This window comes from Nipponia nippon, unplaced genomic scaffold, assembly GCF_047370975.1.
Source record: "Nipponia nippon isolate SJK-2023a ecotype South Korea unplaced genomic scaffold, ASM4737097v1 scaffold_1, whole genome shotgun sequence".
Lineage (NCBI taxonomy): Eukaryota > Metazoa > Chordata > Aves > Pelecaniformes > Threskiornithidae > Nipponia > Nipponia nippon.
Genome location: NW_028262290.1, coordinates 9,167,716 through 9,226,583, shown reverse-complemented (window position 1 = coordinate 9,226,583; position 58,868 = coordinate 9,167,716). Strand labels below are relative to the sequence as shown.

General features: G+C 38.2%; 1 protein-coding gene across 19 annotated transcripts; it reads left to right on the top strand.

Annotated features, from left to right (window-relative positions):
* The first annotated feature begins 1,777 nt into the window (after window positions 1–1,777).
* PHF20L1 (PHD finger protein 20 like 1) lies at window positions 1,778–57,706 on the top strand. 19 transcript variants are annotated; one of them, XM_087745636.1, is made up of 24 exons: window positions 1,778–2,539; window positions 2,820–2,847; window positions 3,198–3,303; window positions 11,834–12,005; window positions 12,158–12,242; window positions 13,021–13,109; window positions 15,517–15,579; window positions 19,275–19,482; window positions 20,162–20,287; window positions 24,433–24,515; window positions 28,337–28,589; window positions 30,603–30,800; window positions 31,007–31,213; window positions 38,744–38,962; window positions 39,159–39,215; window positions 40,519–40,623; window positions 45,014–45,178; window positions 45,552–45,733; window positions 47,653–47,752; window positions 48,961–49,047; window positions 49,973–50,168; window positions 50,584–50,953; window positions 54,701–54,866; window positions 56,023–57,706. In XM_087745636.1, the coding sequence occupies exons 1-24, from the start codon at window positions 2,054–2,056 to the stop codon at window positions 56,163–56,165; spliced, it is 3,894 nt and encodes a 1,297-aa protein (XP_087601762.1). In that variant the 5' UTR covers window positions 1,778–2,053; the 3' UTR covers window positions 56,166–57,706. The 19 variants fall into 19 exon arrangements, with proteins under 19 accessions (XP_087601762.1, XP_087601773.1, XP_087601879.1 ...); XM_087745647.1 differs by having other exon boundaries at window positions 20,159–20,287; window positions 54,704–54,866; XM_087745753.1 differs by having other exon boundaries at window positions 1,779–2,004; window positions 2,787–2,847; window positions 20,159–20,287.
* The last annotated feature ends 1,162 nt before the right edge of the window (window positions 57,707–58,868 follow it).

Here is a 58,868-nt window from a genome sequence, read left to right as displayed (position 1 = left end):
TTGTCTCTGCCACTCCTTCCTCTTCCCTCTCTTCCCATACGCCAGCGTGGGGTCCCTCCCATGGCAGACAGTCCTCCACGAACTTCTCCAATGTGAGTCCTTCCCACAGGCTGCAGTCCTTCACAAACTGCTCCAGCGTGGGTCCCTTCCACGGAGTGCAGTCCTTCAGGAACAGACTGCTCCAGTGTGGGTCCCCCATGGGGTCACAGGTCCTGCCAGCAAACCTGCTCCAGTTTGGGCTCCTCTCTCCATGGGTCCACAGGTCCTGCCAGGAGCCTGCTCCAGCACAGGCTCTCCATGGGGTCACAGCCTCTCTCAGGCTGACCTGCTCTGGCGTGGGGTGCTCCATGGGCTGCAGGTGGATCTCTGCTCCACCGTTAACCTCCATGGGCTACAGGGAGACAACCTGCCTCATCATTGTCTTCACCATGGGCTGCAGGGGAATCTCTGTTCTGGTGCCTGGAGCACCTCCTCCCCCTCCTTCTGCACTGACCTTGGTGTCTGCAGGGTTGTTCCTCTCACATATTCTCACTCCTCTCTTCTGGAGGCTGTTGTGCAGCAGTTTTTTCCCCTTCTTAAATATGTTGTGACAGAGGTGCTACCACCATCGCTGATTGGGTCAGTCTTGGCCAGCGGCAGGTCCGTCTTGGAGCCAGCTGGCATTGGCTCTGTCAGACATGGGGGAAGTTTCTAGCAGCTTCTCACAGAAGCCACCCCTGTAGCCCTGTAGCCCCCCCCGCTACCAAAACCTTGCCACGCAAACGCAATACACTTGAAAAAGTTCTTTCAGGTCACTCGATAGAGAGGACTCACAAGCTGACTCTGACCCAGAATGTGCAGTGTCCAGAAACCCACTATGCCTAGGAAAGCTTGTGTTTCTTTTTTGTTAGCTGGTGGAAACTCGACTGTTATCTTATGGGTGACATCTGTGGGGATGCGATGATGCTGATCTTGCCATTACAACAAGGTTGGAAACATCTGTCCTGGAGAAGAGGAGGAAGGTCTCCATGAGACGGTTCCTGGAGTACTGGGACAGCAGCAATGCAGGGGCCAAATGCCAGACTTGGCTCAAGGCCAGTGCTTTTATCATAGGTCTCTCAGGCGAAGCATAACGCAGTGATAAGCGGCACAGCAAAAGCTGACAGCAGCCATTAAGAAGCCCTGGAGTTTAATGTGCAGCAAGAAGGGGAGCAAACAACTCAGCACTGGGACCAGCAACAGCAAGTAACAGCTAAACAGCTGTAACAGCTGTAAATCCAGGCTGGCACACCCTGCCCCCCCCACCCCCCCACGCTGTGTGCCAAAAGGAAGGGCCGTGGGTTGGCCCCACCAGCAGCCAAGCGCCCACCCAGCCGCTCGGTCCCCCCTTGCTCCCACTGGGACGGGGGAGAGACTGGGAAGAAGAAAAGTGAGAAAACCCGCGGGTGGCGATAAAGCCGCTTTCATGGGTAAAGGAGGGAGGCAAGCGCAGGCTGCGATACGGCTGGCTGCTGCCCTGCTGGCGGTGGCCACCTCGGTGGCCACCCCCGTCCCTTTCTCCCTCTCCCCTGTTTTTATGGCTGAGGTTGGCAGCGTATGACGGCAGCCGGGCAAGCCGTGGGGATGTGCCACCACCACTCCGCGACAGCGTCACCCCCGCACCCGGGCCGCTGCGGGGCGCGAGCGCTGTCAATCACCGCGGGCGCTGTCAATCACCGCGCCCCCGCGCACGCGCGCCGCCGCCGCTCTTTGTCTCCCTCGCCGCCCCCCCCCCGCCCCGCCCGCGTCACGCGGCGGAGGCTCCGCAGTCACGTGCCGGGGGCGGTGGCATGGCGGCGCCGGGCCGCGCCTCGCCGTCTCGTCGCGGGGTGGTGACGCGGCGGCGGGGCGCGGGGAGGATGGGGCTGTGAGGGGCGGCCGCCGCGCCGGACACCCCGCGCCGCGCCGAGCGGGAGCAGCGGGCGCCGCGCCGGGGCTGCGGGCCGCCACCGGGCCCCGCCGCTGCCTTGCGAGTCGGAGGAGGCGGTAAGGAGCGCGGGGCGGGCGCGGGCGGCGGGGCGGGCGGCCCCGGGCGATGGCCCCCCTCCGGGCGGGCCCGCCGCGGCGCGGGGCTCCGGCGCCCCCCTCACGGCGCCCGGGCCTGGCGGGGCGGCGCCCGCGGCCCTCCCCGCGCCGGGTCCTGCCCGCGGCCGGGGGCTCCGGCGGGCCGCGGCCACTCGCGTCCCTCCCCCGGGTCCGCGGGAGCGCTCGGCCCCCGCCGGCCGGCGGCCCCGCCGCGCTCCGAGCCTGGCCGGGGAGGACCCCTTTGTGTCCTCCGCGCTCGGGGGGCGGCACGGGCTTCCTCCGGTCGGCCGCCGCCTCGCAGGCAGCTGCCCCCGATCGCGCTCCCGGCGTCGGCAGGGGAGCCCCGCTTGGAAGCTGGGGTGCGGACGCCGCTCCTCCGGCGGTCCGGATCGCGGAGGCTCTGGCCCTGCGGCCTGGCACCCCTGCTTTTCGGCGGGCGTGCAGCCGGAGCCTGCGGCCCCAACGGCAAGCCCCTCTGTGCCTCGGGACGAGAAAGGTAGTACAGCAGAAAGTCACGATTGTCGCGAAAGTAGTCGGTCAGAGAAGTGATTTTTTAATGCTGACTGGATTACCAGACAACCGTTAAAAGGCACCTGTGAATGAAACTTAGTGCTATGGGTGAGACTCGAGCGTGCATAGAAAGGCTGAAGATGGCTTTTTTGTTTGTTTATTTTTGTTTTTGCTAATTTCATCTTACTTGTCCTTTAAGCCATGTTTATCTTTAAATTTCTGTTCTTGGTAAGGTGCGTTTTTCTTGGTTTTGACCTTTTCCACAGCAGAGGACAGAACACGCATTGACTCTAGGTAACTCTTAAAATTATGCTCCAAAGGGATGTCAAGGAATTACAGTGTAGGACAGTTGCAGAGATGAGCACCAGATTTTTTTTTTTTTATTTTTTGACTTAAGGTTGATGACTGGAGGGGTTTTTTGGGGGGGGCGGGGGAGGGAAAGAAATCAGAATAAAAGTACGTGCATTTTTTTTAATGCCTTCTTTGGGCCTTGACTATACTTCTGAAAACTAAGCAGTTAATGGAAAGTCAGGATAGAAATTTCACATCTTTCTCCACCCTCTGGAATATATTTGCTGTCAGTGACACCTTTTAGACAATGTTATGTGTTTTAATATGACTTTTTTTTTTTTTTTTCTCCAAAGGTAGTGAAAAAGAAAATATCAAGATGAGTAAAAAGCCTCCAAATCGTCCTGGAATCACATTTGAGATTGGTGCTCGTTTGGAGGCACTGGACTATTTACAAAAATGGTATGGAAGACATTGTGCAGTATTTGCTAAGAGCAAAATTATTTTCTGTATATTCTATATTTTGATGTCTTAATTATAAAACTTAGTGCATCTATTAATTGACTGTTTCACCTGTGAAGTTTATGAATTTCCACATAATAAGTGTTAAAACTGCTAGCTTTTAGGAAAATAATCTCTTTTCAAAAATCAAACTAAGCTTTTCTACGGGTTTTTGTTTGTTTGCTTTTAGTTGCTTGTGCAGCCACAGTAAGCAAAGAGCATTTCCAGAGTAGCGTGGAATGCAGCGTCATGTGCGAGGCGATCGGTGTGTTAACGTCGCAAACTTCTGTGACTAAAGTCTTCCTTTGTTTTAGTTTGAAGGCATGCACGTGAATTTGTTTTGCGTTCAGTTATCATACTTCATAGGTTCACGAAACTGATTTTAAAAAAAGAAAACATACTTAATCGGAGTTCATGGAATAGGTAAGTACGATTGTGGTTGCATCAAACAGTTGGAGGAACGAAGTGCTTAAAACTGTGACTCTGCACCACCCAGTCATATCTTGAGTAAGAGTCAAGACTATAAAATGGAAATCTGTGGGCCCAAGGACCACGCTACACAGCATGTGTGTTGTGAAAGTTGTTGTTCTTTTGAAATAAATTGTTAGTCAAAATTTTATTAATGCAAGTGGGCTAATTTCATGATGTATGGTGGCCATGCAATTTCAGTTTGAAAAATCCCTGGTTTTGTTAAAGTAGATGACACAGGAAGTTGATGCTTCTACCCAGAAGTTTTTTCTTAGCTGCTTTCTGATTAATTAGGGTTAGGAAATGTAGAGGCCTGTACCTGCTTTTCTGTTGCATTCCTGGAGAGCTAAGCTTGTTCATGTAAATATTTGATCCTGCTAACGCCAAGTTGTGTGATAGAGAAGTCTGTATATTATTTACATGTTTACTCCAGTAGTTATATGCTCTCTGTAAAAAGTTGGGTTAAACTTTTTTATCTGTAGAGCTTTGATTTTAATTATAGCAAAAGTGTTTGTTTTAATAAACAGCCTGTAAAGGAAAATACAGTTTACAGAACAGTCCTTGTTCTTATCTGTTGCTGTCGAGTGGGTTTTTAATATACTGGTTCTGTAACTGAACACCAAGAACATGAAACTGCCTGAAGAGTGCTATAAAAATAAAATAATTTTAATAGAACTTTTTATAGCATCTTCTCTGACTAGAGATAATTGGTTAATTTAACTAGATAACAAAAGTTAATATGTAAACATAGCTTCAGCTTAATTGTACCAAAAAAAAAAAAGGTCACTGAATATCCAGTGTACGGTTTGTATCAGATCTGCCTAGCCTTTTCACAGGGAAGGGTTGCGTGTCGGTTCTGGAGTACTTGTCTAGGTTTGACCTTGTCAGGCGTGGGCCCTGTCACAAGCTCTGCAGTTGAGTTGCTTGGTATTTTCAGGAAGAACAGAGTTTATCCTGAACTTTCTAGGAATTGATTCATCCTGTGGACCACCAGGTACAACAGGTCAAGTTTATATGCATGTAAACTTTTGTGGTGCCATATACAGGAGCAGAAAGCTACTATTAAAATTTTGCGGTTACAGCAACACTGAAAACAGGACTCTTAAATGAAATAATATTCATGTACATAAGAGCTTGTTAGAGAAAGCCTACTGCCGTGTTATTATTAGGGTGACATGGGCTGGAATAATAGTCCATGTGATTTTTTTTTTATTTAGCTTTCTGTTGCATAAGGGGGTGGTGGATGTTTTTTAAATTCTTTCTATGTATAAACTGTATGCAATCCCCTCATCTGCATGCAGAAATACTTACTTCAGAGAAAATAAAGTTGCTGAACTTACATGAAAGCTCTTTATATTTTTTAAGAAAACAAAAATTGAAGAGCAGTAGTATTGCTTATCTCAGTCTTTCTACAAGTGACAAATTGAGAACACTTACTGAAAAATAGCCTTTGAAAGGGTCTTAATTTTTTTTTTTTTTGAAAGAATGCTGTCATTTAAAGATCCAGTATTCATGACCAGTTAAAATGTTAATCAAGAAAGGCTTCTTGAGGGTGGGAAAAAATACTGTAAAGTGTGATTTTTTTGCTTTCTGAGGCACTTCTGCAGGTCTTAAATTTTCATCTGTGTAGTAGTTGCTGAAATTCATCTCATGGAATCTGGCATTCTGTTTGAATTCTGTAAACTTTAAAGAGGGTGTTGTGTACCTTGACTATTTGTTGCTTAAAACCCCTGTACTTTTAAATGAGGAAGTTTTTGCAGACGGTGTTTGGGTCACTGGTATCATTTGGCATGTATGATTACTGAGTAGAAGAAAGCCTGGTCAAATTGATCAGCAAAGACAGGCTGTCAATGAGCGTGTTTATTTTTGCTTTATTGTGGAGGTAACTGCAATTGCTTCTTTATCAAGGGCAACCGTATACTGTTGCAGGGGAGGTCATCTTAGATAATGAATTTGTACCACTTGTTAAATTTAAATTCACTAAAGCAAACTATGAAATGCAGCTCTAATCAAAATCAATGTGATCACCTGTCAGCAGATAGTAAACAAGATGGGATTGACAATAGAAAATTATTAAATATATACGAGATGATCTGAGGCCTGGAGTGTAACCTGTGAGGAGAGCGTGAGGAAACTGGACATGTTTAGCTTGGAGAAGGCCTCAGGAAACCCACGAGCAGCCTTCCAATACCTACAGGGATGTCATCAACAAAACTCAGCCGAGCTCTCCACAGTAAGTGCATGGTTGGAGAACAAGAGACAACAGGCACAAGTTGAAATGAGAGATTCAGGCTAGGTAAAAGGAGAATGTTTTTCCCCATGGGACAGTCAAGTAGTGAATCAAGTTGCCCAAAGAGTTTGTGGAGTCTCCAACATTGGAGGTTTTCAAGACTGGGCTGGGTAAAACTCTGGAAAACCTGGTCTGATCTCGTTGCTGACCCTGGTTTGAGTGGGCGGTTGGACCAGAGGCTTTCTGAGGTCCCTTCCAAGTTGAATTATCCTATGATCTCATACCAAAACTAATACACCTGCACCCCCCCCCCCCATGCCTCTCACTGACAAAACAAATGTAACAGCCGTAAAACTGCACGTATCTGCAAGTACGTGCCCATGTGTAAGACTGGTTCTTAAGCTGTTAGCTCCCACAAGTATGACACAGTCTCTGCAAAGCTGATGTGTTTCAAGATGCATCTCTTCTTTTGTGGCTCTAACTCTCTACTAGTTGTCCTGTAAGTGCCAGATTTTTTTTAAAAAACCAACCCTGTTATTTCTGAGACCATAGTCTTTATTAATCTGCTTGATCTAAGCTCTAAGTTAAGTAATGAAGGAAGTACAGATACATGGCCCTCGTTGCAGTTCTGGAATGGCAACAGCTCACTAAAATAGGTTAGTTATCAGAACAGCAGCACTTTGACTTGGTGTATTTGATTATCTGGATGGATTTTTTTTTAATTTTTTTTCAGTATGGAGGAAGTTTTTTCCCTGTAAGACTTTGGGAAATCTTATTTTGTATAGTCCTTGCTTTGGATTTCAGTTGACTGGGTTACTTGACAGCCAGGTATTTGAAAGGACTGTGAAGACTGTGCTTTATATTAATATAATACAGCATTGGTAATAAAAGGTGAGGACTTAGAAATAGAATCATAGAATCGTCAAGGTTGGAAAAAACCCTTAAGATCATCGAGTCCAACCGTTAACCTATCACTGCCAAGTCCATCTATACCATGTCCTCGAGCACCACATCTATCCGTTCTTTAAATACCTCTAGGGATGGAGACTCAAATAGGTATTTGCAGATTTTGCAGATGCCAGAAGGCTATTTGTGGAGAAATCAGAATGGAGGGTATTTGGTTTTATATCCTCTACGAGGTAGAAGGAAAGAGTTTTTATACAATAATTGTAAAGGCAGGAAGTATGTGTTTGTTTCTAGGCTTTGTAGGTGCAAACTTGGGGAAATCTTCTAAAGTTTTTGCATCCATTTTTACAGTGTGAAATAACTGTTGTCCCATCTCCCAGGGCAATTCACCATTTGTTGGTCACTTTTGAAGGCTCAAAAGCAAGATCATGATGTCAAAATGAAAAATACTGTCTCTATGGCCATTAATGTGTGTTAAGTGCATTGGAGAAAATGGGTATTTTTTTAACTCTGTCAAGAAATGGTAACTGGAAGTTTCCCATTATTTTTTCCTGTGTGAACGTTGGGGCATTATTGTTGTCTGACCAGTGCTTCATAGTGTAAATTTTGTAACCCATATTAAATTTTACAGCTTTACAAAAATGTTGCGTAATTCTTACAGGCTGGAATCACTGGAACCTGAGAATGGAGAGCGTGCAATGTGTAAACTGGGCAGATACCATCAGCTAACAATGTTTTTCCTGTTCTCACTTTAAAAAACAAGAACAAAACCCCCTGAAATTTGGATGAGGCTTTATTTGAGATTATGAAATGCTATTTCCACCATGCTATTAAAAAAACACACTCAAAACTTGCAGGTTATTGTTTCTTCCCATAAAAAGAACACTTTCATTATTGAACTGGAGTGTGGTGGTCTAGTTTTTTGTGGTGGGTTTTTTTGGGAGGTTTTTTAAATTTATTTTCTGTGAAAAGTAAAAACTTTTTACTCAGTTTTTTAGAGTGTATTTTTCTCGTTTGTGCTGATCAAATGTTGGCAAATGTGTTTGTATACCAAATTCATTCTGATGCCTTAGTGTGGAGTACTTGCTGGGGGCGAACGGGGAGGATTAACCTGATTGGAAGGTTGTTGGGCCTTAGACATCATTACACTTTGGTACTGTAAAGAGTGATGTTAGTATTCCCCTTTGTAGTACTTCTTCATAGTGCCTACTGTAGCTCTGCGATGGAAGGAACTTCTACGTAAAATTTCTGATGTATATGAAATGTAACCATCTTCGTATTAATCTTTTTTCTACAGAATAAATACAAACATTGCTCTTAGCCATAGTAAAAGCTTTCCTGTATGCATTATTACTAGAATTCTTTAAAAAGGCAGATTAAAAAATTTATGTTGCCATTTTATCTTTTATTAGCAGGAAACGCATACTTGCCTTTGAAATATTCATATAATTTTGCAGTTTATGAAACTGATCATTTTCAGTAAAAGTACAAGAACTGTAGCACCAGAAAAATGTTTTTGTGCAGTGTAAAATTTGCAATAGTCAATTCTGCAATACATGTGCTCTGCTCTTTTCCACTGTGGGATCGGTATTGTGAAATATTACTGTTTATACATATTTGTGGCACATTGTGTGGCTAAATTTAATGGATATTGAGGGTAATATCTTGTTGCTAAATCCATACAAAGTTATTTTTGGGTTGCCTAATAACCAGTCATATGTAGCTTGGGTTGTTCAGAGATCTGCTAAATCTTCCATCTCTGAGGATTGGGGTTGAATGCAGGTTTTGGCTTTATTCATCTTGCAACCACTGTCTTAACATACACTGAAAAAACATAAATTATTGGAATAAAGCCATTATGTGATGATATGGTTATTACTCTAAATTATAAGATTTAACTGTGCAAAACCAGTATTGTGGACTTCGATTCAGAACTGATAATGACATTTTAAAAAGACTTTGGTAGCAGAAAGTGTATTTATTAAGAGAAATTAACCAATACAGACCTGGTGCTGCATTTCCTCTGTTGAGTGATCCCTAATGAGACTTCATATTTTGCATATCTTTGTTCATGAACTGATGCTAGCTTTGCTCTTTTGGGGTTTTTTTCCATATATATTAACACCTTGATTCTCGGCTTGCTGAATTTTCCTTAAAATTTTCTTCATTTTAATACATTTGTCTCTAAACTATACCCTGTATTTTACTTCCCCCTCTTACTCAGTTTTCTCTTTCCAGGACAGTATACTGTATTTTACCAGTTTATGCCTTCTGTTGTCTTCTACACACCGTGATTGGAATGGTGACTTTGCTGATGATGATGCCCAGGGGAAAGCTACCAGCCATAACAACAAGAAAAACGTAGCAAGGGAACTGCTATAGGGTAGCGCCATAATGGAACCAGGGTATTTGCATTGTAGATGCGTAGGAAAAGGAGAATTCTGTCTTTTGTCTGATGGTCCCTGAATTTTGTAAAATAACTGTAGTTTTGCATCACTACCTGGCTGGTGTGTGATAAACCCGAAGTTTCCAATTGTAGTGAGAAAGAGCACCATCGTTCTTGCCTTCCATTTCACTTACTGCAGCTTCACTGCTTGTGCCCCAGCTCTCATTTTTGATTGCTACAAAGTGCACTTCCTGTCCTCTTGCTTTTCTGATGTTCCTTCCCTCTGTTAAATGCTTTCTGCCTCATCCTTTACTTCTGTTCGAACTCTTTTAGGTAACATCGTTACTCACAAGTTTGATGTAGTAATAGTAACTTTAATTTTTCCTCTGCTTTGCTACTCTTCCTGCTTATTCTGACACTTGGTGTCTAGTTGTAGGAAGTCTGAAATTGGAACACTAGGGAAGATGAAAAAAATAGCAAGAAATTTCATAATAAAATCGCTAAACGTAGCAGCATGTAGACTTAAGAAGAAGGCATCATCAAAGGCAGGGCTTAGGAAAACTATCTGTTGGCTGTTTTTGTTTTCTTGAAGCTTTGTTCAAAGTTAAACGAGAATGCTGATAATGGGATTCAGGTTTTGACCTATGAGTTTTACTTTCTGTTTTGATATATTATATCATCAGTTTCACTCTTCTTGTTAGGTTGTTGTTGTCAGTCTACTTGAGAGGGGCAAGGAGGTTGATTTTGTTGCTCCTCTGAAAGAAGCCCCAAGGAGTTCTTCTATCTTGAAAAAGATTTTGTTAGTAGAGTGGCAAATGAGAGTCCGCAGATTGAGACTAAGATGTTGTTTGTTTGGTTTTTTAAAGTTCAGTGAGAAGAAGTTGGGAACATAAAGAATGGCTATGAAAACATTTTGCATTTCTGAAACGTATGGATGAGACAAATGCAACAAGAAGTTGGACTGTCTGTGTATTCTGAGATGGGGGTGAAAAGTGGCTGAAGTAGTTGCAGTAGAAAAACTCTGATTTTCTAGGTTACTCATTCAGCAACTGCTGAGGTATTTAGGTGTTGGGAAGCTGTATGCATCACTGCAGCTGAAGAAGTAGGACTGGAGAAATGAAGGAGCAAATTGAGATTGACACCTTTTGTTTTAAAGCCCTGTTCTAGTCACCAGGAAAGAAGGAAAGCCTGTACTTCCTGAGAACTTATATTTTAATCAGAACATAATGTTAAAGACTCCTTTATCAGCACTGTCAGTATTTTGGAGAGAAAGTATTCAAAATTGAAAAAGTTGACAGGGTTCCTGTATATGTCTGTTGCATTTCTAGCTGATGGAATTTGCAGTAGGACTGGAAATTGGCTGCTCAAGCTCTTCTCTCTTACTATTGCTCCACAGTAGCACTTTGTTAGAAAAACAGATAGCTTTTAATGCAAGTGAAAGACAGCTGGTCTTTTGCTGTGGTCTTTCCTTTCAGTACATGATTTGTTAACATTAGACCATCCCTAATGGAAACTCTGGAGAAAATTTGATGATCTAATTAACTTAGGAGATTCTTTGTGCTTTTGAATCTGTCTCAATACTTTTATGAAGGGCAGAAGGAGCTGAGTTCTGTCTCATTCCAATTTTCTCTGCATTTCATACAGTGGAAATAAAGAGTTCTAATAATTTTGGTGGAGGAAGTAGTGTGACAAAACCAGTTTGTGCCTTGCTCCCCTACTACGGTTTTGTGAAATGTGTCACTTTGGTGAAACAGAAATAGTAAGACTGAATAATAATTGCTGAAGTTAGAGAAATTTGCCATTTTTCCCTGAAAATGTAATCTCAAACTTTATGGTTCCTAAACTAAATCTATGCCACACCCAAAATTAGGTGCCTAAGATTGGTCTGGTTGCAGCTCAGTCCTGATTAGTTGTACTGAGCACATACAGCGTTTGAGAGTAAAATCCACATGTTAAGACTGACATTTTAGTGCGTGTGAAGTTAGAGAGATGACTGCTAAAAAATAGTTACTATGAATCAAATTTAATGGCAGTTCTGTTGACTTCTGGGTTTGATTAGTTGCTTGGATTTGCCTGGAATCAATGGTATAGTTTGATGAAACATTTCATATGATAAAAGTAATGAATGTACTCTTAAAACTATTTTATATCCTTCCCATCCCCAAGCAAACAAAAACTTTGCTTTAAACAAACACAGGTTTTAAAACTGATAAGAACAAGCTTCTAATGCCAGTTTCAGGCAGTCTTGATCTGGGGGTTTGAGGTTTAAATTTGCGTATAATCATCTGACTAGGATGAAGTTGATGACATGTCACTTATGTGTATAGATGACTCTTAAACTAAATGTTATCCTACTATCAATTTAGTAACTTCATCTTTTTCAGACTTGGAGATTTCTCAGTACGAGGTGTTAGTATAACTTTCTGAATGGTCATGTAAGCACTGTTGTATCCAAAAAACCCCAAAAACCCTTGAAAAAACTTGGGGATTTCTCATTCAAGGTATCCATCTCGTATTGAGAAGATAGATTATGAAGAGGGGAAGATGTTGGTCCATTTTGAACGTTGGAGTCATCGCTACGATGAGTGGATTTACTGGGACAGCAATAGGTTGCGACCTTTGGAGCGACCAGCATTAAGGAAAGAAGGGCTGAAAGATGATGAAGAATTTGTTGTAAGTGGCACATTTATTTTGTCTTTGACTCTTTCTTGTAAACTGTCCAACTTGCTTTCCTACATTAGGTCTGTCTAGCACATAGTGTTTAATTCTTTTTAGGAAAAAAATTAAGTGATTAAAATGTTAATGACTAAATTTCTACAAAATAGGATTTTAAACCTGGAGAAGAAGTCCTAGCTCGTTGGACAGACTGTCGCTATTACCCTGCAAAGATTGAAGCAATTAATAAAGAGGGTATGTATTCGTGTATGGCCCATTGGTAAGGACTGTTTGCCTATGCTATGCTGTAGCTGTAGTCTGCTTAAAAAATTGACATGCATATAAGGTTTTCCTCACTACCTCACTATTAAGTGAAAATGTTTCTATTCTGTCAAATTTAGTAAGAGGTTCATCTTTTATCTGTGTGAAATTAGACAATTGGAATTTCTCCTGGAAGACAAAATGGCTTAATGTTTTCTCACTGAGAAGAATATACTGTGCACAGTGTTATGAATATTTTGTACTATTGATCTGGGCTAATGATACATTTAAATTTTTGGAATTGTTTTAGGAATGGTAGGTCTCTTTAAAACTCTATTGAAAAGAAACAATGGAAATGGGGAAATAAAGGAACAACTTAGATGCAGTCTTTCACAATGGGGTGATATTTCTAATCAACATAGTAGAAACTGAAGTTTTTACTGTAGTTTAAAGCAAATGAGGATTTGATTTGGAATTGTTTCCCTATTGTGGCAACTTAAATATTACTTAATTCTTTCAATTAATTATGAGCAAAAGTGACACAGTAGCTTAAAGATGCTTGAAATTGCTCAAGTGGACAAACAGCAACAATATAAAAGGAGGGCTTCATTGAGGCTGTCATTTATTTTTCTTAAAATTCTCTATCCTGACTGTAGATAACACCTGGTTACTTTGTTCATGTAGCCTACAAAATGTTTTACTAAAGCTTTCATAGTAACAAGGTGTGTTTGTTTCTTAACTACTCATAGTGATTACATTAATCCTCTTCTAGGAACATTCACAGTACAGTTCTATGATGGTGTTATTCGATGTCTTAAGAGGATGCATATCAAATCTATGCCAGAGGATGCAAAAGGGCAGGTAAGAATACTTTAGGTATCTCTTCGTTAGGTTTTATATAGATTTTTTTAGTATCTTGAGATAGTAAAAATGTCATCTAGCGCAACTAGTTTTAGATTACAGGCTTTGTACTAGGTCCTGCACTGCCTTGCTTCACCAGTTTTATGGACGATGCCCCAGAGTGTGCTGCTCAAGTAGTCTTGCCTCTATCTGAAATGTCTAGCTGCCGTACACTCCATTGCCAACTAATCTGTTCCCAGAGTTTTGTCTTGCATAGTTTACAAAACCAGGGGCATCCAGAGTCTTTTTCCTCTGGTCTCCTTTCAGGAAAAAGCTTTAGCTTGTCAGTAGTCTGTGCTGCTGATTTTTTTTTTTTTTTTTTTTTCCCTTCCCCACCCCATCTCTTTTGTTTGTTACCGTGGTAGCTTTTTGCCCACATGTTCTTATTAATGTGACTGTTCTGTGGGGGTTTTCTCCCCTGTATCAGAACTTTTGGGGATTCAGACAGATAAATATTTGTTTATCTCTGATAATGTCCAGTTGCTGTTAAAGAAGACATGCTTAGTAGAAGTTGAGGGAGGCTGTGAAGTAGAGGACATGATTTAGTTAATAGGCATATCTTTACTTGCAAAAGAAAAGCAACATTGAGAACTTACGTGCTTTCAGTGGAAATGCCATTGCATTTATCTTCCATGGTAACTGTATTCTCATACTTAATGAGAAATTACTGCACTGAAACTATTTGAGACGCTGGGACAAGAAATGTGAAAAAACTGTTCATATTTGCTCCCAGTTTTCTTCAGAATGCTCCTAACCTGGCAAACAAAATTCAGTTATTTCATAATTACGGTTGTAACCATCCCTATTGTGACAAGGGCACATGGCTAAGTGAATTGGCTTGAAAACATTTCTATATCCTGGCCTCCAGGTTACAGGTAGCTGTATACTAGGATTGATCATCTATGCAAAGAACACCGGAACTTTGTGCAGGCAACACTGCAGTATTTAAGCTATATTTCCTTAAAGAGATTAAACTGATATCCATAGTATGACAGTAAGTTAGGAAGCTAGACTATTTCATTTTACTTCATAAAAAGACAAACTTGGGTAATGTGGTTGTGACTGAACTGAAATAGCCCTTCTGTGACAATGTGAAGAAGTCCCTTACTCTGTCCTGTGCTTTTTCTAGGGAGCTATGTTGTGTCTAATCTTGAGTTACTACTCTTGGGCCACAGGCATTTTCAGCTTAAAAAAAAAAATCCATTTCTTAGCAACCATTTTGATGTCCAGACATGCTTGGTGGCAGTCCAGCTCATCTATTATTTCTAATTTTTCTCAATAGTTGAGAGTTATGGTGTCAGTCTCATGCATGTCAGGGGCTGAATGTAGGTGGCTTCTATGAAGTCTTGAGAAAGCATAAGGGGGCCAAATTTACACTTTCTGAGATGGATTTAGAATTTTTAAGTTGTGTTGCAGCAAGAACAGCACCAATTATGCTTTCTGTAATGCTAATTGATACTAGTCTTAGCATTTCATTTTGCAAAATTAGAGATAGGCACGAAATTCTGTAGCTTTCAAAGATAAAGATAATTTTTTTCTGCAACATCTCCTACATCATTATGCTATGGTAAAATGTTTGTTTTTCAAAATATTTTTGTGGTATTTAAGAATAAAAACGTGATCTAAGACTCTGTTTGAAAATCAGTTATCTGAAACTGACCTTTGTCCAAGCCTAGAACTCAAATGGATGTTTTTGCTTTTTTACATTATTTGTTTTATAGGAAGACATTTACTAAAATTATGTAAAGCTTAAAAAAATGCCAAGAGTATAACTTGATTTGAAAAATAGTGGAGTTGGCAGATCCAACACTTCATGCTTAATTTAAACCTATGTCTTGGTTTTTTGTCTGTTTCCGTAGAAAAAATACATTTCAAGAGATGAGTGTAAGCTTAAGATACTTCAAGTTCTAGTGCATTAGCAAATTTAACAAATGCAAGATCTGTTTGGAAGGTGTGTGCTAAGCATGCAGAATTTGAATTACATGGAGAAAGAGGGATATAGACTAGTTAATTCTTTGATTTGAGCTTAGCGTGTCTTAAAGGAAGAGATTGTAAACACTGTAACAAACTATTTTTGAGTTGCAGCAGAAGTGTGTTTTAATAAGACTCAGCTGTGAGGGTGGAAAGGCAAAATTTTTAAAGAGAGGAAAATATTTGTGTGGTTCAATGCAATGAGACTATAGGTTAGGCTGCACTACAGATAAGTGCAAATTAATTGAAAACAAACAGACATGTGGCTAATGTAGTACAGAGAGAAAATAAAAAAAGATGGGGATATTGAGACTGCCCTTGTGAGAGCACATATGAAGTATTTGGATAACTTACTTTTTCTGTTTCATGTTTTTTGTTTTATCTTCGATATAATTAGGCGCGCGAGAGGGAGCAGATAGCGCCGGAGCTGAGATTAGTGACGGAAATCGAACCAAAAGAAGTGAGTTTTGAGGAGGGTTTTGAAGGAGAGGGAGGGGACTTGGCACACAGGACGAGGAAGCTGAGGAAAAAGCATGGATTTGCGATTGGGACAGAGGACAAAAGAAGATGTGACAGGAGACAATGTGAGCCAAGATGTAGGTGGGGCAGACTGTTTAGAATTGAAAGGTGAGGGTAAGGAATCCAGGCTTGATGTGGAATCAGCCAGTCAATAGATCGATGATATTTTATGTATGTATATGTATGAATGTGTGGGAGTTGGGAGTTGTGATGTGTCAGGAGAGGAAAAACAGCTGAATCTTTAGTACTGTAGAGAAGCAAAAAGGTGGTGGTTGTAGGCAGGTGAAGGGAGAACGATGTGTGTGTGAATTCTGCTGTTGGCGCGAGGGTTGGATTTTAGAAATGATTCTGGTTTTGCCTTCCCACTGTTGCAGGTTTAAGGTTATGCAAAGGAATATTTTAAAGTACAAGTGTTTTAGCCAATTGATGTGTACGGCTGTTGGGTAATGTCTACTAATGTATTTCTTGATCTTGCAATTTCCTGTGCTTTGATTTAGTGAATCTAATTAGTATAATGACAGTTTTCCTCAGTAGTGATAAAGTAATGTTTTGTCTTCTAACTACAGTGTCACATTATTTCTCTCCTGTCAATTTTCTCAGCTTGCTTGAAAGATGAATTTTAGTAAGAATAAAAAAGAAAATACACTTTTTTAAAGTTGTATATGTAAACGAGAAACTCGCTGGGGTGAGATACTGTGGGAGGCAGGAAATCAGGCTGGATGGTGCAGAATTACAAAACCACAGCCAATAGAGGGACAATGTCAGGACACGAGGGAAAAGTAGGGAAAGCTTCTTTTAGGAGGATTTTGCTTTTACTTTATTAATTTCTAATGTGTTCATATTTGGGCCCTTGGCTTTGCATATACTGAATGCTCTTGGGGAAAAGTCCTGCTATTAAAGATTTACAACTAGTTTCTGTGATATCTATGATATTTAGTGTCCTGCTGTTACGGTTGACAGAGTAGATATCTTACAGTGATCCTGAGACAGATTTCAGAATTCACTGTGCTTTAGGCTCCCACTGTTATTCTCCCATTTTTTGTTAAATTTTTCTGAAAATTCTGAAAAAGGCACAAACGTATCCTTTTTGAAGGAGGAGTTCCTGTGCTCTTCAAAAGAAATACAGTCACCTTCACATCTTAGATGCTAAGTAGTTCTCACAAGTCAGGAGCTGTGCAGCTGAGCAGTCGCTCAGCAGGAGTTCAAGGCTAAGAAGCAGGAATTACCTGTGTCACTTTAGTGCCTATATGTTTACTCTGGAGTCAAAATAAAAACGGACCCACAGAGTTTCTGGCCAGTTCAGAATCATACAATTGTTGAGGTTGGAAGGGACCTCTTGACATAATCTTGTCCAACCCCGTGCTCAAGGTTTTCTTCACTGAGTTTAAATTTACATGTTAATCTACAAAAAAAGTATAACTATCACCATAATTAATGTGTCTCTGTTCTGGCTTCTGAATGTTTAACCTTTGTTTGCTTCATTGTTATATGTGTCCTGCTACCCTTCGTAAGCTCCATGTCTTCAGGAAAGTATCCAAACAATGAAATAAAATAAAACAGAAAACCCCTTCATGTTGCACCAGAACAGCTACCATTAGAACAGGGTACTTGGTTCAGTGTGGTCGTTGAAGCTCGATATCTTCTGAAAGCTTCTGATTTCAGGGTGCTTAGCTTGACTGAAAATTAAAATGCTGTTTAGAAGCTGTTTTGATGCAGGCTGTGCTTCCTTTGCTTCCCACTTTTATCATAAGATCCAAGCTCCAGCCATGTTACTGATCCTCTTCATCCCTTGGCCAGGGCACAGTGTAAGACTTCTACTCTCAGGTCTCCTAACTCCTCACCAGCACAAATAGCTCAGTCCTTTTTTTGTCCTGCTGGATGGGCAAGGCTCTGGATGGACTGGGGCTAATGTGTGTGCTCGTTTTGGCTGGCCAAAAAAGAGGTATGTGTGTTTTTGATTGACTATGCAGCTGGCAGTTAGACACGCTCTTTGTGGCTGGCATGTCACCAAGTGCCCTTGGTAGCTGCCTGTTGTGTAAGCATTGCCAAAGCTCTTCGAAACTTTGCTGCTGCTAGCTAGACCGAGTGTATGCATCTTGCATTGACAGTTTGGACATGGAACACTTTATCTTAGAGGAATCAAAACACTGGTGGTGTTTCTAAGTACATAGCCTGATGCAAAGTAGAAGCATAACCTATGTACAGCAGTGACGTAAAAGTATTGAGCTATGGAAAAGGAAAAGCATAATACAAGGAAAAGTAATGCTTGTATTTTGTGTCATGCTTTTCTCATACATCAAAGAAGGCAAAGAAACCCTCAGCTGAACAGAAATTTGAAAGACTTATGTAATGAGTGGGAAAAAAGTTGCATTGAAACATGATTTATAAAATCAAGGTATTTTAAGTACCTCTTATGATAACATAACATGGAAGCAGTCCAGAATAAAATATAGTCTGTCTACAGTTGGGGGAAAAAAAATTATTATTTGTAAAGCAGTCACACAACACTAGACAAAAATTAGTCTTTATTATAACTTTTTTATATGTGGTAGTACGAATCTGCAAATACTCTTGTAGCCAAATTGCCATGTAATAAATCAATTGTTGTTCAAAACACTCAGATGCTTCATTCTTACTGGTGGAGGATGAATGTTGCTATTGGTTTTTTATATCGCATATAGCTTCTCCATGGAAAAATTCTGTACCTGGATGTTATAGAAGATTTGAAAAAATATGTTAATAAAAAGGATCAAGTTAAAATTTTTGCAGTCAGATTGGTCCCTGACACTCAAGAGACATAAAGCAGGAGTCCGATCACTCCAAACTAGTGGAAAGAGCTTGGCTTAGCCTTGGAACTATTTAGTTCTCTCCGTTGACTTACAGGGTGGCTAGACTTCATCTACATGCCAAAAAGCTGATGAATTTGGGCTGTGTGTTCTGTTGTTCACTCCTTGGATCTTTCTGGATGGTCAAATAAGCCATTATCCAAAATGGCACTATTAAATCCACCTTAAATGTGAATTGTGAAATTCAGTCATATTATAGAGGACTTTATTGAAATTATTGAATGAAACTTGTAATATGTAATACAAAGAGAGTGCTATCTGTAGTTACTCTAGAAACACAGGTATAATTAGAACAGAGTTGTCCCTGCTTTATTGATTTAATTCAGGAAGAACTCTGACCAATCGTGCAGCTGGCAGGACTATGCTTTGGGTTGATTGTAGTTTTGAGTAACAGTTAAATTTGAGCGACAATGGAGTTGGTGTATTTCACAGCCAGAAGGGTAAGAAAAAAGGCAGTGTTCAGGGTTTGGGAGCTCCTGGGTATCTAAAGCTACGAGACATAAAATAGGTAGCAGGGAACCTGTGCAGCCAGAATTCTATACACAGTGTTTGGGGTTTTTTTGAAGTTTTTTTTCTTTTTGCTTTTTATCGATGTGGCATACTGATAATACTTAAAGGTTTTTTAGGCAATTTGGGAAACTCATTTTACCACTCTTTGAGTAGTAGCCATAAAAATAAATTCAATTGCTCTTGAACGTTTCTAGATAAAGTTTCACTGGGTTTATAAGTATTTTCTATTTGAGTCTCAGGCACTTGTTAATACTTACTTACCATTTTTTCCTTTTTGGAGGATTGGATAGCTTTGGTCAAAGCTGCTGCTGCAGCAGCAGCCAAGAACAAAGCAGGAAGTAAACCTAGAACCAGCGCAAACAGCAATAAAGATAAAGAGGAAAGAAAATGGCTAAAAGTTCCTTCAAAAAAGGAAGAAACCTCAACCTCTACAATCATGCAGGAAGTCCAAAAAAAGGAAGAGGAGCCTACATCTAGTGACACATTTGGTAAAAACAAATTCTATAAAAGATAAACTAGGTTTTTCTGTAATGTTGAAGTAGAACTCCTGTTGTTAATTTTGCAATTAAGTAATAACTGGTAGTTCTAGAGGAAGATGTCTCATTTGCTGTTCTGATAACTGTTCTGATACATAACATTAATGAGTTCAGAAACGATTTTTATCAGATAAGTCTAGTTGGGTCAGCATTTAATCCTTGTGCAAAACTTCTTATGTTCTGCTCTTGTTAGAGCTAGGTAGGTTTTGGGTTTTTTTTCATGACTTTGTTGTATGCTTTGGTTCATATTCCTGCACCTTCTGTTACCTGAGAGATAATTGTTGATACTGTTCAAAAAAAAAAAAAAAAAAAATCCAGTATGGGTGATATATCCATATTCAGGGATGTTTGAAACTATTTCTGGGTTGATATGAATCTGTTCATTTTAAGTCTTTAATACCGCATTTCTCATAATATTGAGTAAAAATTACAAATTTTGAGGTAATCTGCATCCAATGCTTCAACGTGTAATGCCAAATCTTCAGAATGTGTCGTTTTCATTTTTAATAGAATTTTAAAGTTTCCTTACTGCAGTATTCTAATAGCGGTTCTGAAATACTTAAGTATTTTGGGTGTTGTTATGTATTTATGAAATGTGAGTTTATTAGATTTTTCTTCTGTTTAAAAGTAGGATTTCCTGTAGTGGATGTTCCAAAGATGGCCTTTGTGCAGGCAGAGAGCACGTTATCACACAAGAGGAAAAGTAATCTAGGCAACTCATTTCAGGCAAAGAGAGCTCGTCTTAACAAGATCACTGGTAAAATACTTCTTTTTTTGTTGATGACTTTTTTTCCTTTTTAATGTAGTGAAATATACATGCTCACATGTAAGGTACTAAAGTAGATGGATAAAAGCACATTCATGAGGCAGATATTTGCTACAATCTTTTACTTGCTTGGAATTTTAAAGGGATCTATAAATAGTAATAAAATCTATCATGTTCATAAATTCAGAGAATGGTCTCAGACTTGACTTGGTCTTTTTAGTTTTCTAGGAAGGTAACCATCCTGAACTGCTGAATTTCTTGAGTATGTTTTAACTCCAGCTGCACAATTTTATCCATTATCGGGTGAATTTGGGGTTTGTACAAGTTCTTAACATGGTCATGTGTTACATACCACCAATATAAATTAAAGCTTTTGTTAGCTGTGGAAAAACTAAATGTTTTGTCATGGCTTGTCATAAAGTAAAACTGCTTCTGAAAAAAGTTTACAGTATGTCATTTAAAAGTATACAAGCCTAGCCACAAATTGAAGCAGTGAAGATCTGAGATGGTTTTTTCAGTGTCTAAGGCATTCATTTCCTATGTTTATTACTCAAAGGTATTAATGGAAAAAAGTATATGGCTATAGAATGCATTTTATACAACAGGAAATGGAATAATAGATAATTGATCTTATCTTTAAAAGTTGAAAAATGCATTTTATTCCAAAATTTAATAGAAATTTACTCAACTGTGGAAAAATTATTTCAGCCTGTATCCCTCCTCCCCCATGCCTCACAATAAGCAAATTATGTTGCCATCATTGATCCTGTCAGTATTTAGGATGAGGTAATATGTTTGTACCTGTCATGGGAAAGTATCAGGTGCATTTCAGAAGCTGGGTGGAAAAAAGTTGTGAAGTCCCCCCCCTTAACAGAGGGGACCTTGGACAGACGGTGAGATAGAAATGCATTCTACTCATTATTCTAGTAAATAATATTTTGTGTGAAGTCTGACAAACTCTTCTATGCTACAGACATGGCCAGTTTTCTTGTGAGTGTTGGTTCCATTTCAGTCTCTCAATCAGTACTGCAATCTAAAGGAGAAAATAAATGAAATGGGCCAGTATGGAACATGATATGAAGGAAGCAGTCTTCAGAAAAACCCATCTTCTGCCTCCAGGATTTTCTTTCCTGGAAGGCTTCATATTTGGTACCAAGTTTAGTTAGCAGATGTCTGATTTATCAGCATCATTTCTACTCTCCTTTGCCCATACTGCATACACCCTCAGTTAAGTCCCAAATTAATTGCTGCCATGAGCAGTAGAAGTACAAAATATGTATACTAGTGATATATATTTACAGAGCCCTGTTAATTTCTTTCCAATAGCAGTTAGCAGCAGAAGATACGAAAACCAGCTGAAAAACCTGTAGCTCTAGAAATTATATTTTTTTTTTTTTGTGCTTGTGGATAGATTCTCCTTTCTGAAGGAGCTTTATGAGAATAATAGCAGTTGGATGGGATTGTGTAGACTGAACTGAATAATCAGAAAACATCATGTTGCAGCCGTTGACTTTGTTATCATTCTAAAAACAGTGTCTCCTGTCTCTATGAAAGCATACTCTGCTAGCAGAGACTATGTTACCATTCAATGAAAGTGAATTAATCCTTTAATTACAAGATGAAATTTGTCATGCTTGGTAGTCGCTTTGTGTAACTGTTCTCAAATTAACACACTTCTGCAACTCATACTGTAGTAGGTTTTTGATTGTTGCATATAATGGAGCATTTTGAAAACGTAACTGCTGATGATCAAACTTCCTCTTGCTACGTGCTTATTTCTTACGCTTGAAATACTTGTAAATTGTTTGTGTTTCCAGCATGAGCTTTTAGATTTGAAGGAAGGTTGGGAATCATGCTGGTGTGCCCATCAGAATGGCTACAGAAGAATCATAAAGCATTGTAGCTGTTAGGAAAACATTCATTTACCAAGTGTCTTATGGCTGTATTGGGGAAGTAGAGCAAATAATGTGGTTGTAGGAGGCTGGCTGAAGGGAACTGTTGTCTGGATTTCAATTCAGCGTTCAGTATTTGTTGCAGAAGGTTCTCCTTGTCTGCCATGAGGGCAACAGCTACATCTGGTGGTCTTTGCTCACCATTCAACAAAATAAAGTTGCTTCCTTTGTTCATCTTTCTTCTGTGACTGCCACTGGGGTAAATTACATTTCCCGAAGGTGAAGGATGTCTCCTGCTAAGCACATATTAATGTCTTCTTCCCATTAGTTTTTGCCTCTGTTGGAATGCTTGCTTCTACGTCTCCTGCTGCTGTGTTGATACATAAAAGACCAGAGAAGATCTGCAGCATGCTTACAGAGCAAAACACTTCTGGTTCACTGTGCCACCCCATGCTTTTTATTTGTTACGTGCTGTTACTGAGAGGGGATGGTGAACCTGTAGTCCTGCTGCTGTTGTAGCTTGTGGAGTTGTTTTGCCTTTCTACAGGCATGGTAATTGGTTAGAACTACTTAATGGAGTAGAGAAGAAGGAAATAAGAGTTATTCACAGGTCTGACAGAGTCTGGGTTCGTTTTATGTCTTTACTTTCTGACCACTGAGCATCTAGCTAGAAATAAAAATCATAGAATGGTTTGGGTTGGAAGGGACCTTTAAAGATCATCTAGTCCAACCTCCCTAGATAAGGTTGCTCAAAGCCCCGCTGAACCTGACCTTGAACATTGCCCATGATGAGGCATCCACAGCTTCTCTGGGCAACCTGTGGTTTGTAGAACCACAAAAGCTGCCTTATAGACTGTAGCTTGTTGTTTAGTATTTAAAACTCTACTTCACTTAATTGTGAAAATTCTTTTATTCTTTTCATTATATATGCATGGTTGTCAACATAATGAACATTGCTAATTTTGCAACTTGATTTAAACAGGATAATTTGAGTCACAAAGGTTTATTGAGGACCATGAAACCTAAATCTTTTATGAAGCCTAATGCAGAATTAAAATCTTACCTGATAATTTTATTTGTATTAATATAATAGGGCTAAGTAAGTTTCTGCTTTTCAGTTAACCTATTAAGGTGTAAAATCAATTAGTTTGCACCTCTTGTTATGGACGTGGTGTTCTGAAGAAGTTCGTTTAAAACATAACTACTTTCCATTAAACTAAAGCATAACTTATCTAACATAAAGAGTAAATCAAAAAAGCGTGTAGTATTTATTGTGGAATGCTGAAGTGTGTTAGCTGTCTAGCAAAATGCCACACTTTTGTGTGCGTGGTTTTTTTTTTGTTTTTTCTTAATGTCCTAAGTGCTTCCTGAGAGCCTAGGCTTCTCTAATTTCTAATTCCTTTGGCATTGTGCACTGTAAATTAATTTTGAGCATACCTAATTTTTCATGGAACGCAATAGGAATTTCCTGTGGATCTGTCAGCTCAAGTTGTTTTTGAGGACTTAAACTCTCCACCCCTGATATTGACATTCCCAGGCATTATAATAGTAACTTTTATTCAGATTTGTGTTTTTCAGGTTTTATCAGTTCTGCTTTGTCTTATGGCATAGAACTTTTTTCTTTCTGTGCATACCTAGGTAATTGAGGTTATTGTGTGAAGCAGAACTGAAGCTATTGCTGTATGCTTAGCCAACAAAAAGCTCCCTCATGTTTATGTTGCCTTGTCTTTTAATTTCGGAGCTCCACTGCTGAGAATATTCATTTGGAAATTAAATCCCTTGTTCTATTCTGTGTAAGAAAGGTTTGTACGTGTTAGAGTTAAGAAATAGTAATAGAAGTTCTGATGGGAATTTCTTAAAGACTGGAAAAGGGAGAAAAGGTTTGTAAATAATTTTGATCTCTCAAAATTTACTTAAGTGTCATAGGCTTGGTTTTAAAGCCCAAGCGCTTGGGCTTTAAAAGGATGGTGAGGCATTATTTTACAACTGATAATTTGATTTTTATCTTGTTAGTGGAAATGCCAGAGAAGTACCTCTTGTGAAAGGGCACCGTCATGGGAACGTCCTTTAACTTTTCGTTTCTTCTGCTTTAATGTGTTCAGCTTTGTGTGGAGCTGTTTTGGAGAGAATTATGTTGTAGATATAAGCAGTTCATATTTCTTGTCTCATTGTTTTGCTTTGTTTTCCCCAAAGTCTTGTTGCAAGCTGCTTCTAACTAAAAATCTCTGCAATTTTTCTCCTAAGGTTTATTGGCATCCAAAGCTGTTGTTGCGGATGGTGCTGAAAAAAAGGAAGGCAACAAAGAAACAGCTCCAGTCCTGGAGCAGGTATGAAATGGTAGAGTTTGATTCTTTTGCAAGGTTCCCACTGGAGTGTGCCATGGAGATGTAGTACCTACAACATTAAAATTTGCCCCTTCAGATATAATAGGGAACTGAAAATTGATCTTATGTTTACATTTCTGGCAGAGCCAGAAGTATGGAATTTAATTGTCTTTAAACACAGTGTTGACTTGAATTTCAGTAATGAGGTTTTGCGTTAGAAAAGTAACAGAAAACAAAGAAAAATGAAGTCTCCATGCAACAAATGTGGGGAGATGGGTGTCCCAAGGTCCAGTTTTATAGCTGGAGCCATGACCGGCTTAGGAAAAGGCCCTTACACAGATTTAATTTGTGTTTGAAACAGGGTTTTTGACATCAAGTAGAACTTCTTTTAAAAGAAGTTTCTTTTATATTGTAAGAATTTGGTGTTGTAGGCTTGTATGTGTTTTATGAACCGCTCAATGAGCCATACGTTTTGCAAGGGTGTGTATTTTAATAAATACAAAAAAGAAACTTTTAAATAATGTTAAGGGTCTGATTTTTAAACCTGCGTATTTGCAGGACCTGAAGGCTGCCATTTTATCTTTGGCTTATTCCATTGTGTTCAGGCATTGCTTGACTCTGAGTTGTGCATTATCTTGCATATTAAAAGGGCTGAATGCCTAAGCATGGTAAAGCAAGCTAAGGATGAGCAGTAGTCTTGATTCAGGACATCTTTGTTTTCCAATGATTTAAATCAGAGCCTTAATGTAGTTTTAATACAGCTTTTTTGTATTCATTTTCATTCTTCTTTAACAGCAGCATTTGAATAAAATAGCCTTGCTGCCCGCAATTCTTAAAAGAGCACTTCGGTTCTTAAGCCCCGGCACACTCTATGAACAGTCCCTACCCCAAACTTTATTTGATATTTTGGTTGTACTGGTTCTTTAGAGCTGACATATAATTGCGTTGCTGTGGTTTTTCCATTGACACCGCGTTGGATGCGAGTCTTGTCAATGGAACATGATTTTCTGTTTTTAATGCTGTCACTGTAACGGCTAACTGAGCCACTACGGTGTCAATGCATTGACCGATATTTTGCATAAAGGTTTACAATGTATTGACATGACATTCCATTTCTCAAATTTTTGCATATTAAAGATGCTATGATTTTATTGCTACTGTGTGTGATATTTTCAATGTGCAAAAAACTGTGAAATGGCTTACAGCATGTTGTTTTTGGAAGAATCATTACAATGTAAATCTTCTCATGCAGAATCCCATTGCGGTGAATGGGACTTTGTGGTTTACATAGACTGTGTATGCAACAGTATAAACTACAGTGCATATTTACTAACAACTTTTTGTTACTTCTTAGACTTAGTAACTCGGCTGTTTCTGTTTTATTGATTAGATAAAAAAAAAAGATGTCTCTGTCATTGTTTACATGCTAATGGTCTGAAAAACCTCATTTTTGGAAATACTAGTTAAGCTCCTTTAAAGAGGCATCTAAAATCCCAAATTGTCCTATTCCTTCGCTTCTAACTAAAAGCAGAAACCTCACAAACGTTTAAATGATTAACTGTGGGGAGGAAAATTTTTTGAGCTTAAAGCTTTTTTCACTAAGTTCCTGCCCAAATTCACATTAAAATGGCCGAGTTATAAACCTCCCCAAAAGGTTTTCCAATAGCAAAGCTGACATTCCTTAGAGGTTTTGTCTGCTACTGCTATAAAATTGAATGGATAAAATATCTTGTAGGTTTTTTTAATAATGTAATACAGAACATGGTAGAAGTATTCAGGCCAATAGCCGAAAACTGACTTTGTTGATGGAAGTTTATTTTATTTATATTTATATATTTTTAGTTTACAGTTGTCTTAAACCCAAAAACCTCAGATGATTAGTTGCAGATACAGTAGTTTATTTAACTGTATTAGGGTATGTCATGTTATATTTCCTTTTGACCGAGACCTGATTAGATGAATAACATTAATTCATTAAGGTTTTTAATGTTAATTTGTCCTGTTAAGAGGTTAAGCACCTTATCAAAATATTAATTTAATTTTTTTAATCTTGTTTAAACAACTTTGTAATTTGAAAGTAATGGATGCTGTAGTAATGTCTTTCACATCTGTGAAGATGAACAATAAAATTGTTTATTTACAAGTTACGACTCTAATTAATTTCTGGTAATACCTCTCATAACCAGCATAGGTATACTTACAGTTCATGGAATATTTTATTTAAATGAATAAACTGCACTTAGTACATGTGTAACTGAGTTATTCAAGGTAGAACTGATGTCTGCTGAATGGGATGTTTTGTACCGGATCTTTACACGATACTTCCAGCAAGCTATTCATGTAGCATTCAGGGGTGCCCTTTTACAAACATAGAATGTGCACTTGTGGTTTTTTGGTTTGCCACTTTTGGGTTGTTTTTTTTTTTTTCCATTGGAACATGGAAAGTTCCAGTGGAAAATAAAATTGCAATTTATAACAAAACCCAATAATACCCTCAAATCATCAGAGATGTGACGTTTTTAGTTTGGATAAAGCGGTGCACACATTCTAGAAATATCTTTCTACTTTGTTAGTTACGGTTTTATTAGATGGTACTATGCTGTGTGATGTAACTGGGACAAGAAAGGGGACAGGTTTAAGAAATTATGTTCAGATATTGTAGTTTGCCATTACTGGGCAAGTTGTAACACATGCACAGTTTATTCAGTAAAGTAGGAAGAACTTCCTTCCAGTTAAAAATCTAAAATGCTAATGTCTGTCAATGCATGCTAATTGTCTAAAAAGAGTACTTCAGTATGTGTGTTAAGAAGGATGAAAATTGATGAAATTGGAAAGCTGAATTATATGTTGATTTTTTCTTTTTTTTCCTTCAAAAACTGTTTTAACTCTTATCTGCTCATTTTTCCCCAACAGTTAGCAATCTATTTAACCCTGTGGTGCTAGAAGTTGTGATTTCTTCATGTGTTTGCACAAACATATAATGTGGTGAAATCCAGACTCCCAGCACTGAAAGGGGTTGTGTGAGAGTGTGTTCAGTATTTGGAAACTTTTTATTGTTTTCAGACATTCCTTAAAGGAGCATTATCAGCTTTTTCAGGTTCTTCTCTAAAAATGAAATTAATGCTAAACAAAGTTTTCCTGAAGACCTTTTTTTTTTTTTTTTTTTTTTTTGCTATGGTCAGGGAAATGACGTGAAGGGAAAATCTTGGTAACTTTTTTTTTTGAACTGCAGCCCTCTGAACAAGCATTGCTTGCTCCTAGCAGTGCAAAAGCCTGTCAGAGTTCAAGGAGGATCTGGACAATGCTCTGAGTCTTATGGTTTAGTTTTAGGTAGTCCTGCGAGGAGCAGGGAGTTGGACTCGATGATCCTTATGGTGGGTCCCTTCCAACTTGAGATGTTCTATGGTTCTATGATTGTAGATCAGTGTGTGTATTCTAGCTTGTAAAAAGTGTTCTCTGAGTTGTACTTTGAGACAACACTGATAGTCCTGGTCTACTGAAGGTGAAAAGAGACAGAAACTAAAAAGACTTTTGGGAATTTTTAAAATGGGAATAGAGCAAAATGTTTTGTTTTCGGGCTTTTTGCAGGTGTTTCAAATAGTAAGAAATGAGGGTGTTCTGAATACTGAAAATAATTGATAGTGCTCCTTTAAAAAAAAAGTTTAATGTGATGCTTTTTAAGTAGTCGTCATTTGTACTGAAAATAATGTTGCTTTAAAATGTGTTTTGAATTCTAAAGTTGCTTTTAAAAAGATCAAAATAGAATACAAGAACTACAGCGAAGAAACTGAAATAAAAGTATCAATTTTTTATTATTTATTCAGGAGATTTCACCTAAACCACAAAGTCAGAAAAAAAATGAAGCTGATATTAGCAGTTCTGCCAACATTCAGAAACCTGCACTGTTATCCTCAACTTTGTCTTCAGGAAAGGCTCGCAGCAAGAAATGCAAACAAGAATCTGGAGATTCTTCTGGGTGTATAAAGCCCCCTAAATCACCACTTTCCCCAGAATTAATACAAGTCGAGGATTTGACGCTGGTCTCTCAGCTTCCTTCTTCTGTGATAAATAAAACTAGTGAGCACAGACATTTTAAAAAAAATACCGTAATTACTTATAAGAGATATACAGAAATTTTTTTTGGTTGTAAATGGCTATTGCTTTTAAAAATGAATCTGCTTTAAAAAAAAGGTCCAAGCGGGAGAATTAGGGGTAGCTCAGTATTTTAAAAGTCAAGTCACATAATAAGGCCTATGAACTACTCTACCGGAAATAATACATTTAAATAATACATTTATATTTATAGAGTCGTGGCTTTTAATGGGTGACTTTCCCTCCAGCTTAAATCTCCACGTTAGTGTTAACAGTGATACAGGAAAAATCAAACCTCTCTTCCGAAGGGGCCTGATTCATTAAAAAGAAAAGACGTACACCTTGGTTGTGGACCTTTCTTTCTCTGAGAAATTCCGCCTTCAGCAGGCTGATGTGCTGTACCTGTTGGCTGTGGCATTCTTCACCTTATGTGATATTTCCTCCAAATATGATGTGAAAGAGAAGATGGGTTCAAGATCTGTGGTGGGGAAAAATAAAAAACCGGGTTTCTTTGTCTCAGAATAATACTGTAGGTGTTCAGCTGCTTAACATGTGTAACTGATTTGGAAAGTACCAAAAATATTGGTTATCAGAAGAACAGGGAAAGGTTTATGCTGCATCCTTGAATATGCTATTTTTTGTGAATATGAAAATATTTCTATAATTTTTGAGATTACATTAGGTTTTTAGTGTTGCTTAGGATCAGGCTCTTTGTTGCCTGAAGAACATTAAATGATGAGGCCAACAGTTAAAATAAATGTGGGTTCCAGTAAGTCAAAAGCTAAATTTTTTTGTTTCACTTTTAGAATAGTGATTGAGGATGGAAGGCTACCTGCATCGTGAGTTCCCCTTAACTTTGATTTGATATTTTCCCTCAGGAGATAAGTTTCTTTTAATCTTGTCACACAGATAACTTTAAATGAATGGGAGAGGGAGGGGTTCAAATTCAGCTATGTTTATTTATTCAGGACACATTGGTAGAAATTGTATTTTGTCCCCACAAAATATTAACGGTCATTTATATTGTAATATGCCTTCCCTCCCCACCCCTAAAGTAATGGTAAGTAGTTTTCCTTGAGCATGTTTGTATTTTGGATTAAGTTAGACTTCTTTGTAGCAGTATTTTAAAAATTAGCTAATTTAAGAATAGGTTACTTAATAGCTTAGATCTTGTTAGTGCTCTCTTTTAATCTTTGGCTTCTGAGTCTTTACCCCCTCTAATGGAAATTTAATTTTGCTGTGTCTTTATTTTTAAATCTGTACATCTTTGACTCTAAAAACCGCTTAAGAAAAGGAGAGAACAGTGATTTACAGTGTAATAATGACTTAAATGTTTTTCTAAGGCAAAAGTTTGTGAAACTGGGTAAAATTGGAGAGGTGTAAGGGAGTGTGGGTTTTTTGTTTTTAATGAATCAGGCCTATATTAACCTATATCAATTCCCCCCCCTTTTTTTTTTAACTGTGATGTTCTTGAGCCTCATTACTGTGCCATGCATTGGCAGTGTGCATTTGAAATATAGTTGGGGTATTGATATCAGGTTAGCAGAGGATGGGAGGTGGGATATAAAATTAACCACTGGTTTTGATTATTTTTTTTTAAGTTGTATGTTACCACTGTCCATGACTTTTCAGATCTTTAACTGTGATCATTTGTTCTGTTTACTGTTAAATCCTCCTGCCCCCTTCCATTATAAGTAGCCTACTCTCATGGGTTATACGGGGGGGGTTGCTTATTGTAAATACACTGTTTGCCTAAAACAACAGCCTTTATCAGTGGGGAAGTACATGCCCTAATAATGTATACTAAGCAAAAAGCAGAATCATATCTTGAGCATAACTTTTTTTGCTCCTGGTAGTCATAGTTTTTAATTACTTTCACCAGTTCTGCTGTGATTACCAGCTTTGCAAATAAGAGCTATTTAAAGCACTCCCCATCTTTAGATCTCAAATACTGCGGTAAGATTATGGTATATCTCTCTGCTTCATGAACATTGAAAGATCTCTTTTTAGGTCCATCACAGCCAGTGAATTCCCCTAGATCCTACAAACATAGCCAACGGAGAAGAAGATCACAGCGTTTAGCCACTTGCTCCTTGCCTGATGATTCTGTAGAAAAAGTTTCTTCTCCCTCTTCAGTTACTGATGGAAAAGTGTTCTCCATCAGTGGTCAAAACCAACAGTCATCAAAATTGGAGGGTAATGTATCTTAATCTAATAAAGAACTGCCCAAGAGAAATTGAATCATAAAAATTAGACCTTTCACGGTTTTCATCTAATGGGATGTTTTGACTTATCGTAGCTAAAGCTGTATGCTCTTCCTATGTTATGTAACGCAGCAATCCAAACTGTTGTTTGTTGGACCTATGTATCTTTTTTAACATTACATTTTTTCTTTTATGTAGTACCTGACGTTGCTCATATGTCACTTGAGAAGCGTGGACCATGTCTCCCCCTTGATTTAAGCCGTAGTTCGGAAGTTACAGCACCATTATCCACAGAATCCACTTTCCGTAATGAATATCCCAGTAAAGACAAGGAAGATATTCAGATGATTACATATCTTTCTTCCAAAGCAGTAACTGATGGAAGAGTAGCTACAACAGCGTCAGGTAAAGAGATTCAGTATACAACCAGTTAGGTTTATAGTTGTAGGGTTATAAACGCGTATGTATTCTGTCACACAGAAAGAAGGGATACTTTTTATTTCCTGCGCCCTTGCAAACCTGCCGCTCTTCCTGGGGTCCGTCCATCTGCATATTCTTCATCTTCCACTGGCTTTGAGCTGCGTTAGCACTTTTTCTAACACACTTTAAGGAGGATCTGAGAGCGTGGAATATAAAAAGCAGTATTTCTTTCAAAAATATTTTATATTGTTCAAAGTTGTAAAAGTAATTTATGAAGCTGTTTGCTAACATACTAATATATACTAAATCTAGATGTACTCTTTGATCTTGTGGCTTCAGCTTTAAAACTTAACAGCATTTTGCGAGGCAGTCAGCATTCCTCTACCTTTGCTTCTGTTTGCAGTGGAAATTTTGTCCTTTGCTTGCTACAAAATGTTACTTGAAAATATTTCTGAAAAATCCTCTGAAACTTACATAGACTTGGTTCACCCTCGCAGAGTTAGCACAGAGCCCAAGAGCGGAGCTCTGTGCTGCCTCTCACTTTGTAACAGTTTACTGCCTAACATGGTTGAAGTGAATCACTTGGATAGAGGCAATTAAGAGATCTGGGGAAGGGTTTGCATAGTGGTTTGCAGACCTTAAAAAGTGGGTTGTTTTCATCCAGTGTATGTTAGGTGTCCATATGCTTCTTTCATAAATAAGTCTTTTATGTGGGTGAGTATCATACCATTTTTAATTGGCTTCCAAGAAGGAATTCTCTCACAAGCCTTTTTTTTTTTTCTTTTTTTTTTTAAATGAGAAAATTGTTCAATAAAGTAAGAGGAGGAAAAAACCAAATTATTATACTCTGCCGAGGAAGTTTTTGGTAAATGTGATTGATAGTAAGGGAGGACCTTAAAATATATAATTATGGCACTCAAACTGTAACTTAGTTGTGTTTAGGGGGAGGGGAAAAAAAAACCCAAACAACTTTGCATTAAGCTAATAGTATAGCTGCAGTATTCAATAGGTTAGTGAAGCATTTTGTTTAGTATGTATGGCCCCTTTTTGTATGTCTGCCCACACATGCTCCCGCTGAAAGTGTAAGGTGATCGCTTCATCAAGTTGTAGCATAGCTATTTAACCTGATGTAGCAAAGGCTGGGTAGGATTCTTGGATCAATATTGCGTAGATTAAAATAGATGATTGTAATTATCCTTTCTCAAAAAAAAAAAAACCAACTATTACTCTCTTAAACTAATTTGTCAAAATAAGGGCTATGAGAATTTCTAATGAGCTGTCACTTAGGCTTTTAAAAATACTACTTAATTTCTGGAGTGAAACCATGTGGCAGTCTTCGTTTGCCTTTGATACATTGCAGCACAGTCGAGTAGCAGATTCCTGGGAAAATTACTTCTGCCACTAAGAAGTGTTTTTGGGAGATGTGTATTTGCCCACTCATAGAATAAGATCGTAAAAGAAACAAACAGCTTCCAATTACCATCTGTTTCTTGTTTATTAAAACCCGAATTTAACTTCTGACTTTTCTGATCTGTTTTCTGGATCACTTACTGTGTAGCTGGTAATGCTGACGGGTGTTTGTTTTGTTGCCCGCTTCCGTCAGGGGACTGGCTGGGACTCCGAGTGAGCTGGTTCTAAACCCAGCATCCCCGGGTACACTTGTACCTGTGTATTTGTTGAGCTTGGTCTTGGCCACAGCTGAATCTAATTACAGCAATAATGTGTTTCATTTATAGCCACCTTTATGACTCAAAAATATGTCCACACACGTTGTGTCGGGGAAAACCATTCCCTGACAAAATTATCTGGTATTACTATGTGGCTCCAGAGTGGGAAGATGGAAGCACTTGCAACCTATGCTACAGGATACAGTTTATACTATATTTAAAGCTTAGTGGAGCTTTTTTGAACCTACATAATTTTAAGAGTTATAAAGCTCTCAAGGAACTGATTTGCCAGCTACCTTCTGGGTTTTTTGCCTTCCGTACAGACCTGGGTTTTACTCCTAATTTTCATGTATTACAGTTTTCCTCCATGCAGTAGAGCTCTGTCTTGAGCTTTCATACTGACTTTTTGTCCAAATGTTAGAAGTTTTCAGACGTATGCAGCCCAGCATCCACTTGAGCAGTATAAGCTTCGTGGGCTGCAAGACTAATCTATGTTTGGTATCTTTAATTCAGAGGTTTCGTAGAAAGTTTTGGAGCTAGCTGCCTCTGTCAGTACTATCTCTAGGACTCTGTAACTGAAGTTCTTATGTCTTTTGAGTTCTTCTCAGGCTTCTAACTCTGGTGAAACTTGTTTGTCTTGTATCCTTCTCATAGAAGAAAAAGAAAAACGTAGCTTTTAAGTTCAAGTTTGAAACTTTTGGAGTTACTTTACATTGTTAAATAGTTTTTGTTGTGTTCTCTGCTTTAGAAGGCGTCTTTTTGCTTTTGAAATAGCATAGACTCTCAAGTCATGTTACTTAAGCACACATAATTGCACCAAATTCTTGCATGCTTCAGGAGAATGAATAGAACCCACTCTGTTTATCACTACTTTTCTTTTTCTGATGAACCTGTTTAAACAATGGCAAGCTAATATATAAAGGAGAGGTGCCCAGAGCTTTCCTTTCTCATTCCTGTCGATGCTTGAAATTATTGAGAAGTTAATTTGCATTATACAGGAATATCTGTCTGCCTCAGCGTAATTTAATATATTGCATTGTTTAGCATATGCATTGTGACTCTGTACATTACAATTTAAGAACTCTGGTGTAAAATCCAGATATTCTGTAATTTTCTGCTTTATTTAATCTGAAAGACCTATTTTAAATCTATGTCCTTTTATGATATTTCTGCTGTTTAGATTTTATTGACACAGCCTGGAGAGATCTGGTGTTCTAGATATTGACAATACTATGGAATTTGCTAAGTGCAGTTAAGTTGGACCTGCTTTCTTCATAATCATTGAAGCAGATAACTGTAGATAGCTTCAGAAATTACGGAGGTAATTAGCCTAAAACAGCCTATTATGGTCACCGATTCTTCTGTAAAAGAGCTGTACTGTTTTAGATCCAGAGATGCAATTTTTGGCTTTGGAAATTTAGACTTCTGATGGGGGCTATCAGTTGCTCCAATTGAAGACATAATTATACATTTTTGAAAATTATGCATTTTAATGACTTCTTTATTCAAAAGATACTAACTTGGTGTTTTTCAGAGGGGAGGGATGAGGTGCGCTGAAGTGCAGAAGCATAAATGGCAACTCATAGTATTAACACGTCCTTCTCAAAGCCATTGCTCAAAACGAGCAACTTGCAATTTCGTAAAGGCGACACAAAGGCACTGTGGTCAGTCACAGGCTACATGGAAGCACTGTGCGCTTTGGTAGACACTGGTACACTACCAGTTAATTATTGAACAGAGGTACTGCTTTGCCTAAACTGGTGTATGGACCTACTTGTGATCACCTGATAGCGTACACACATAACTAAGAATCCTTGCTTTCATTTGTCAAACTGCTTAAAATGTAGATAACTGGCCTTTTTGTCACTGAGCCTTTCATAGACTTTAAATTCACAGTCAGTCTGAATACAGGCAAAGCACTGTAGTTTTCCAGTTCTGACTACATGAAGTTCAGATCTTTCTGTAGTTGTAATTTTCTTCAAATCCGTCATCATTTTTCTTGCTTTCTGTAACTCTACACCATTTGTGTTAGTTTAACTGTTATGTATTGAGCAAACATAATTTCAGAAAGCAATCTGGGTTTTAAAATTTAAGTAAAAGGAAAATATTGTTACATTTACTAATATAACAATGTAATATTTATAATAGTAATATAACAATATTATCATTAGCTGTTATTTCCTGTTCTAGCTCAGTCTAGATGACTTTGCTAGGCAGGGTAACATTAGATTAACTGTATGGGAGAAATTTGCACTTATGCTAAAAGAAAAAATATTGTATGCTTTTACATAATTTTATTGATAACAATTTACTGCAGCAGGAACAAGAAAAGGCTGATGTACAAAATTTTCAGAAAACGAGATCAGTTGCTTTTTAATAAACACTTGCCAGTGTTACTGGTTACCCTGTTTTTAAGGGGTATCTAGACTCCAGTGACCTAAAGCTCTTGTTACTTTGCAGCTGTTTGTTTTACTCCGAACATCTACTGACAGTCAGGTTTACTCCCTAATTTGAATGTCTGCCCTTCTAATCTCTGTCCTAGATTTCCCAGCTGATTCTTGGGGTAGTTAGCTGAAGGCAGGCAAGAACCTTTCATGTCCTTCTTCCTAAAAAGACCATTTTGTGCAGGATCTGGTATTAATCTGCAATATGTATTTAAAGTGCATTTAGATATAAAATTCATCCTATGCACAGGGAATTCAAACCACAATATTAATTATGATAGAACCATGAATTATGCTGGTCATGTTATGATTTAAGTTGTATATTAATGCAGATGATGATATTTCTGTTATTAGGAAATGTGAAACATCAAAAGCCATGGAATAGAATATCATGCAACAAAATAAGTCGCTTCACATTGGTACAATTTATTTTAATTTGGTGAACTGAAATAAGCAGTACCACTAAAAGCCCGTCTGTGCTGCTGCGCTTGTGCATCGTGTTCTGCGCCTGTGCTCGCACGCAGGGGCTTGTGCCACGTCACCGTGCCAGACCAGGAGAGGTAGCATTGGAAATGTGTCGTAAAGCAGACTGAAGATTGCTGTGGTTTGCATTTGTTTTTGATCTGACATCAGTCTTCTGGTGATAAAATTTATCTTAGAACAATGACATAATCAGTAGTTTATCAAGTCTAATTTCTAAGCATCTTTCTCTCTGCTGAGTGTTAATTGCAGACCTCCCACGCTTTGCTGTGTGGGAGGTGGCTGACTAGACTCCTCAACAGGAATAAAATTGCAATTAAAAGTAAGTTAAAAAATATACGGTAATATTGCCATAAAGGAAATGTTCTATAAACTAATATTTTCCTTGCTGTATTTGTTCCTTGCCCTTCAGATTGTGGTTGTATGCTTTGTCTAATTTTGTGGTTACTTGTAAGGCATAATGATTGCACAGTTGAAAATTAGGCTTTGCAAACCTTAACACTTTATTTAGGATTTAAGAATTTGGGATTCTCAATCTGGAATATTTTCTGATTAACAAAAGTAAAAGCCAAGAATAACATTGCAGTGTATGCAAGCATAATAGTAATTTCTCTCTTCAGGTTACTATAGAAAGGCAGTTTGGAGAGCTCTGTCATTGAGATGGATATTTGTGCAACTGTAGCAGGTTTCTGCCTGTGATAAATGTTCCCTCAAACAGTTATTTAGTTACTAGCTGATTACTTTGTCAGATACGCTTGTGTTGAAAATTATTGAGACACTGAAGTTTCTTGTGTTGTGGCTATCAATAGCAGAGCACGTTTGAATGTCTGAGGTCAGGATTTCGTCTGAATAATGAAGTTTAAATATTAATTCATCTAATATTGAGACTAAATTTCTCTTGAGCTTATTTGGATGGAGTATTCTCACATCTTTTCATCAAAATGGCAGTGACCTAGCCAAATTATGTGCATTTGGGTGATCCTTTTGTGCTCTTTTTAGAAACAAGACAAGATGTTGATAGCATGATGATGTGGAGAAGTGTCACTTTTTTCTTTTACTGAGGTGCTAAAATATACTCATTGCTCCACAGATGGCAAAGCAGTTCAGTCCTGTAACAGAGACAAACATTAATTAGGAAACCCAAGAAAGGAATAATTTGGATTGCGTTTTGTGTCGATGATAAGTATCCCAGCGAGCTAAGTCCACTTGAAATACAGACAAAGGCAAGAGCCTGAATAGTAGACCAGTCATGAAGGGATTCTGGTCTTACGTGAGACGGTTGATTTGACGTAGTGGAAAGGCTCAGGTAGCCTCTGCCGTGGTCATGCAGCTTGTGTTAGAAGCCAGCACGCAGAACTGAACAGTTGGTTCTGGCTCCTGGCTAGGTTGCGTGGTATGGTGATGTCTTGCATCTTGCAGCTGGGGACATCTGGCATTTAGAAGTGCTGTGTGGTGTGGTAGGTGGTACGCTACTTGCTATTGCTCTTTCTGCACCTGCGGCTTTCTCACTCTGGCATTTTGACTGTTTTCCTGAGAAGGCTGCCTAGGAGCTGGAGTAAGTTCCATGTAACGTGTGTGTTATATTGTAGTAGAATTGAGTTGGTCTGTCCCAGCCTGGAAGGCTGCTTTACGGCCTCAACCCTGACCTTGCCTCTTCTCCAGAATCCTTTTATGCCTGATGAATTTACTAAAATATCTTAACACTGCTTATTTAAATGCTTTTTGTTGTTTTATTACTGAATAATTTAAAAAAAAAAAAAAAGGGGGGGGGGCAGGTCAAAGAACCCATTCCAGATCTGCTTCGTATTTGGTCTTGTTTAATATCTTGACCACTAGCAGATATTTTTCAGGATTTTTTTTTTTTTTTTTTTGGTTCAGCACTTTAACCCACAAGTGTTTTTTACAGCTGATACTTTTGTTAGGCTCATATGCTGAGAGACACTAAAGGCGACTGGTGCCTCCAAGTGTTTACAGCTGGCATCGAAAAACCTGAACCCCTTATGACTTTGTAGAGCTGTATTTTTGTACAGTGTGTCCTTGGCATGGTCCTGACATGTCCTCGATGGTCTGATGAAGATTAGACTTTCCTAATTACATTTAAGTGAAGCTTAAAGCTCTCACAATATTGATGAACACAGTAATAGAGTTTTAAATGACCTCAATAATGTTCTTTATAAATAACTTATGTTCTAGTTTTATTATTTGAAAATTCCATTGTCCTATTTGATTATAAATATTAGCAATGAAAATTATAATTTGAGTTTTGTTTTGCCATGTTATTTCCTAATTTGCAGTTAATCAGGTAAAGATTAAAAACCAACTAAGTGTTTCACTGAATAAACTTCTCTGAATAGTGCAAGATAAGAATTGTCAGTATATGATGCTGAATTCTGACAAATTATCGCAGTATTTTGCATGTCATTCAAATGTGGATTAAATATAGGCATGAAAGACAGTGAGTGATTTAAATATTATTAAAATCAATGAAAAATGCAATAAGAAGAAATGTAAATTTTATACGTAGCACTAAAAATGTTGTACCAGAGCTTAATTTCTCTGTTCACATAATGGAATGTTACCTTAAATGATATTGACAATGTCAGTACCTTTAACCCTTACTGTTGACGGGGGTTTCTATTATGGTGAAGTAAAAAGGAAACAAAAAGGCTTAAAAGTAGCAGCAAAAGTACACTTCAAACAGTACCAGTAGTTTAAAAGTGAGTGCAAATTCCAAAACAAAGAAACTTTTTGTGGCATGTATTGTCCTGTATGTAAGACTAAGACCTAGGCATCCATATGCAGTAATGATATGTTAAGTGTGATGACATTATTACCAATACTTGACATTTCAGTGATCTGACCCAGCCAGTGATCTGGCTGCAATCCTTACGGAATGCCTAGTAAATCTGTCTTCTTGTTTTCAGCACCCTCGTCCCATGTACATGCCTTGCATCTGGAAATGCCTTTAACCAATAGTCTAAAGTTACCCAAAGGGAATAGTAAAAAAAAGAGGTCTTCCACATCAGTGAGCTCTGAAGGGACAGAGATACAGTGCTCTGTGCCCATAAAGGAGAAATGTTTTGAGAGTCTGAAGGAGAAAATATTAAAGAACGTGATTGAGAAGGACAAGCATTCAGAAGTTGGTAAACTACAATACTTTTTGTTTCCAGTGCTTTAGACAATAAAAATAATCGTAAAGTGACATTAAAAATAATTGTAATGTTTGTATGTTTCTTCTTATTATGTACCATTAGGACTTTTTACAGTCTAATGAATTTTACAAGAAAGTGGATCATCAGCCAGACATTGCGCTTATGTCATATATTCTTCAATTTGCAGGTGCAGTGAGAATGGAAAGAAAAGGAAAACTGGAAGAGAAAAGTTCTTCAACATATGGTATGTACAGAGCAATAATATTTTTAGGAACAAAGGAAAAATTCCGTAACACTTGATGTCTCTGAAGAGCCAATGTAAAAATGTAAAACATTTCCTGGGCCCAGCTGCACTTTTGTTTGTTTAGGTCTTAAAAGCATTTTTTATAGATATGACAAGTTTATAGTAGAAGAATAATTTTATAAGAGAAAATGGAAGTGCCCACAGCAAGGATTTGGAAGGATCTGAAAGTACTTATGAGAGGCCTGAAAAAAAAAAAAGTTGGGTTTTTTTTTTAGTTGAATTAGTGATACTGCCTTTATTTCCTTGTACTGACCAATTTGGTGGGGGAGAAGAAAACGCTTAAGTGTTACTAGCAAAACATTTGGCAATTCTTGAAAGAAAATATAAACTAAGAGGGATTTGGTTTTATCCTGTGTTTAAAGAAAAAAATATTAGAGATGGATGAGAATTCATAAGTGATTCTGTGTTGTTTTTCCAGGAGGTAAAAGTTCTGTTGCTGTATTCCCCAAGAAGATAATAAGACTCCCATTTGTGTGCAGGAAACAATCCTTAAATACTGACTTTAATAATTTATTTTCTGTAACAAGTCAATTTCCTCGTTATTTATCTCACTGCTGATTGCTTAGAAAGTGATTATGGAGTGACAATATTGTGGGATATATTTTGTCTGGGGAGATTTAACAAGACAAATAGAGTTTTTCTGAGGCAAAGTACTTGTCCTCGGGCGTATACCAACAGTGCTTAGAAGTGAACCGCAGTGTAAAAAATGTATCATAAATTTTAGTCAGAATGAGTTTTCTGTGAGGATGTTGCTACACAGTAGAAAGTGCTGAAACAGCACCAGCAGTTTTGGGATACTGAAATTTCCTTCAGATGACTTTCTGTAGGCCTAATATGTGTTTTTATGATGATGCTATCTTTTTAGTTTGGAATTTTGCACTTATGAAAGCTTTTTCTCTTGCCCAAACCTTTCTGTTATAAGCCATAATTAAATTAGGTGTTACAAGCTATTTAAATAATGCCACTTATTTTGTGTGCTTTGCTCTATCTTCTTCTGCTATTATACCTTGTTTAGAAATACTTAAAATGGTAAAATGTTATTTGTTGAGAGAGGTTCCTTTGTACCGTTCTACCAGCAATTAATGGGAGACATGCCCAAGATACCAAGTAAATTAGCTGAATCATTTTGATCTGACTAGGCAACTGAATACTTAATGTAAACATCACGTTCAAAAATCAAGCCGAATGAAGCAGGTAATTTGGAATGGTACTGCTGTTTTAGAATGTTTAATTTTTATTTCAGGTAAAAAGAAAGAAAAGGAAAAGGAGAAAAAAGAGAAAAAGGAGAAAGATCATAAATCAAAACAAAAAAAGAAGAAGAAAAAAAAGAAGAAATCTAAACAGCATGGTAAGTTCAATTTACGTTTTTTTACGTAAGCAAAACCACTCAGTGTATTTCTGTCATTAGATTTAAAACTTGTTTCTAAACAATACAAATGTCAAATTTTAGAAATTTCAAAGAATGCGTTTTGACCTTAAATGTTGAAAGGACACTTAGGCCTGTGACCTCATTTTTGTACTAATAGCCTGTCTCTGTGTGGTAGATATTTCATAGATGTTTTTTCTTCCTTCAAAAGATATGCTTGCTCTTCTTATCTCTTCAAATTCTTCATCTGAAGCTCTGTATACACATCCTACTTATTTTGCTTGGACATGAAAATTATTCTAGAATCTAATCTGTTGCTAAATTTCAGTGGTTTAGTGTATAAAATGCAACAACAGCTACAGATTTGAAATACGTTCAAAAATACAAATGTATATTTTGTAATGGGGAAATGTTTACACGGTATTTCCCTGAGCCCTTCTGTTTCGTGAATTTCCAAAGAAAAAGGTAAATTGAGAAGTTCTCTCATGTTTGGTGTTGAATCCTGGAATTTAGATGAGTTGTCAGAAAAGGCTGATGTAGTGCACAATTGAGGTTTGGGAGGAGCTGGTCAGACCGGTGGCTCTCATCTGAGCATGTGATACTTTGCTTTTGCAAAGCACTGTGCTTGAGATCAGAAAGTCTAATGCTTCACACTGTCTGGGGTACACTTGGTTCTCTGGTTCCATACTGCTCTGCCATGCAGTGGGTTCTGCAAACCCTGTTCACCCAGATTGATTCAAATAGAGTACCTCATGCAAATTAACATCAGAGGTGTGTTCTTGTGCCCAGTATTGTTCTTTGGTTTTATCTTGTTGAGGTCGTGAGGTCGTTTGTTACGGTGTTAGCTTTTTTTTTTTCTTATTTTTTATTCCTTTAGTCTTTTTGCCAACTTGTCTTGAAACTTAGAAGCTTGGCAGGGGTACCACAATTAGGTCCCAACTCCTAGGGGCCATATCCAATGCTTGTAAATATTAGGATAAATCTATATATCTCCCGATGCCCCAACAAATAGAAATCTTAAATCCAGATGCAGAAAGCAATGTGAGTAAAACTTGAGCATTTTATTCTTTGCAAATTCATCTTGTGAAAATCTGTTTTTAGAAATCCAGAGGTATTCTGTCTGGATATTTTTTTTTTAACTGGGCAAAAGAGAAGGATGCTTTGGCAGATTCTGACTCCAGTGTCTGACCCTGAAAAAGCCCACTGAAAAATGATCTGTCAAAAGAAGCAGTCTTTTCTTTCTCCAGGACTAGCTCACTCTAGTTTCAGAGCATGGGCAGAAATGAAAGGGTGTGAGGCATGGTTCGTTCCTTTGCAATCAAATTGAGGCATCTTGGGGAAGAAGAGGGAGCAGGCACATTGTGTGCTCCAGACAAATTTTGTGCAAGGCTTTAAAACAAACAAAAAAACAGCAACAAAACCTTTTTTTTTTTTGTGCTCTGCATATATGCATGATTGACTGTTCATATAAAACCCATGTAACACAGAAGGTAGGTAATTTCTGTTACTTATACTGTTCTGTTACAGTGAGATTGATAGCAATACAACATGAAGTAGTCAACTCAACTACTCATTGAGTTGACTCCTCTACAGTGAGTATAGGAAATGTGTAGATAGTGTGGTTTTGACAGAAGGAGAAAGTAAATATGAAGAGTGGCTTTATGGAAGGTATTTAGGAGAGAAGCATATTGTGGTACCCATTGCAAGAAAAATGTAGATACAGGTTGTAGCAGGATTCTTCCTACAGAAGGATGGAAGTATAGAAATCCTGATTACTCACTTATATTCAAAGTGGTAAGTTTTAAGAGGAGTAAATGGATAGCTGCTCTTAATTACCATTTGACCAGCATAAGACAGACATAGACCTGCTCAGGCGGGTCCAGAGGAGGGCCATGAAGATGATCAGGGGGCTGGACCACCTCTCCTATGAGGACAGGCTGAGAGGCTGTTTAGTGTAGAAAAGAGAAGGCTCTGGGAAGACCTTGCAGTGGCCTTCCAGTACTTAAGCCTACAGGAAGGATGGGGAGGGACTTTATTAAGGAGGGTAGTGATAGGGCGAGGGGTACAGTTTTAAACTGAGAGAGGGTAGATTTAGATTAGATATTAGAAAGAAACTCTTTACTATGAGGGTGGTGAGGCACTGGAAGAGGTTGCCCAGAGAAGCTGTGGTTGCCCCATCCCTGGAAGTGTTGAAGGCCAGGTTGGATGGGGCTTTGAGCAACCTGGCCTAGTGGAAGGTGTCCCTGCCCATGGCAGGGGGGTTGGAACTGGATGATCTTTAAGGTCCCTTCCAACCCAAACCATTCTACGATTTGTGATTCTGTGACTTACCTGAGACAGTCTCTCCAGTCACTGTGATTAAGGACAGGCTTGCAAATGTGTTCCTTGAGACTGTTGCAAAGAGTATGTGTTAGAGGAAAATAGATCATGCTGGTATCAATATAAATGTCAATACTGCTGTATTACCAGTAGGCACAAGCACATGGTGCTGTCTGTGCTTTTGTGCACGTGCTAACAGCCTCATCCTGCTCCCCAATCTGGCTGAGCAGGATGGGGGCCCACTACTGAGAATATATATATATAAATATATATATATGTACAGTGTGGATCCCTCCAGCAGCTGGGCTCAGACACTGTCTGCCCAGTAGCTGCCTCTCGATCCCAGTCTTCCCAGTTGCTGGCACCTGGAGATACAAGCCCCCGGGGCCACGGCCCCACTGCAGTACAGACCATCTCACTCAGTGCATGCTTGCGTACTCCCAGAGTTGGCCAGGACTCCCCGGATCCCAGTAGCCCTCCTGGCTCTCACCTTTAGAGAGTCACTCGCACCCAGAGCTGGCCCTTGCAGACCCACTCACTCCCTGCTCACCGGCTGGTCCAGCTTGATCTCAGCTAGCAATCAGACACTTGCACTGGCTCTAGGTGCTGCAGCATGAACTCATGGGCCTCTGTGACCAGAGATCCCTCGCAAGTGGGTGGCACTTCAGTCACTCGCCCCAGTCTCTCCAGGTGCATGGCCCTTCAACCCATGGTCTGACTCCATTTGCTGGTACTCAGTCCCCCCATGCACACACCTGCACACGGAATAGAGAGCCTCTCACCTGGGTAAGAGTTAGAAATGGGGTTTAATAAGAATTACAGGATGGTTGAGGTTGGGAGGGACCTCTGGAGTCCCTCTGGTCCAACTCCACTACCGATGCAGGGCCACCTAGAGCCAGTTGCCTAGAACTACATCCAGATGACTTTTGAATATCTCCAAGGAGGGAGATTCCACCACCCCTGCCAGCACAGGTAGGACAAACTGTGCTCATCAGATGCAGGGCATGACCAGCAAACTGTTTATGCATGACTGGCCCTTTTTGTCCCCTTATTCCTCTATTGTCCCCACACTTGTTCCTCCCCAAATCACTTAGGTCTGTCCATTTTCCCCACCTTTGGTTCCTTCCCTAAACATTCCATAATAAGTCTCATGCAATCCCAAAATGATTTTCTCCTACATCCCACCCCTTGGCTGCAACCCCCGCTTCGTCCAAAAGGTTATTCAGAGAGCTACTCTGGGTTTCACGCCTGGATCATGGGGGTGATGGCGCTGCTGGGACAGCCCTGGGACGGGCCTGGGCAGGAGGTGTTTGTTGTTTGCCTGCCCATCGTGTTCCTCTGGGCTTGTGCATACCCTACTGGGATGCTTGGCAGTGGTGGACTGCCTGGTGGTGGACTTGGCAGTGTTAGGTTTACGGTTGGACTCTATGATCTTAAAGGTCTTTTCCAACCTAAATGATTCTATAATGCTCCTGGGCCCATCCCAGGAGCCATTGGCCCATCAATGGCTGATGGCTCCTGGGATGGGCCTGAGAGCATCCCATGAGGGTTTTCTTTGGGCTCCTTGTGCTCCTCTGCAGGTCTGCAGACAAGCTGTTATCACTTAACCTGGCAGGACAGTCTGCAGTTACTTCTAGGTAGCAATGTTGGTAGTGCTCCAAACAGACCCAAGGCAAAACGAGAGAGCTACCAGCAGCATCTCTAAGGGTAGCAGATGGTACAGGATGAACTGTGGGGGAAAAAAAAGACTGTATAATGTTCTAGGAAAAATTATGCCTCTGTACATTCAGAGATTGGGGGAGGGAGTTAAATGGGTAATGCTTGTCTTAGCTATTAAACTTCATTGTTTCTTACTGGAAATTTTTTGATAAAATATGTTACGAAGAGCTTTTCCCACTTCATATTTGCAGTTTTGTCATCCTAGTACCTCAATGTTGATATTCTTTACTTCTGAATATAATGTTGCAGTATACTTAAATTTTTTTTTTTTTGTATTTGTCATAAACTTTTCTTGATTTTTGTAACAGCAACTTATTGTCTTTTAACTTTTCAGATTATTCAGACTATGAAGATAGTTCTGTGGAATTCCTGGACAGGTGCTCCTCTCCGTTAACACGGTCCTCGGGGAGCTCTCTGACTTTGCGCAGCATGTTCTCAGAGAAGAATACATCATACCAGTATCCGAGAGCTATCTTGTCTGTTGACCTTAGTGGAGAAAGTAGGTTGGCTGAACAGCAACTTCCAGTTTGTAGGATTAATTCTTTAAGAAGGAGAATTTTACAGGAAATAGTTTAGTTTGTGTTTGAGATTGTAGCTATAAATATGGTGACTGATTTATGCTTCATCTATTTAAATCAAAATGCTTACGCTCCTCAAGCTGTTCTGCATTGTACTTGCTTTGGTTAAGTGTTGCTACTCTGCTTCCGAGATCACATTAAAGGCATTTTGCAGAATTTGTCAAGAAATCTAATATACCAGCAATGTGTTCGAGAGCGATTTTTTGCTCTATGCAGGTTAAGATTTTTAACCTGTATTTCTGTAAAGCATTGCATCTCTGCACACACAATTTCACATGCATTTATTTTTACTAGACCTTTCAGATGTGGAGTTCTTGGATGATTCCTCTACAGAGAGTTTATTACTTAGTGGTGATGAATACAATCAGGACTTTGATTCAACTAACTTTGAAGAGTCTCAGGATGAAGATGATGCTCTCAATGAAATTGTTAGATGCATTTGTGAACTGGATGAAGAAAATGGCTTTATGATTCAGGTAAAGAAATTTGGGGGTGGATATATTTTCAGTGTGAATTTCTTGCTTGTGAAGGTACCCTTTTGATGTGTTGGAGACCAAAGTTATGTAGAGAGCTGTAAATAAAAGTAAACAATTACAAAATATTTCTATGTTCTGCACTTGGCGTGACTGTTCGGTGTATGCAGAACTTATTCTAGGATGGGGTTTCTCTAACAAATCAATATGTAGAACAGGTTTGTACGGAAAGGTAACATTTTTCTTTATAGCTAACTGATAAATTTGGAATAAAGTATCCTTTCCTGCACACAAATCATCGCTTCTGTCCACAGACCATCCCAATTATACCAGCCCTTCTGGTTTGTCCCTTGTGCTTTGCAGTACCAATTGCAGATACCACTCTACTCACTGTAAATGTACCTCAGCTGTATTCAAGATCTCTGCTACACAGACGTTAATATCGTCAGTAACTGTGATGTGTGTGTGATGTGCGTGCTTCATCTTTAGAACAGCAGTTCTCAAACTAGAAATCACTAGCTGGTTTTAGAAACTGCTAAGAATTTAAATCTTACTTGGTATAGAAAAAAGGGTAGAAGAGTATACAGCATCTGCACGGCATTCAGGTGCTGATGGATTGCAACTACTGCTGCTTATTTATTTGTACTCCGATGAGGGGAGCATTTCCGATCTAGTAATGAATAATTTAACGTCTTTGTCTCAAGGAATTCGTAATATAGCGATTAGATCAGATGCAGGCAACAGTGAGGAAGAACTCAGTTGTCAAAAACTTTAAAACAGCAATGAACTTCCTGTGTTTTTTTCCTCACTCAAAAAACAGGTTTGTATTCAGCTATTAATGTGGTACAGTTTCTGCTGAAAATACGGAGCCTTTTTAGTTGAGTTTTGAAGGAAGCAAGTATGACTGTCCTGTGTTAATGGATGTAAAGTCTTCTGGAAATGACAGAAAGACCTGAAAATGAAGGACACGAAGACTGTCCCTGGGAACACATTACTGAAATGCTGTGCTGTGTTGGAGGAACTAAGTAGGAGTTCAGCTATGGTAATAACGTGGAAAAACGGACTGGTGTAGAAATCTTTGGAGAGAGGAGAGGAAGTTGTAGCCATAGTGGTATGACAAGAGGAAAGGTGACTTCAGTGTTTTGAATAGGTTGATGCTCAAAAGCATGTCAAAGCGAAGAGGAGAGACTTTCAGTGGTAAAACAGCAGATATTTAGAACACAGGCAATCGCTGAGTTGAGAAGGGAAAATGTATTTTTTTAAGTGGTAGTTTCTACCTGTCCATTTACAGCCTGACTTTTCCTCCTCATACCTTGTCTACTGAGAGTGGCCAGTTTGCTGTTTCTAGGCCCTCATGTCTTACCACTTCTATTTTGCTCTCCTATTCTCTTGTTTCTCCTCTTTCATTTTCTCTTCATTTTCTTTTTCTTTTAGATTTTCCATTGGTGCGATATTAAAAACACATCTTTCTAGCGCACTGGAGAGATGCTTTGTAAATATAAATAATTAAACTGAAGAGTTTTCTACTTTTCACTGTTATGCTGTAATGTATTACATTATCTTTCTACTTTACTGTAATGTTATACTTCTGTCTTATGTTTCACTACTAAATATTTAGGTGCTAAAATACTGAATGTTGTAATAAAATATTATTAAATATTACATCTTCAATTTCTTCTTTTTTTTTTTTTCTCCCAGTCTGGAATTTGTGGTTGAGGTAACTTTCAGAACTAGAGCTATTTTTTAGCTTGATGTCTTTGCCTACCCAAACACAAATTGCCCAACTAAGATAATCTTACTCAAACCAGCTATTTAAGTTAAACTGCTGTTCTCTGCATTTTGATGATGCAAGAAATAGCTTCTGATTTTTGAATCTACTTATCTCAGTTTTAGTTTTTGCTTTTATTTTTTTCTGATGCCAGTGTGAAGAGTGCTTGTGTTGGCAGCACAGTGTATGCATGGGACTGTTAGAGGACAGCATTCCAGAGCAGTACATCTGTTATATCTGCAGAGATCCACCAGGTACGGGTAAACCACCTTTATCTGCAGCTGTCTGCTTGGGATTTTTAAGCAGAGATGTTATACATTCCTTAAATTGTTAAAGCTTTGTCTGTTTTGTGTTATCTGTTACACTTCTTTGGGGCAAGTGATTCTAAGTTTGGCTCTGTGCAGAAACTTACTTTCCTGTTAGTAACATCTTCTTCAGCTATGCTAAATCTTATTCATGATCTTAATTACCATCGCTTTAGTTGTTGAAGCTTAATTCCCCTGCAACCTTAGCACTTTTTCATGTCATTGTAGTCTAAAAAGTCTTTCTAAACAAATCATTCTTGTTCAGTGATCTGTTTTGCCTATACTTGGAATCACATCTATTCATTTAAATTTATTTTTTTTTTTTTTTAGAGAAAAAGAACTTATTACCATTGTACACTCAGATATGCTGTGGATGTCATTTCATATTAATTGCAATTTTATAATGTTTGCGTTTGTCCAGAATTGTGTAAATGAAGGTGTGGAACTGAATATATAAAATATGAAAAAATCTATCACTTTTTATGGTAAACGATAGTGCACAAACAAGCACATCTTGAACTTAAAATTGTTAAGATAAGTTTGAAATGGTAAGACTTAGGGAAAGTCTATTTATTTTTAAAATGAATACATATGATTAGGAAGATGTTGATTTAAAAATGATTCTGTCCATAAATGCATTTTTCTTAGGAGTTATTTGGAAAAAAACTATACAATTTGGAAGAAAGTTTTTAGTATTTTTCCTGACATTTGATACAAACACACATACCTGTCTTCTGGTGAAATATCCAACAGTCCAGCTGTTTCAAAAGGGCAATGAGACTACACCCCCAACTTTACTTTCTTTCTGAATTTAAGAAATAAAACCTGGAAACTGTTTGCAGAGGTATAAAATAACACAGTTTTTATTAGTTATTTTTGGGAAGAAAATTTAGGAAAATAGAGCTGGAAAGATGTGATATTTTTCCCATTTGCCCCAATCTGAATCTAAATTGTTGGTACAGAGTCTTGTTTGATGGTTCTGTGTGGTGTACTCTTTAAGCAGTCAAGCTTTTTCTTATTAAAGCCAACTAATTTGTCTTGTGTTCTTTCCCTGCACTGTACTAGGTACTTCGTTATCCCCTGCTATGCAGAGACTGTGTCCCTAATTTTTATCTTCTCTCCCTTCCTAACCATTACTTCTTTTCTTTCTATGTCAGGAGAAAAAAGTCATTCACAATGTCAGTATTTTAAAGTGTATTGGGATAATGGGCAGAAAGGAGATAGACAGGGTATTCTCCTGAAAGGTATGAAGGGCTTCCATCAACCCATTCTTTGTTCTGTATATGATGATAGTCTGATATGAAATTGAGTGTAAGATATTGCGGTCTTAGTCAGTCTGTTTGTCTGGGTTCCTCATTGTAAACAATAATATTGGAATAATCAGCATTATACATTTCTAGTTTGGGGTTTTTTTGGGTTGTTTTGTTTTGTTGTTGGTTTTTTTTTTTTTTTAAATAGTTATTTAGTTACTATAGAAGCATTAGCTAAATACTCATTCATGCCTGTTGGGTTAAGATTGTAGATGTTGCCATAGCATGGGAGACCTGAGGCCCACTTACATCAGTATCCTGTCTAGTAGTGTCTGGTAAAAGGCACCTCAAAGGAGAGAGTAAGAACTCTGCTGTCGATAACTTTGAAATGGCTGCTTTTCATGAAGCCTTGTCCTGGCTTATAATAAATAGATATTGTCTTCAGTATTAAAGCAAAATACTTGTCTTTTGGAAACAAACTAGGTGTTTTGGATATGTCCATATAAAATCCAGTCTCTAACATTTCTATTGGTAACTTAGGTTTTCTTTTTCTTAAAAGTAAGCTGCAGTAGTTAGATAAATAAAATGCCAATTTAAACATTTTTTGCAGTGAGATTGATAATAGCACAGTTCTTAATATCCTGTACATTGATTGCAAAGGTGATTAGATGTTCTTTTCAAATGCCATTTAGAGAGGTCTTGATTTCAGGTTTATTTTTGTTTTCATAAGTGTTTAAGAGTTTCCTCCTAATCCATGAAAACTAAATTTTAATATATTAATAGCAAGACCTTGAATCATTCTTTCATGGATGTTAGGAGACATTTAGAAGAGTACAGCATATAATTATAGCACTCTAGTTTTAAATACAATTCTGCTGTGGCTTTAGATGGCCCTCAATTTGTTTATTGCTTACCCCAGGTCAGAGGTGGAGTGCCAAATATCTTTATGATAAAGACTGGCTAAACAACGGACACATGTGTGGATTATCATTTTTGAAAGAAAACTACTCTCATCTTAATGCCAAAAAGATTGTGTCAACACATCACCTACTGGCAGATGTATATGGTGTAACTGAAATATTGCATGGACTGCAGTTGAAGATTGGGATATTAAAGTAAGTATCGGTCCACGGTTTATTCTCCATCTTTCTATATTTGGGTAGCAGAAACTACCATTATTCCATATGCATTATTCTCTCACATTAAAGTTCTTTCTTGTACAGTAGTTTAAAAAATTCAAGTGCAAGATGTAGAGTACCCTCTGCTTCAGTGGGTGGTAGGTGGTCAGCACCTGAGTGGATGTGGTATATTGGGATTATTGGTGATTTTTTAAATTTTTTTTTCTAGTCAATTTTCTGTTAAAGGGACATTCTGGATTTATCCTAAATTGAGAAGTGACCTAGAAATACTTACATGTTTGATAATCGTGCTTATCAGTAGCTGTGATCTAGCAGAAGTGGATGCTTAACAGTTCAGTGGTGTAAGTGGTATTCTCTATAACTTGCTTTTTTCCCCTTCCCTTTGTTGCAGAAATAAGCATCACCCAGACCTTCATCTCTGGGCTTATTCAGGGATGCGAAAAGAACAAGAACAATTAACTGTTGGGGTAGAGAAAAAATTAGTGACCTTGCCGGATGCTGTTAATCCAACTGAAAGGACGTGTCACAGTCAAAACCATAAAGAGCCGCCCAGTATACCCCAGAAGATGGAAGAAACATACATCACAAGTGAGCACAGTTACCAAAAACCACAGAGTTTTGGTCAAGACTGCAAAGCAGTCACTGACCCCATGAGCTCAGATGATGAAGATACAAGTAGTTTTGAGGAAGATCAGGATTTTCACACAGAGAGTAAAAACTGTTTACAATATTCTTTTAAAGATGATGGCATGAATGAGCAGGTAAGTATCATTCTTCATCTGGGAAGTTTCTTAGTTGGAAAATATGTTCAATCTGATAAAACTCAAGCGCATACAAGTATTTAGAAATGTTCACTGTTATAAGTTGACATATTCTATCAAATAAGTCAGGAAAGTCATTGGAAGCAAAGTTGGATCACTGAAATAGTTTCAGGTGAAGTATATCCATTTCAGCTGGTGGGTGAAATGCAAAGTATGGTTAAAAGTATTGCCTGTGCTAAAACTGCTTATGCTCAATCCAGTGTTTCGGGGGCGGGGGGGGATTCCTATGCTTAAAATGCAGTGTCTTGAAACAGAACTTACATCGTTTTTGAGGTGAGGAAAACAGGACAAGCATCCTTTTTTCTCTCAGATCTGTTTTCTACATGTGGGTTTTGTTGTTATTATCGTTTGTTAAACTGAGATTTGTAATAGTGTTTATTATTGTACCGTATTCTTTAAATAGTAACACTATCTAGAATTCGGTCCACAAGCAATAATTTACTGACCAACTAATTTCACCTCACGTGCAACTTCTTTTGAGCCTTTTATATTGCATATTTATTCTAATTAAACATTTCACATGTTTTTAGTCAGGATTGTATGTGGCTATTTAAACATCTCTCTCATTTTTGCATTAATGATTTGAATCCATTACTTTGTGGAAAAGGTCTGAAACTTGTAGTCTGGGTTTAGTGAAGAGTTCTCTTTGAGCAAAAAACAAAGTGAAACAAACCTTTCTGTTTTCTACAATACCAACTGTGTGAGAATAAATCACCCAACTCATCCCCCTTTTGAAGTACAGTTTCTGGTGTGGAAGAAATGAGTAAGATCCATCTTTTTTCTTTTAATTTTAGTTTTAAATGTGGCATGTAAGCTATATAGTCTGAATGGGAAATTTTGGCTCATTCTAGTTAGAAATAACTGTTTGTATGCTAAATTGTATTATTATATTCAGTTTGTTTAGTAATGAGACATGCAGCAGTGTGAAATACACTTTCCTTCCAACAGTAGCTTAAATTGTCATTGTGAATAGTATAAATACATTTAGAATGAAAAGAAAATAATATGTGAGCAGTGAAACAAAACTAACGTTTCCTTCAGAGACTAAAGAATGTATCTAAAAAGCTAGGCACTCTCTGTTTTAAACCAAGAGGAGATCTGTTTGGGGCAGTGTCAGAGTACTCTTTCGTTTGGAACACTTCAGTTCACCTTGTCAGTAGTCCCAAGTAACAAGTGATAGGACGAGAGGAAACGGCCTCAAGCTGCACCAGGGGAAGTTTAGGTTGGATATTAGGAAAAACTTGTTCACCGAAAGGGTAGTCAGGCACTGGCACAGGCTGCCCAGGGAAGTGGCTGAGTCCCCATCCCTGGAGGTATTTAAAAGACGGATAGACGTGGTGCTTAAGGACATGGTTTAGTGGTGGACTTGGCAGTGGTAGGTTAACGGTTGGACTTGATGATCTTAAGGGTCTTTTCCAACCTTAACGATTCTATGATTCTATGGTATCTGAAATAAGGCTTTCTGTCTAGACTTAACACTCTCTGAAAAGTTCTCCTTGGTGTCTCCGTGAACCTGTTTGTACTTACCTTAAAACCATGATGACACTGACATTGAAGTGCCATTTTTACTTGAACTGACTTCTCTGTAAGGTGCCTTCTTCACCTCTCCTTGTCAAAGTTTTGGTTGGGGCTTTGGATTCTCCCTTCTAGCATCCCGCAGAGCCTTGAATATTCTGGATTTCCATAATGTTTTGTCTTATCCTAATCTACAGTTGTGTTACATATCTTCTTTTCTTTTATAAACGGTGTTCAGATTGACTATTATCGAGTCCCTTTTTGGACTATGCATCATCTTTAAAATTGTATTTCATTTCCTTGTTCTTGCTTCTGAAAGCACGAGCCTTCCCCACCTGAACCTGCCATTTATTTCTTCTTCACAAGCTGGATTCTGTACTCTGCTTTTCTTACTACTCCTGCCACCACTCCCTGGTTGCCTACATTGATCTCTTAGCTTAGAGGAGGACCTATTTTATCTTGTGGGTTTTTGTTCAAGGAGCATTTACTAGCTATTTGAATAAATACAGAGGTCATTAAAAGGAGAAAAAAAGTCTTTCATGATGTTTTTTAGATGTTAAGTTATTTAGCTTTAGGATTTTCTCTAACTTACTGCAGTGGTCATCCAAAAGACTCACCTAACAGATGATTTTGGTTTGAGAATTATGGACTTGGGTCCTCATACAGCAAGGGAAAAATGGCGTTCTTATCTTGTGGTTTTAGAGAGGGACTGAAAATTGTGAGATACAAGGCATTTCTTATTTACATTGGAAACATCCTTTATAAGATTAATAACAGTTTGCATAGTGAAAACACTGTGGAGGCAAACCTGATGTCTTAAGAGAAGAAAGATTTTATCTGAAAGGTTTGAGAGTTTAGAGGCATTTGTGACTTTTAAAATCTATCTTTGCTAAATGACTTTAACTCCTTTAAGGATTATTGTGAATATTAACAATACTTGTCCTCCAGGACTCACTCATAAAGCTGCCAGCAGGTCAGTCCAAGTTTGATTTGTTTTTTTAAATTGATTTTAGGTCTCAAAAAGAATGAGTTAGCGGGTTTTTTTTCTGCTTAAGAAGTTACTTAAAATCCATCAGTCCCTATATTCTTCCCTGCTCTTCTCACTCTTCCACTTCTTGACTGGATAAAGAAATACTTTAAGAAAAAAATGGTGTTAAGTCTGTTATTATGTGACATGGAAAAAATCAGCTGAGCACTTAATCAGAGAAGTGTATTAATAAGTTAAAATTTACTCCTTGCTCTGGCATTTACCATGAACTGACACTGTGTGAGCACACGTATCCAGCATTCTAGTCCCTAAAATAGAAACATCAATAGTGAAAGAACTTCATCAGATATGAAGTCATAGTGGATATAAAATGGAAACTGTGAATCCTGCCAATTAATGGAGATGCTGAACATTGTAACTCATTAAATGCAATGTATTTCCTTTGGTCATTTCCATTAGCTGAAACGTCAAATACGGAAAGATGAGGAACTTGTGTATCTCTGACTTGCTATGAAGACTAATTATTTCAGAGAAGTCAATCTTCCTCAGATACTGTGTTTGCATAACTGCATGTTACTGCCCTTGTAACTAACCCCAAACTTGTTCAATTCTGTCCCAGACTTGTGCTTGCAAGTTACATGAGACCATAGCAATGGTAGGAAGAGAAGTCTTTTGTCTTAATCAACAAGCAGAATAGCCACCTTATTTGTGCAGAATGATGACTTTTGACATCTTAGATATTACTGCATTTTAAGGAGTTTTCCTTCATTCTCTGGATAAAGTTGAAACAAACCTTAGGGTTTTGCACATTTTTGGTAATGGTAGAGCGATGCAGTTGAGCACTTCATAATTTAAGTCACTATTTATATAAAAAGGGCACACAAATGCGATTTGTCTTACTGCATTAAACAAAGTGCTTGAGCTGGTAAACTTTACCTCTTTCCTCACTCCTCCAGTGCTATACATGCTCATTTGTATGGAATTTGCATTTTGTTTGGTTTAGTCTGTTGATGTGTCATGGTACATGGCTTTTTTGAGTATGCTTTTTGTCAAGTAGACAGAAATACAATTCTAAAACAGCGTAGTTTATCATGTGACTCAATTATTGAAATCAACACCAGAAATTAAAAAACAAAGCAACCCTCTTAAATGGCAATTTTTTTCTTTCTGTTGCTCCTATGAAGAAGAATTGTGCTGAAGGAAACACTGTGTTTGTTTGTAATGAAAGAAAAGGCTCAGAAGAACAAGTGGACACACATCTTCAATGGCAGCTAAATCTCCTTACTCATATAGAGAATGTACAGAACGAAGTCACCAGCAGAATGGACCTGATTGAAAAAGAAGTTGATGGTAACTGCATTGCCAGATACTTGTTAATACACCTGTAACAACGTCTTTCATAGCCACGGTGTTGCACGTGATTTGAGGCACTAAGGATGGATTTTTAAGAATTGTATTCAAATTTGAGTGCCCAAAATTATAACCGGAGCTTGTACCCTTGATCCCTGCACCCCCTTCCACAAGTTTTTAATGCCCAATAAAGTAGCTTAAGCACTCAGGACCCTTGAGAATTTAGCTCAAGTTTGTGATATTAGGCAGATTTCAGAAAGCTTAGATACCTTGTCTAGTCTTTGTCCAGATGCGGATCTTAAAGCTGATGGATTTTTCTGTGCCTGGAGTGGTTTTGACTTGACTGTTCTAGTATTTGACAATATTTAGGAAAAAAAAATGTGTTCATTCTGCCTTCAACTTTGGTTTGCTATATATTGGTAAATAACTGGTTTCAGGAAGACAAATCAGGCTTCGTGAGAAAACTTGAATGAGATTATAGTGTGGGAGTAAGTATTACAACACGTAAATTTACTTGCCAGTCAGAAATTAAGAATGAGGAGAGCTTGTAGTCTAGTCATAGGAGTACTTAATTATCTTCTGACAAATAAAGTTGTCTTATTCCTATTTGCAGTTTTACTTTCAATATTCCTGCTTTTCTACTAGGCAGTATTTCTAGGCTAACAGGGTTGACCTTGTCCCTTCTCTGTCTCTACAAGCAGAGAAATTCCTTGAAAACATTTGTTGAAGAGTGGAAAACCATTCTGTAATCTGGACCTTGTAAACAGGAGCCTGTTAACGTGACAGAAGCAAGCCTTGCATTTAAGGATTCCATTTTCTGTTGCAGAACTGTCATAGCTAGAAGATCATGAACTGAGGTTTCTTTTATGTGTGTAGATGGTAAATTGTTAGCCAAGGGTATAACTTGCTCCCAGGTACCTTTTTATGGTAATAATCAAATCAGAAGATCTGTTTAGATTGTTTGAGTGAAATACAGATTTAGTTGGCATTTCCCTAATAAAAATTTCTTCTGTTAATTAAAATCTCAGTATATTTTTCTCAGCCTCAGTGTATTTTTCCCTTCTTATAAAAGACAGAGAGTGAGAAAACTTTAATTCTTATGAAAACTGTTTCTCGAAGACTTATTCTAATCAACTTCTTCCTTTTCCTTCTGTAGTTTTAGAAAGCTGGCTTGATTTCACTGGAGAACTGGAACCACCAGATCCTCTGGCAAGATTGCCTCAGCTCAAGCGACGTATCAAACAGCTTTTAATTGACATGGGGAAAGTACAGCAAATAGCAACGCTTTGCTCTGTATGACAAAAGGAAGAATAAAGAAATAAAAATAGGTTCTTTACGGTGAATTTTCTTACTAGCCACAAGACTGACAGGAAGATAGGAAAAAGCTGAGCATTTATCTGGTTCTTTGCTGATTACATTAATAGCCTGAAGCTCTAGAGAGAGGAGAGGAAATTTAGAGTAAGGAATCTGTTATATTGAAAATCTGAATATTCAATGTCCAAGCTTCAAAATGTAATATATTACATCCTGAGAAATGTTGATATGATTTTAACATGATAAACAAGAAAATCCCCACATACAAGAAAGCTGAACAAACAAAAACTCTGCGAAGGACAATGCTACTGTTTTGAAACCTTTGGCAAAAGATTCTCAATTAGCAGAATTCAGCTGACTAAAAATTCTTGGGAACTGGTTTTTTAATGAATTCCTCTTATCTTGCTAGTGAAAGATAGACACAGAGAGATCTGTATCCTCTCTACAAGGAAAGTTTTTAGAGTTTTTCCTTCTCTCATGAATGTTCAGGAAAATGAACATACTAGCTTTGATTTTTGAAAGAAATTACTTATCATGGTCTCCTTTTTAAAGTATTTTTTTAAATAGAAATCCTTATTACAGCACCCTTAGGCTCCTTTAAAACATAAGTGGCAAATAGTGGTCAGATGTGCCAAATAATATTAAAACCACTGGGATGAGAGTTCGATTGACTTACATGAAGGTTTTTTCCAAAGTCCTACTCAGTGCCAGCAATCCATCCAAACTTGTATCTAGTTTATATTTTTTTACGTTCTCTTGCAGTATTCAGGATTCAAGGTACAATTTTTGTCCTGGGTAGCTCTGTTCTGGTATTGGCCCTCTGAAAATTTTACCATCCTCAGCTGGGATGAGGAATGACAAGAGCAGCAAAACTGTCTGTGGCTGTGAAAATACTAAACCACTAGAATAAATATCACAAGATACGTTATCCAAGATGTTTTTTATAAAATCTTTCAGCTTCAGTGAATGAAACATCATGAAACCAAAGGCAACCTACTTGCTCTGTTAGCTCTTGCTGGATTTTGAGCCCAGGACTTTCCCTGTGCTTATAAGTTGCCACTGTACCCAGTGCTACATACGTATTTGTATGTGTATGTATATGTGTATAGATACACATGTACATATATACATACTATATACATTTATATCTACACATGTCTAGTTTTATTACAATAGACTATAAGAACTGGTGGTTAACATGAAATGTTACCTTTTAACAAGCAGTTTCTAAAATTGAAAATAATGTATGTACAGGTTTTGAAATTTGTAAAATATGACTGTTAAAAGGAGGCTATTTAACTGATGACATTAAGATACTTGAACATTTTATGCCTCACATCTGTTTATCAGTTCTAGTTATCTGTATAAATGCATTTTAGAACGGATAGACAGTAAACTTGAATTTACCTTTTGATAAGAGTACAAGCCACTGTACATTCAAAAATTATTTAAATTTGCAAACACACTGTTCTATATGTAAGGTACTGTATGTAAAACTGTTTATTAAAACTATTCTGCATACTCTACATTTTCCACTTTTCTTCCTGATCTACATACAACTGTAAAAAAGAAGTGATTGTTATAATGTACAGACCATCAAAAAACCTTCGAATGCCTTTTGAGGATGCATAAAACTGAAAAATGTGCCAAAGATGGATTATCTGGGAAAGACTTTGCAACCAGTGCATTGAACTTTCATGGTAAAACCATTATTGAGAAAGAAAGCAGCCTGGCTGGTTCGTTGCTAAGATAGACCTACTCTGACATTCCCATCTGTCTGTCATGTCTGAAGTGAGTTATCACTCTTGATGTCCAAAGCAAAATGTAAACCCCTGTTACAGAGTGGTTGCTGTTTAAAAAGTCTTGCCACATCAAGCTTATAGGAGATATTACAGAGCTGCATGGTAACGTGGAAGTTAATTCTGGAATCGTGCTTGGCAACTTCGTAATGCAGAGAGAACACAAGAGCTGAGAGTTGTTGACATTTTTATAGCAACTGTTAATAAATAAAATACTGTGTTATATAGTTGGATGCTTAAATAACTGCTTAAAACAATATGAATAGTGGAGTGACCTACTTGCTTTTGGATATGTGAGACTTTTTTATATATTATTCACTTGCTGCATATCCTTGAATGTGGTACTGTGTGTACTGTATAAGAGAAGTGTAAATCCAGATGAATTACTTTGAAACAAAGTGGAGTGTATTTACATAATTTATACAGCATACACTGTAGCAATATTATGCAATGTGTGTGCATGCGTGTGATGTAATATAATTGTAAATGTTACTGAATGGAGGTGGACTGAGAGGTTCCAGGTGGGAGGATGGAGGTTTCCGTCTTAGTGCAGAGATGGAGGAATAGTATCCTGAAAAGGAAATCATAAGGTCAGAGTTAAAGTTGCCCTTGCTGCTTTAACTTGTCTTCTGTTTGTATATGTAATGGTCTCTAAATTTACATCAGTATGTAATTTTATCCCTCAGGATCCTGCCTTATTCAGGATGGACTGTGCTTACAAAAACAAATCATCCATTCAGTATTTTTTTATCTTCATTTCTTGTGTAGTCACATATTATAAAAATTCCTGCAAGCATTCATGTCCTCTAAGAAACACAATGTCAGTGTCCGGACAGACAGTGCTATGATACATTGTGTACTGCTTGAATGCTTCACAAACTTGTCTGAG

What these genes read in the sequence shown, in the direction of transcription:
- PHF20L1 (XM_087745631.1), top strand. Translation starts at nt 2,054, where the DNA reads ATGGCCCCCCTCCGGGCGGGCCCGCCGCGGCGCGGGGCTCCGGCGCCC. An exon ending in CAGCTCCAGTCCTGGAGCAG is followed by an intron (nt 24,516 to 28,336) that starts GTATGAAATGGT and finishes TTATTTATTCAG; the next exon opens with GAGATTTCACCTAAACCACA. An exon ending in TGTTGACCTTAGTGGAGAAA is followed by an intron (nt 45,179 to 45,551) that starts GTAGGTTGGCTG and finishes TATTTTTACTAG; the next exon opens with ACCTTTCAGATGTGGAGTTC.